This window comes from Chrysemys picta, chromosome 10 (assembly GCF_011386835.1).
Source record: "Chrysemys picta bellii isolate R12L10 chromosome 10, ASM1138683v2, whole genome shotgun sequence".
In the NCBI taxonomy this organism is placed as follows: Eukaryota; Metazoa; Chordata; order Testudines; family Emydidae; genus Chrysemys; species Chrysemys picta.
Window position 1 is genome coordinate 86,287,335 of NC_088800.1, and position 72,089 is coordinate 86,359,423.

Consider the following 72,089-nt stretch of genomic DNA (forward strand, 5'->3'; position numbering starts at 1 on the left):
TCCTTCCTTGCACTTCATAAACTGCAGAGCAGTTCTTCAAAGATATTTATAATATTTATTAGTATTTAAAATAATAAATAACACCTTACTAGGGCCCCTGGGCCCATTCTTCCCAATCAGTGCCACCCTAGAAGTAATACATCAACAGAGTAAAGGTACTACAATGATGTACGGTGCTGATACATCATCTGAGCACTGGCGTCCCAACCCAGCACACTATAAAGGGTTAGCACTCTGATTATAAATGACTGACTGGCGGTATAGCCCTGGCCATTATGAACAAATCAGATGGATCCTAATCTTTAATGGATTATCCTGAAACTAGAATGGATTCTTCCATGAAAAAGTAACTAGACAGTTGATGGGGTGGGTAGAAAAATATGAACAGGTTAGAAGTCTCCAATAGGATTAAACAAAAATGGCTTTCACCTCTGAGTCATCAGTTTGGATTCAGAATAGGTAGGTACTGGCCAAAAACCATTAGCCCATGGAACAGCCATCAGATGTGTTTGTGGTCTTTGTCCAGTTTGCAGTGGACAAGCATACACAATAATTGGGCTCCCAGAGAGGCCGAATGACTGGGTGATGCACATAGGCAGGGCAGGATGTGAGAAGCTGGTGCTTCTTCATCCCATACTGTATTTGTATTTATCTGGGGATAAACAGAGAACTCCAGTCTCCTCAGCTGGGCTGTCAATCGGCACCTTCTATAAGTACTTCCATACAACCCCCCCCAAAACACCGCTGGAACTGGAGACTTGAAAGCTTCATGGTTACCTCCTAGAAAATGCTAAAAATATTCTGGGTAGAAGAAGTTCTGCAGAGGAGTCCTGCCCTCCCCAAACACATAAGGACACATATTCTGGGAATTTCATGAATGGGAACCCAGTTTGCTATAATGAGTGTGGTTGTTACTGCTCTATGAAAGTATGATTAATATTTAATACACATTTCCTTTGGCTCCACTGAAGTCAAAGGGCCAGATTCCAGAAGGATGTTGAAAAATTAGAAAGGATTCGGAGAAGAGCCATGAAAATAATTGAAGGATTGTAAACATGCCTTACAGCGATAAATAGACTGAGCTCTGGGTCTATCTTATCAAAAAGAAAGTTAAGAGGTGATTTGATCCCAGTCTATAAGTAACTACATGGGGAACAGAAATTTAATGATAAAGGGCTTTTCAGTCTAGCAGAGAAAGGTATAACGAGATTCAATGGCTGGAAGTCAAAGCTGCAGAAATTCAGACTAGAAATAAGGGGCAAATCTTTAACCGTAAGGGTACTGAATCATTGGAACAAGCTTTGTGGTGGATTCTCCATCCCTGGCAATTTTTAAATCAAAATTGGATTTTTCTTCTAAAAGATATGCTCTAAAAAAGATGGCGGTCTTGCTACTGTGAATGTGCCCGATTTTACAGTGTTATGGTACTAGATATTGTGATCTTTTGGCTATAAAGATCAAAGTGGTGATTGCATATATCTGACTTGCTGCCATTCATAACTCACTTAATCATCTTGAACAGATTTTGCATGTTAGCTCTAAATCCTGGTGTGAGGTCCTATCCTCCCCACAAACGGAAGTGAAAAACTGCATAGCATCTGTAGTGCTCCCCATGCTTATGGTCTGAACATCCTTGTTTTGGTTACCTGCCTTCAGACTCCCAGTCTTGATCAAGATGCCAAAAATGTTAAATGTTGCCAAAGACATTAGGTACTGTGCAAAGGGGATGAACCAAGTTCTTGTTTATTAATGCCAGTTTCCACACAGGGTAATTATTAGGATGGGAGACACCAGATATTTACAATTAAAGCTTGACTTTATTATGAGTATTGCCGTGCTCACAATAGCTGTATGACCTCAGTCAGGAGCCTCAAGGATGACAGAACATGCTTTGGAACTCTGTGATGTCACAGGTGCAGAGATCTGGACATTCCAGAACTAGCTCAACAGGTCTCTGGCTCTCAAACTGGTAGTTTCCCCAGGTTCTTAAGGCAATGCAGAGTCCCTTTTGCCCTCCCCTTTTCCACCTCCCCAAAGTTCAAGAAATAGGGAATTAAAGATCCACCCAACAAAACAAACTCTGGACAGGGAGAAGCCAATGTACAGCAATGCACAGAACAGTCCTACTTATTCGCTGGTCTCTTGCCAATAGGCAGCTGCTGCCGCCATTCCAAAATGATGAAGATGATTTACTTAATTTTGCTTTAAAGTAGAGCCGATTATGTACTAACTAGGCACTTTCCAAACACTCAAGGTCACTCCCTGCTCCAAGAGCCTCGAAACCAAAAGCCCTGTCTACACACAGTTTGTGTACCGCTTTAGAGTTAAAGCAGTACAGCCTTCAGGGTGGATGCAGTCATACTAAGAAAAAGGTGACTCTATCACTTATTCCTGTAAATTTACAGAAATTAGCCATTTCTAAAACAATATAGCTAAAGTGGTAAGTAGTTCCCTAAGCGGTTCCTACTGATCTATAAACTAACTAGTAGAACAATAAAACAACATATCCTCCTCATCAACCTCTTCCTTTTTCCTCCTCTTTCCCCACTAATCTGCAAATACAATACAAAATAAAAAAAACAATAAGTTACATTTCAGGTTGCTAAGTGCAAATTAGAAGATTTACTACTGAACACATCATCAAACAAAAGCATTAAAAGTTATGGAAATTACAAATTAAAGTTACATTAACCATCAGATAGTGCACATGAAATAACATTAAGGAGAAAAAAATCCCCGAGAGCAATTATCAAACAACTTTAACTCTGCCCCTGTATTTGTATTGCTACTCTAGAGCACAATCCAACTTCTATTGAAAACAATTATAGTCTTTCCTCAGACTTTATTAGACCTTGCAATACTGTGTTTTGTCACATGGAAAGAATGAATATTATTTGTCTGCTGATCACAGAGAATTGTTTGTTGTTTGTTGAATGGTGTGTATGTTAAGGTTGGTGTCAAAATTGTTTATGTAACCTTAGCTAGTGCTTTCCATTTTTTTTAATGTTTGAGTTTACTTAAAATTGTGTTTAACAGTTCTTTAACTGCACAGCACAATCTTAACTCTAATTTAGCACAACTTTTCTTTTTAATGTTCTGGTTTTTTTTAATTATTTTATACTTTATGTTCAATGCAATTAAAAGTTGGATTAAAGTTACAATGGGAAGTGATTGGCCTCCAAGTGAAGCAGTTTGCCTCCAAATCTGCACGATTTTCATAGGAATTCTAGCCAAAATCTTCAGCATAAGATTTTAGAGTTAACAGCCTACTGCATGAATACAAACTTGTCTACACTAGCCTTTCTTCTGAAATATTTCCTTATCACCAGTTGCAGTCCCTTCCTGGAAATGCTAGTGCAGACAAGGACATAGAGTTTAAAGCTAGAAGGGACCACCAGACCATCTGATGCTGATGTTTTTACCACAGTGGCATGGTGTTAATTGTCCTTCATGGGCCAGGAGGCCCCAGGAGTCCTTATCCTAAAGGTCCCTCCTTTACTACTAGCAATAAAGTCAAACTAGTGGTACCAACATTGGATATTTTGGCATGAAAAAGCCTTGTGTAGACCCAGGTTAGCATACTCAGGAAGGTAACATAGAATTGAGTCTCTCCGGGAGATTGTATTTGCAAGCAGAAGGGTTAGAAACTGGACTTTTTTAGATGAAATCTTATTTGGTGCGGAATTTAAGGGGTGTTAAATCTGCAGCTTGGGGGGGAGGGGAGTTCCCCCCACATTTCTGGATGGGAAGCTTCCTGGCATTAACCCTGGGAGAGTTTAGTAGTTCACATGCTGAATGTGCTGTGGCGCATGACAGGGAACTTCCCAGCCCATGGGTGTGCAGTGCCAGACAGTGCATGAAGTGAGGCTCAGCCAGATCCTAGGCGGGCTGTAACTTCACAGACTTTGAGGAGCACACCCCCCTTCCCCTCCCTCCCTCCCTCCCTCCCTCTCCTCCTGGCCCCATCCCTCTCCTCTCACCACTCCTGCCTTCCCAACCCCCCCCCTCGATCACGTGATGCCGGAGCAGCAGCTCCTTTGTCATAATGCGCCGGGTCACGTGAGGAAAAGTGGGCGTGGCGGACGGTGAGGCGCACGCGCAGTGCGGCGCTTCTCCCCCTCGCCCGTGCGGTTCCTGTCTGGGAAACCCCCTAGTCGAGCGCTGAGGCGGGGGCCGCGGGAGCCGCCATAGCGAGAAGCCGGGCCTCGGAGCGGCTGTGTGAGGAGGCCGAGCGTCCGCCCCGCCGGGGTGTGAGGAGGAGGAACCGGAGGAGCAGCGCCCTCGCCGCCGAGGCCCGGATCGATCGCTGCGGGGCTAGGCCGGAGCCGCCGCCGCCGCCATGGAGCCCTGAGGCCTCCGGCAGCCGAGCCTGACAGCGCGGGGCCTGGCCATGGCGGAGCGTGGCGGCCTGTGAGCGCTAGCCGGGCCCCGAGCGCGCGCGCGCGCAGCCCCACCCGAGCAGGCGCCTCGTCGGCCGGGCCCGAGCGGGCCTCGGATCGCCCCGCAGACCCCGCCCCGCCGGCCCCGGAGCGGGACCTGTCCCCCCCCCCCAGACCCCGGCCCCCTCGCGGAGCAGGCCCCGCCCCGACCATGTCCTGCGTCCATTACAAGTTCTCCTCCAAGCTCAACTATGACACGGTCACCTTCGACGGGCTCCACATCTCCCTGTGCGACCTCAAGCGCCAGATCATGGGCCGCGAGAAGCTCAAGGCGGCCGACTGCGACCTGCAGATCACCAACGCGCAGACCAAAGAAGGTAGGGGGCTGCGGGGCACCCGGGGGGCGGGGGGGCTGCGGGGCACCCGGGGGGCGGGGGGGCTGTGGGGCACATGGCGCCCCGGTGGGCGAGGACCAGAGAGCCGCGTCCGGCCTGCCTTGGGCTCTGAGCACGGCCGGGCTCTGTCCAGCTTGTGCCTCGTCACCAGTCAGAGAAACTGAACTGGCCGATGGGGGCTGTCGATGCAGGAGTCGGCGTTTAGTCCCAGCTCCGTCCCCTGTGGCTGTAGGGGCTGAGCAGGGGCACAGAGTATTGAACAGACGTGAAAGATGCGTTTTGGTCATTGAAATCCGTAGATATGGCTTGGAATGAGTAATAAATGCCACTTCTGTAGTCGCTTTCCTCACAGTAACTACCATTGAAGAACTGTGTCCATTGTCATAGGTAGAGTGCCAGATTTAATGGACTAGGCTTTGACCTGCTATGCCAAATGCGGAATTCCTTGACGCCGAAGTCTTGATTTCCCAGAACTCTTCAGGGTTTCTTGGTTTATAGGGCTGGCAGGGAAACGTCGGGCAAAGTTTTGTAGTAACAAACCAACTGAATTCTACTGGCATCGAAAGAGGAGGTTGAAAGATGCCGAATTTTAATACAATTGGGGAGGATTACTTCCTGAACTACACACTGTGACAGTACAGATTCTTTGAGTTAGTTTTGTCTGCTGTGAGATTACAGAATTAGATAATGGTGGTTAGATGGCGCAGTTATAGAAACTGAGCTCATTGTTAGCCCTTGGATAAAGAGCCTTATACTGCTGTTTAGTTTCCTTCTATAATGTGTATTCATGGAAACCCTTATGACATCCTTTCCAAAGAGCAGTTTACATGCAAACATGTAGATATGTTTGGGAGTTACCTATTAATGCAAAACCATTCTCTTCTTGATAAAACTTGGGACTTTCAATCATTCAGAAGTTCTTTAAATTCAAACTGACAGTCACTTTTTTTATTGTCTGTCTACTTCTTTGCTACAAACTAATTCCATCTGCTTACCTGGTTAAATCCCATTTGAGCATTTGAATCTTGATATATTTGGTACATGACCTATCCGGTTGTAAATGGCTTTGTGAATAACATACACTTCTCAGAAGTCTTTAGAAATACTATTATTTCCATTCAGTGAATAGGGCTGCTGGCTCTGAGGGGATTATCATTTCATATTTCTCTTCAGGAGTCTTACATTGATGGATCAACCATTGGTATAACTTTAACATCTGATTAAATTTAGAATTCAACTTGCAACAACTTTAAGAAGTGTTTAACTTCTAATATACAATATAGTACCTTTAAAGGAATGCTACCAATTTAGTCAACTAAAATTTAAAAGTGAAGCATTTGGATGCTATATCTGCCCTTGTCTGCCAACTGTTTTTTGTGATTTTTGCAATTGCCTTTTCTGGTTGGTGTGTGTGTTTCTTCTCCCTGTTGCTGTGTGAAAGACCCACAGACAGAATATGCAACTGAAACAAAGGGTTATCAAATGCACAGGAAACTGAGGATAAATGAGCTAAAGAAATTTTTTTTTGTTAGGCCCTGTTCTTTATAGGTTTGGACCCTAAGGTGGTGTTTGTAGTAGAGGCAGGTAAACAATCTTCAGAGAAAAGTCTAACTTTAAAGCGACTCTGACAACTTCAAGGTTAGGGTTCATGGCTCATTCATTTTGAATTTATATTGATTTGAGTTCTTTGTAAAAGGTTACTGTTTTCTTTAGAGAATAAAAACAGAATTCCAAAATGTTTCACCAGACTATTAAGTTGAGTGCTTGCCTTCCTAAAAGGAAGTGTTGATTAAAATGGAAGGAACATAACTCAAGTTCCATTCATGGACTGACTAACATCAGTCTGTTAGTTTTGGTTAGAACTGACAAGTTTCAGTTAAGAGGAGGAAAGATAAGACTAGGAAATAAATATTGTTAATGTGATTTTAAATTTCTAGAATTGGAATGTTGAAATAGGTGAGAGAGTTTATTTTGTCTGCATGATTATTCGGGGAGGGTTCATGTAGAACAGGGGTAGGCAACCTATGGCACGGGTGCCGAAGGCGGCACGCGAGCTGATTTTCAGTGGCACTCACACTGCCTGTTTAGGTACCTGGTCACTGGTCCGGGGGGCTCTGCATTTTAATTTAATTTTTAATGAAGCTTCTTTAACGTTTTAAAAACCTTATTTACTTTACATATAACTAAACTGTTGTATATTATAGACTTATAGAAATAGACCTTCTATAAACATTAACATGTATTACTGGCACGCTAAACCTTAAATGAGAGTGAATAAATGAAGACTCGGCACACCACTTCTGAAAGGTTGCCAACCCCTGATGTAGAAGTTGGGGGGAAATGCAAAATGTTGTTGCAAAAAAGTATTGGCTCTTGAAAGCAAAGATGTCTAAAAGTAGATTTATAAATATGCAAACTTTTATATTTCACTACCCCAAATCCCTCTGCCAGGTGGCCTTGAGTTTCAGTTGCCTATCCAACTTTACTGGTCGTAAATTGTAAACTTCTTCAGGATGACCACGAAAAAGATGAAGAAAAATTCTGAATGATTGAACTGGTTCTGTAGCACCAGTTTAGGCACATGCTCTTTGGTACTGAATCATGTTAAGAACACATGCTCGGCCTCAAACCACACTAGCGCTTTCTGAACCATTCTAATTGCAATGCCTTGTGAGTACTTTTCCCACAGTTCCTGACACCTCTCACAGAAACAGTGATTTTGGGATACTTGAAAAGGCAACTGATACAATGTGGAACAGTAATGGAAGGACTAGTTAAATTTTTTCAGCTAGTCTTCACATGGACTGGCACTAAAACAGTTCAGGCTGAAACAACTGAGGATCAAATGGTAAAGTGTTCAAGTAAGGTGTTCAAGGCCATAATAAACACTCTCTGAAACTGAAAAAAGACTCTAGCAAAACCAGTAAAGTTCAGACTTCGGACACCCTTCATATTTCTAAGGTGGTAAATAAGCAGTATGGGGCACTTCTTTAAAAGGGAAAAATACCTTTCGTGCCCACTTTATACATTATAAAAAGAAAACAAACATCTATTTCAGATCATACTTTTATAATGAGTGGAGATTTTCAGACAATACAGAATTAATCAAAAATTGCAGGAGAACCCCAAGATCATGGAATTCGTAACTATCTTTGATTTCATGATTTTTCTCCCTTAACCAGATGTTTGGCAGTTTTTCTTGTAGATTTTTTTTTTCAGGAGTTCGGTCTTGAGCAGCAGTTGTTCCTGCCCTACTCCCTTGCCATGCAAGGCAAAGGGAATAAGCATTTCTATGTACTGGGAAAAAAGTGTCCATAACTCTATATTGGTTATAGTGGTGAAAGATGGGTGTAGAATACATAGTGCTCTTGCAAGCTCTGCTGTTTTTTTACCACAGTCATCTAATTCTACTCTTTAAAGGAGTAAAAAGGCTTGAGCCCTGTCTAAATTGGTTTCTACCATGCCACTTAAGTGCTATCTACAATACAAAACTTGTGCTAACGGCTATTTGATTCCCCTAACACATCTTTAACACATCTTGCATGTATTAAAATGTTTCCTGTGGTACACAGACATTACAACCACTATATAGATTACACTTTCCTGAAGAAAGGCTAACCGCTGTGCTAATATCTGTTTCAGTGCTCATGTGGATAGGGATTGCTGGGGTAACAGCCCTCAATTGTACAAGTCATCCTCGTGCTATGATCTCACAGTGCAGCATTCACTACCCAGGCGACCTTCGTTGCTCTACTTTCTGAAGTTTCTTGTACAGGGCCAAATTGGCAATAAGTCACTTAGTTGTGCAAGTAGCTTTACATACAGAATGGAACTCAAATGTACGTTATTTCCATGGCTATCAGTTTCTTCTACAACTTTGCTGAAATTATTCTTGTTCTGTCAGCAGCATGTTTTGGAGGTGTCCACTATGTGACTATAGTATCCGCTACCTGAGGTTGATGTGCAAACACTAATGGCCATATAAGGAGATAAGGCCCAGATGACCTTGGTCATTCATAATAGTGTGAGACTGGGAGTCTGAGTGATTAGTGGAGATGGGCATCACTAGAGGGGCAGGCAATGCCAAGAAAAGGTAATGGGCTTGAGCATCCTGTATAATGAGGTCTGAGCTAGTGGCAGTAGGCCTGGTTCAGGGCAAAAAGTGTACCACTTTTACAATGAACTGGACAAATTCTTTGAGGCTCAACCTTCCAGAGCCACAGAAATACTTCGGCATAGCATAAAGGTCCCATGCATTGCGTTGATGGAAGAGGGCTCCATCAACAACTTGGACCACTGGAACATGAAGCTGGTTCTGAAGATGCCAGGCATGTTGCTGACCTCATAGGATCTGTTTTGTGTGCATGAAGGATCCAGAAGTAGCAGCCAAGACAGAATAGCAGGACAAGGAATCTGAAAAGAACAGAGCTCTCAACACCAGGTATATACCATTTTGTTGTAAAATATGCTGGTGGGGACAGGGTGTGGGAGGTAGTGACTTAAGTATTGGTGAAGAGTTTTCTGGGTTCTTATGAATGTCATTTCTTGAAAGGGCAGATAATAGTCTTATGTGAAGATAGAGATGTCCTCTCCTCCTGCCCCACAAGTCCTTTCTCCACCACCTTGACAATATAATCTGTAGCTGATGAGCTTTTTCCATATCTAGTTGCTTTGGTTCTCCCCATAATTCTACAATATTGGCATGCCCCTACGTAACTCCCCCACACTCTGGCTGTATGGGCCACTCTTCCTGTCAGGGTGGAAGTTTGCCTCAGTATGGTGGATTCAAAGAGCAAGAGACCACAATGTAAAAAATCTAAAAATAAGAACTTCACTATAAAAAATGTTAAGCTATGTATCAGACTGGTGCACCAGATTAGCTGCCGTCATCGTAGCAGAAGTTTAACAGCAGATTGTGACAAGATTCCTTTTCCACACGTATACACACCACTCCTAGTAAGGAAATAGAAGTGAAGTGGCAAAATTACAGATAACACAATTTAAGTTAGCAAAGACTAACATGAGTACTCTCATCAAGCTGTGGTGATGGGCAGTGTGATGTCAGATGAAATTTAATGTTGACAAACACAAAGTAATGCAAATTGAAGATAATGGTTTGAAAAATTCATACTTTACTGCATTCTAAATCTTCAGGAAAAGATCCGGGCATTATTGTGGACAGCTCAATTAAGACTTCTGCTCAGTGTGTAGCAACAGTCAAAAAAGCATCTATGCAAATAACTCCATTGCTAATTTCGCAGCTTCTCCCTTCATTTCCTCAACAATTCCCTTTTTTCCCTAAATGCCAGGAAAATGTTTTCAAGTGTTTTCCTGTGATAAGTAAACATTGGTAGTCAAGCTAGTGACCAGCACCTATCCGCTCAATTCCATTCTTGGCCTTAATCTAGCATCCTAATGAACCCTCTTTCTTATAAGTGTTGTGCATGCATTGAGTCTAATCCAGGAAGAAAATTACTTGCAAGAAGGTATTAGAATTTGAAACTGAATTTATTTCTGTTGCATGTCTTGGTATTCCTAGGGTTAGGGATAGATGAGTATTGTTATGGCTAACTCATTACTTATTTTTCATTATAGTGGCCACACCAGTAGAATGGATGTCCCAGAAGAGGCATGGTGTCATGCAGAACGGATTCACAATGGTGAAATATCTGACAGTGTACTGGTTCAAGGAACACAAAATCAGGGCCACTTTGCAATATAGGGCAAAGCACAATGAGGCAGGACTATTTCAGGAAGAGGAGAAATTAGAATAGGAGGCAGAGTTCTAAAGGGAAATGTTCAACAAATACAAAGTGTTCAGGAAAATGACTGTGTGTTGGTCTAACAACTGATCCCTGCATTGCCTGTAAAACATAACATTGAATCAGGATAATAGTTATGAGGCTGCCGCCTACTCTTCAGCTCCCTTGCTTTCTGTTCCTTTGGCAACTCGCGCCTTTAGAAGCCAGTGGAAAGGAAAATTGGAATCCCAATAAGACAATTTATGAATGATTGTCTGTTGCCCTTGGTATTGTACAAATGTTACCTTGTTTTGTTATTGCAGCTGACTTGTAAACATGTTTGTATAATAAAACATTTTCTTAAAAATAAAGGTTCTGTGTATCAAGCATAATGTTCTTTAATAGGAATACATGAATTCACTCCTCCATGAAACTTCCTCACCAGAACTAATACAAATCACTAATAAAGCATGAGAAAAACAAATGCATTAAAATCACCAAAAGTATAAGCCCACCACTACAAAGGCACTTCATAGAAGCAGCTGTCAGTTACTGTTCTCTGGTGCATCAAATCACTCCTCCATAAACTCCCCCACCATACAAATCAAGATAACTGGATAATTAAATGCCAAACACAAGAAGCCCACAGCAACGAAATATAAATGGCTAAAAATAAAACAATATTTACTTCACTGAACCAACAGTTTAAAAGTGTGTATACAACGCATTTCTGATGAGGATCGCACAATGTTTGTATATAAGTAACTGTCTCAGATACAACCACTTGTGTGTCCAGCTGTGCATAGGTTGCTGCATAGCTAGTTGCTTACTCCCTCAGCTCTCCATAGAAGACTACCTTTCTTTTAATATATATTAAAAAATGCAGCAGGCAGATGTTGTTACATTGGTCACTGACCGGCCTTTGGAAGTCAACAAACATCTCCATTGTCTCACAAAACCTCATGCTGCTCCAGCCACCACGGTGCGCATCTGATGTGTATATTTGAATTGACATCTCTCCAGTTTTGTGTAATCTGGGAATAGGTTAATTAGAAATAGTGAAAATTGGCATGTGGGATCACCAGAATCACAATGGGGACAAATGCAACTAATGTCAATGTTGTAGTCATCCTCTACCCATTTTTTAGGAGTCTAGCTCTTTGAAAAATTGTGCATCTTGCCCTTTGCCTGGCCATCCTATGTAAATATCCAGGAAACTGTCATAAGTCTCTCTAAAAGTTGTCACAATTGAGCAGTAACTCTTTCTGTTAATCTATGTTTTGGACTTCGTATGGGAATATGAATTCACAGAGTGGGCACATGGGTTCCCTCAATAGCCCCCACACAGTTCAGGAATCCCAGTTGTTTGAATTCCTCAGTGATCATTGGCACACTACACTCTGTCTTGATTCTACTATTTCTTCCCACATATGCCTCCATGAATAATAATTAGCCATGTGTTTCCTGAACCCAAGCTGATGTCCACTGTGTCAAAACCATCTGGGGTGGGGTAGCCAGCTGCCATAGAGAGTCAAACCTTTTTCATGGCAAGAAGTGTGCTCATCCTGACAAGCTGGCGCTGCAGTACTGAACCCAGTTAGCTACAGAGGCAGAGAAGTCTTCTTCCTCATTCTAAAGTTACACAGCTACTGGTGCTCATCCTAGATCTCAAAGAACTTGGTCTCACCAATTTGTGGTCAGGGTCTGAACCAATAGTAGTACTCTTCCAGCTGAATATTATTCTCAAGCATCAGTTACACTAGCTATTCTAAGCCTTAGGACTGCATGACAGAGGAAAAGTTGTGTTAACTGCTTTTCTTGCTCTTTGCAGTGTTCTCTGCCACAATTGCTGTACAGAAGCCCCATCAGAAACCTTACTTGCCAAACAAGAACTGAACATTTGTCCTAACCTGCATTTTGAGGAAAGATATAGGAGGTGGCTCCAGCATTTAGGGGTTTTGAGTATTCCCTTTCCAGAGAATTACAAAAGTTTTGGTCTCTTCTCTCTCGTTTCTGGTAGACTCCCTAAAGGAAGGCTTTTAGAAATCTCGTGGAAGCGATGGCCTCAGAGAGCTGTGCTGGGAATTGTGCAATTGTAATGGCATAATGAAGTACAAGTGCGAACATGTGGCAAAAATACAGATAAAAGCAGATGACAGTGTGGATACATGGCACATTTGTATTTTAGACTAGTGCTATCCTGCTGATTCAGTTTCCAGAGGTTCAGGTTTCGTATGTGTAATGTAATATATATACGTACACACATTCATACACACACACAGCCATAAGGAATGAAGTTTCATAGGCTTTGCTACACTTCAAGGAGGGGCCCAGTGAGCATGCTTAGAAATTAATCTTTAGTCCCAGCTTTTTTTCCCCCTCCAACCTTAGTGCAGAAACAGTTCTTCATGGAGTACAGGTTCAAAATTATTTTTGTGGTTCCAAACTCATTCAAAACTAGTTGAATAAAAAAATCTCTCTTAAATATGTGCGCTTTGTCTCATAATTGAAATGGCCAAAGGGTTTTTTCCTCCTATTTAAAAAACGAATAAATCACCTGTGGTCTGAACCTATCATAGAAAGCTTTAGACCCAAAGGAGAACTCCAGAAAGTTATGAGGAAGTGAAAAAGTTATAATGGAACTTTCTACAGAAGCTTAATCATAGTGTTTAGTACTATGAATGTTATAATAAAAATGTGATCCAGCGTCACATATATCAAGATGTTCCTTTCATCCTGAGCAAGCTAAATTAATCTTGGAAACTCAGTTACCACTCATTGTTACACTATCGCTAGGCAGAGCTAGTCCCAAAACTCACGTTTTGAATCTGAAAGTAACCTGATGCTGGGTATTGTTTTTTAAAGAATTGCAGGTTTATGTGAGCTTGAGGTTAGATCAGAATATAACAGTTTCATGAAGACAAATGCAGCACTATGTAGAGCTTATTTTAAATGTTTAGCTTAATTTTTGTTAAACCTAGGATTTTGTCTTAAACTGGTTTTAGTTTGAAAAGTGAATCTACAAGGGGGCATTTGGAGTTTTTCTCATTTACTTCTAAGGGTAGGTCCACACTACCCGCCCAATCTTCTGGGATCGATTTATCGCGTCTCATCTGGACGCGATAAATCAATCCCAGAAGCGCTCCCCCGTCGACTGCGGAACTCCTGCTCGCCGAGAGGAGGAAGCGCTGTCAACGGGAGAGCTTGCCTGCGCCGCGTGGACCCGCAGTAAGTAAACTTAGTTCGATCTAGGAAACGTCGACTTCAGCTACGCTATTCTCGTAGCTGAAGTTGCGTTTCCTAGATCGATCCCCCGCCCCAGTGTGGACCAGCCCAAAGACAATTGCTTGGTTTAAATGGAAACTATCAACTTAAGTTTGGCCCCCAAATTATATTTTCTAAATGAGTTTTTTTATAACTAAAGAATAGACACATTTTCCACAATTAAAAGAAATCCAATTTAAACAGTTAATACAGACTTTCTTCTACTTTGTTTTTAATCCAAACATCAAACACTGAAAACCTGAAAGTGAAACTGATGGCATTGATTTTTATTGAGCTTGAAAAAATGCCAAAAATAAACACAATAGTGACAAATTGGCTTTTTTAAATTTTCACTTTTAATATTCAAACGTATTTTTAGTAACTTAGGTAAATAAACTCATGATAGCATATTTGCTATTCCTAACTGCCTGCCCTGCAAACTCTACCTCAGATCTGTATTCATTGTAGCTTTTGCATCGTTACCAGTTCAATTATGAAGATACTATGGGCCAAGCTGTTCTCATTTTACAGTGGAAACCTAAATTTGCCATGGGTTGGATCTCTTGAATAAGAAAGTATCTGTTTAGTGACCTTTCTGATTATAACAATGTAGATCTTAGATTAGCCTCATCTTCTTTTTTTTTTTTTAAGCATTGTCCTTGCCTATGTGTATATGGTTTTAACAACCCTCTAGAATTGGTGGTCAGTTAATAGAAATCTACTATTAATTTGTGTGGATTCATTTTAACCTTTCAGTATTTATTATAAAATTCTGGATTTGGTTTTTCTCAGTTAAATGAATTCTTCTAAATACCTAACAAACTGCATATGAAAAAGAGAAATGTGTTTTTGGGAATGGAAATTGATCTTTCTTATCACATTTTTACTCTTTTTCAGAATACACAGATGATACTGCCCTGATTCCTAAGAACTCATCTGTAATTGTTAGAAGAATCCCTATTGGAGGAGTTAAATCTACAAGCAAAACATATGTCATGTAGGTATTCATAAAATCAAATACTCTATCTGTCGCCATTAGACTTGGCTAATGCATAGTTTGCTAGACACATTCAAACGTGTCTAGGTTTTCTTCCTTTCATAAGAGTTACTGGTTCATGTTGTAGCTGGAAAGGATGAGACCTGTAACCTCTTGATCTTTGCAAGAGGGATGGCTTGAATAGGCTTCTTGGGACTCCAGATTCTAACCCCACAGTTAATTCTGAGGTAGATAGAGTTCTGCTCAGTTTACTATGTGAGTTGGTCTTTTGGTTGTGCCCTTAAACTGAGGCCCTTTTTGCTCTGTATTGACAGGAAAGATTTCATAGCACTTTTTATAAGAAGAAAAACCTATAATCCTTGGCCAAAGTTTTCCCCTCATAGAATATCAGGGTTGGAAGCGATCTCAGGAGGTCATCTAGTCCAACTCCCTGCTCAAAGCAGGACCAATTCCCAACTAAATCATCTGTCATGCATGTTGTGTATATTTACTGACTCATTCCCATGTCAGAGGTGGTTACTTGTCAGTAAGTGGATGGGTGTACTTCCCTCTTGGGACATGACAGGACAGGTACTTTATAAACAAACTACTAGTATTAGTATTGCCAACAATCATGGAGTCTTGCATAGAAACAATACTGGAAAGACCAAGGTCCACCATTCTGTATGTCTTCCAAACACAGGAGGTTTTATGTGGGATATGCCCCTCAGATTCCCAGAGACAATCACTGCTTCAGTGGAAGTCAAAAAGAACAAAGTTCCCAAATGTGTGTGGTGAGCGGGGTGATAATCCCTCCCCACCCTGACATTCAGTGATCAGGTCAGCCATTTTGTATGTGAACAAGATTAAAATATTCTTTCATTAATTCTGTTTTATACTATGTTGACCATTGAGCCCCAAATGTCTGTTTTCCCTATTAATCCCAGTGTGGGGTAACAGATGTAGTGTTGACTAAAATGTCAGAAATTCCAATGAATGAAGTCAGGATTACAGGTTGCTTGTTACCCTTCTTTCATCCTGTATTATCCCACTTCACATTAGTTGCCCTAGCTTTGTTTGAGTAATTTTAATCTGTGGCTGAGCAGACGGCATCTTCCTGGTGCTTCAGTGCTCTTCCAAAGTAAAGTGTTAGATACTAACAGAGATGAGGACCAAATAAGTATCTGGGTACAAATCTGTTACAGAAAGAATGGTGCATCTTGCTCTCTCCATAAAGGCTGCCCATTGTTTCTGTGATGCCCCTAGCTTAACAAGTAGAAGGCAAAGTGCAGAAGTGACTCCTGAGTAGTTCATACTGTGTGCCAATTGCTCAGTAGTACAGTTAACTTAAAAATAAGCAGCTTTTGAGATTTCAAGCTCAGAACTACAGTATTGTATGCAATGCCTTTAAAAATTTACTGTTCATCTTATAGCATGGTCTTCAAGGTAAACACATTGATAAACAAATCTGTGGTGTATATCTTAACGAAGTTCCTCACCTACCCCCACCTTTGGGATGTACTTACCTCTTATTGTGAGCTGGAACAGTTTTCCTAGTAGTGACTGTTGTAAGCACGAGTCCTGCAACCATGAGAGGCTTTAAACTGCCTCAGCTCATGGGAGACTTTTTGCAACTTCATTAATTAAATATACAATTATCTTATTAACGATACCAACAATTGCATGCCTAGTTCTCTAAGTAGTTTGCAGATCCACAATCAATATGTGGAACCTCAACACATTTTCAAATGTAATAAAGGAATTCCTGAATACTGTAGAATATTCAGGATTTATTTTGAGCAAATTCTGGTAATTAAGACTTTTTTTTTGTCACAGGACTCCTAAACCGCACAAAATCCTAGAAACTTCTTTCAGGTGATGTTTCTACTACTACTTTTAGTCAATATAGCATATATAAAAGGTTTACTATCTGGGCACTTTCGTGGCTAAAATCAGCAGATTCCTCACCAGGGTGTTTGGGCTTCAACAAGAAATCCTGTAAGAGGACCACATTGCTGAGGATTTATAGTAGTAATTCACTGTACATCAAACATTTTCTACTTTTTAGCATGATTCTTACAAGTTAAAATTCACATTTCAAACAATAGACTCCAATAATATTTCTGTATCAGACACATTTCAAACAATAGAAATGTAGGGCTGAAGGGACCTTGAGGTAATATAGCCCATCCCCCCATGCTAAGGCAGGACCAAGGATACCTACACCATCTCTGACAGGTGTTTGTTTAACCTGTTCTTAAAAACCTCCAATGATAGGGATTCCATGACTTCCCTTGGTAATCTATTCTGGTACTTTCCTAACCTTATAATTAGAAAAATGTTCCTAGCATCTAACCTGAGTCTCCCTTGCTGCAGATTAAGCTTCTTGTTCTACCTTCAGTGGACATTGTGAACAATTGATTACTGTCCTCTTTATAATATCCCTTAACCTATTTGAAGACTGTTATCAGGTCCCCTCTCAGGCATCTTTTCTCAAGACTAAACGTGGCCAGTTTTTTTACCTTTCATGATAAAAGATTTAGAAAACCTGACCTATTTTTGTTCTCCTCTGGATTCAACAATTTGTCCACATCTTTCCTAAAGTGTGGCACCCAAAACTGGGCACAGTATTCCAGTTAAGGCTTCACTGTGCCGAATAGAGTTGGACAATTATCTCCTGCATCTTACCTACACGCCTGTTAACACACCCCAGAATATTAGCTTTTTTTTTTTTTGCAACTGCATCACATATTGGTTCTTATTCAGTTTGTGATCTATTATAATTCCTAGATCCTTTCTGCAGTACTATTGCCTGGCCAGCTATTCCCCAGTTTGTATTTATGAATTTGATTTTTCTTTCCTAAGTGTAGCACTTTGCAATTTCTTTATTGCATTTCATCTTGTTGATTTCAGATTGATTCTCCAATTTGTGAAGGTCACTTGGAGTTTTAATCCTGTCCTCCAAAGTGCTTGCAGTCACTCCCAGCTTGGTGTCATCCCCAAATTTTATAAGCATACTCTGTATTCCATTATCTAAGTCATTAATGAAAATGTTGAAAGATACCAGACCCAGGACAGACCCTTGCAGAACCCAGCTAGCTGTATCCTCCCAGTTTGGCAGAGAACCATTGAGAACTACTCTGAGTACAAAAAGAAGAACAGGAGTACTTGTGGCACCTTAGAGACTAACAAATTTATTAGAGCATAAGCTTTCGTGGACTACAGCCCACTTCTTCGGATACAGACTAACACGGCTGTTACTCTGAACTCTGAGTACAGTTTTTCAGCCATTTGTTCCCCCCCACCTCCCCTTATAATTTCATCTAGAGCACAGTTCCCTAGTTTGTTTGAGAATGTCATGCGAGACTGTGTCAAAAGCCATACTAAAATCAAGATATATCATGTCTACTACTTCCTCTCATCCACTAGGCCAGTAACTGTCTAGACTACCACTTTTCTTTTCCAGAAGCTAGAATAATGATAAAATATAACCAGAGTCTCAGAGCTGATCCTTAATATAACTGCATTAGGAATGGGAGAGTTGTTTGGATAACTGTAAGCCCCTGCTTAGATAGGTGATAGTCTGACTGAAAATACAGAATTGTAGCATGAAGCAATTCATATTTAAGATCATTAATATGTTGGCAATTGTCCAAAGGCAGACGTTAAATTTTAAATTCAATTTTTACTAACTAAATTTTATTCCACAAACATGAATCTTACAATACTTTTTGAAAATACATATGTAACTTCAAAGTAATGCTGTGAGTCCCAAGGGAGAACAGTTTCTGTAGTCACCTAAACTTCCATATTCATTAAATTATCAGAACATATAATATTGGTAATCATGACATAGTATGTTTTCATTGTTTGTTTAAAGGATGTAAACAGTGTTCTTATTCTGACGACTTTTATTTCTTCTTCTAGAAGTCGAACTGAACCAGTGAGTGGAACTTCAAAAGCAGTATGTAAAAACACAATCTCACACTTTTTTCCTACACACTGCACTTAAATATAAACAGTAATGTAGCAAATTAATTTTCTAAACATTAACTTAAATTTTTACTTCCAACAAAGCACAGTATATATTGTAAATACAATGTATTTGATGCAAAATAGTAAAAATATTGAGTAATGCCATCATTTGCACACTTTTAATGTGAATACTAGTATTTGTGCCAAGTAATGCATTGTATTTCATATTGAATATGCTAGAGTACTTCCTGTATGACTTTGTGTTGTACAGATAATGTATGATCATTTTCAGATCATGAAGGTTCAAGGTTTGCACAACTGAACATGGTGCCATGTTCTACATCTGTCTGTCTATAGTTAGTAATATGTATGTTTGTACAGGTTGTTGTGTGCTTTTTGTTTCTTGCAATAAAAATGTTTGGAGTGTATTTTTTGCCATTTTCACATTGTATCACTTAGCTTTTGTTTTCAATACTTTTTTTGCCTAATGGTTTTTGAAAATGTTATCAAAAACCACTGAGAAACCATTATTGTTAAACTTGGTATTGTTTCTTACTTTTTGACTTGGGGTTCAAACAAATGCTGAACCAAATATATCCCAGCATTTGGGGGGGGGGGGGAGATTGGGATTTCTGTGCAGCTAAATGGCTCATTTTGCTGTCCTTAAATACTTGAGCATTAGCATTTACATTCCCTAAAACTGTATGATTAAAAAGGGGTATTGTTTGGGTGCCTCTGAGTACATAAATGTCTTGAAAAGGTTGCCATGAATTTGAGTAACTTTTAGTACACAAAGTGGTATTCTAAAGTTCTGCATTTGATTCTTCCACTTTCTGTGATGTACAGTTTAGTATGTCTGCAGACTAAAGTATCTAAAACTTGGTGTAGGAATTTCAGCTAATTAGTCATCTTGTCTGCTAGACCCTTGTGCAATTCCAGCGAAACCCCTTACCAACTCCCTTTACTCTTACCTGCAACACATTTTCTGATCTGGGTAAAATCTGAGTTGGATGCTTCTTAAGCTGTCAGTGACCAAGCCTTTCTTTAGTATACCACCACTTCTGATTTACAGTTGAAAAAAGGGCAGCATTTTTCTTTAGGTTTGACACACTGATTGTTAGTCTGTTGCAAAATACAGAATTATAGTTACACAAACAAATATTTAACTGGTTATGGTGTAGACTTTGACTTGCTGATTGGGTTGAATATTGTGCATAATTCAAACATTTCAAAATAGTCCTAATTAGTATTCAGAATTATTACTTGGTGTTTTTTATTTTTTATTTTTCTTTAAGTACAACTGATTTTTATCTAGAATGGTATGTGGCATTACACTAACCCTGGATCATTGGATCTGATTGCTTGAAAAGCTTTCAGAATAACAGAATCTAGAAATTCCTACCTTTGGGTTGGTGGTCTGTGAAGAATATAGCCTCTGGTTCTCATGAAATGTAACATCATAAATCTAAAATCCTAGTCTGTTGTACTTATGGTATTAACATCTTTAAAAACCTAATCTGCACTCCAATATTCTGTTATCAGTTGGTTCAAATTGATTTTTAGACATACTTGTGTCTCAACACTAGCTCAGATTAGCTTGACTGGCCCAGTGACTCTAGAAGTTAATGTAATGCATTTATGTAAACCACATTTACAGTATTTGGTCTAATTCAGATGAGTTTTTATTTCTTGAAAACAGTTCTTTTCCTTTTTGTTTACTAGCATGTGTATGAACACAAATCACATGTTCATAAATAAAGTTAACATTCTTTTAGCCTTGTGTGTTCCCTGGCATCTCTGTATTACATTTCTAAGTAGCATCTTATTATGAGCTGATATAGATTTCTCATCAGTTTTTAAAAAATATATGTTAAAGAATGGCTGTATTCTAATTAGAACTATTTACATTAAAATGGAAGCAAAGCAAAAATATTCCCTCTTGTCTTGTTGGCACGATTGGACGCTATTTAGGTTGTGGGCAGAAAAAAATCAATTTGGGCTTGATCTTGCCAGTCCTCTACATACACAATTTCTGTTAATGATAATATCTAGCTCTTAGCGCTTTCCCTCTTTAAATCTCAAAGACAGTCGGGGTTCTGTCCTTGCAGTATACAGGATAAGTCACTTCCAGTGATGTGGGCACAGTTATTACCCTTAATTGCCCAGCACAACCTAAAATCAGGGACAAATTCTGTCCTTAGTTCTATGTGCACCACTCCCATTGCATGTATCTGAGAGCAGAACTTGGCTCCAGTGTACTAGGATTAAGTTAATTGAAAGCTGACACATTGTAAAAAACAAAGCATAAGGCAGCAAGCTTAAAATGGGTTAGTATACATGATATAAATTCAAGTGATTTGATAATTATCTTGACTGATTATTTCTGCATTGCCTTGCTCTTTTGTGTGTTACTATCCTCCTACACTGTGTGCCCATTCTGACATTGTCACAATTAGAATTAGGGTTCTGAACCTTTGTTTTAAAACTGGTGACTAACTTACTAGTATCAGTATGTCAGTAGCAACAAGAAGCCTTCATCAGAATCAATACCCCCCCGTTGTCTTAGGTGTTGTAGAAATACATAAAAGAGTCCTTTGCTCAGAGCACAAGTCACTAAAATTCAACTGAAATCCTAGTTGGCCAATTCTTCAGTTAAGGCCTACAATACTCAGGATATAAGTTCATTGAAACTGAAATCCCTATAGTTCTTCAACAGTGGTCTATGTGTAAAGTTTGGGATTGGAGGGTTTGTTTTCCTTCCAATCTTTTTTCCCCTCCCCCCCCTCCCCCCCCAACTCTACTCCAGTTCCTCTGGACAGTCTTCTGTGTGACATGGGATCCAATCCAATCATTCACTTTTTAATTATTTAAGTTCTACTACAGTATTGGGTCTGTTCTGTTGCACAGTCACCTGGAGTCACAAGAACCCTGGACTTGTAGGTTTCATGTGTCTGAATCCAGTGGCTGGCAGGAAACTTGACCAAATACTATAGTAGAAATTTTTAAAAAGTTGACAGCAAAAAGGAGAAGAATACAACACAGGCAGGGAAGCTACCAGGAGATACTCACTCAGACATTAATCAACTATTCACTCTCTCTGGTGGTCTTTTAATGTTCAGAAATAACATTACCCCCTTCCTTAAGAAATCAGGTCAGTGTCTAAAGCCGTTAATGCTTTTGCATGAGAAAATTTTAACTATTATGTTATCTCGCTGTGCTCGAGGTAGAAAATATGACCGATTTAGAAAAGCTATCCATTGGACTCTTGCAGTTGTACTATTAACACTGAGGAGTCTAGCATTGGCAAAAAATTGGTAAAACATTCATAACACTTAATGAACTGTTAAAACTATTTTGAGCTTCTGTGTTTATCAGCTGTAATTGTAAACCATAGCCCTCTTTATTTCCACATGTAAAAAGGAGGGACTTCTTGAACCTCAGCTTTCTGGTTATTTAACTACATTTCCTTTTTAACCTAATTGAATGTAGAGCGTCATAACATAATAGCATATCAAGATTTTATAGCAGACTGAAATTTTCTAAGAAAATTGAAATTTATAATAAAAAAACTTGCAAAGCATTACCATTAAAAAGGGGCTTCAAAGTCTGAGTCTTCTAATTCTTCCCTTCCATAGAATATTTTCAGGAGTGTCATTTCCTGAAGTCTTTGTAAAAATTCAGTAAAAATCAGTGTAAAAGTTGTGTTGCAAGTACTACTCATGTGCAGAAGAGTCCCATGTGGTGGAGGAATCATAAACTCTGGGACCTTTTTGATTGAATGAAGAATAGGTTCATTACAGATACGTTTCCCCAAAGTTGGAATAATAAAATTATTCTTTGGCATATTTCTACTACATTAAGTAGTGTCGAATTTCTATAAGATTCTTTAAAAACCTGTTCCGTTACCTTTTTTTAAAATCTTTCTCCAGCTCTTGCTAGTGACAGTATTGGCTTTCCATTTCTCCAAACAGCTTAATTTTAAGACAAAATAACCACTGAGCCCAAAATCTCTAAATATTCTCGCTATACAAATTTTATTTTGATAATTAAATATAATTTTGATTATTTAATCATTTCATTCTTGTTGTTGATGGTGTGTTACAATTTGATGCCTCTACAAAGGGCACAGGAATTTTCCTTTTCATGTGTGGAAAAATTACATATTACCAATAGTTTTGAATAGGTAATCTAATTTATGCTGCAGTCAATGATCCATTTTAAGCCTTTAAAATCAGCCACTGTCCTGCAAGGGACTTTGTCTGGGCAAGTATAGGGGGTCTGCCTGCATGGATGAGCAGCTTGCAGGGTCGGGACCTGAGTTCTTACCTTCATCACTGAAAGTATGCTTTCTTGCTTTTGTCCATAATGGAGTCCATAACCGCTCCTCATGATTGCTATTAAAAACTGTACTTTTTGGGTGTGGGGGGTGAAGGATGTTAAATATTGAAATCTCTGTAAAGTCAATTGCACATTTTCAGTTCAATTTTATAATATTCCCTTCTGTTTTAATAAAATGGACTTGTTTCATTTCTTCCCTGTTCTAGTAAACTCTTATGGCATATAGAATCATACAGCTTTTTACTTGTCCTAATTTGATCCAGACAGTTTATTTTGTGACTCATAGATCAGTGGAAGGATTGCTTTTATTATATGGATTTTATTTATTTATTTATTTTTGACAAGATTTTATCTCTGGGCTAATATGCCTGTTCTTTCTTTTGGCAACAGGCTATTGTGTACTTCACAAAAGCATAAGCACACTCATTCATGATTAAGTGTTAAATTACAAAATATAGTAAACATACATTTATATATTAACACGATTTTCTCAAACTAACTTTAAAAATTATTTAAAAAAATTTAACCCAGTTAGCTACAAAGTGAGAAGTAGTTGTTCTGTCTGTAATATATTGAGTCCTATTGATTTAGGGCGCTTTGGGGTCTCATCAAGGGGAGAAGAGGCTCTGAGTCAATACATTGATTTAAGCAAGTTGCTTCACTATTTTAGTGTCTTCCCATTAGAAGCTGACATCTCCTGATCTCTCACACATTTTTAAAGCTGCCATGGTTTTGGGCCCCATTTCTTTTGTGCAAATAAAAATTGCACTACTTTGGAAAATGCCTCTGTCAATGACACACACAAAAAATACCCAGAGTAGACGTTCAAACTACAATAGAGGCTAAATATCGCTATGCTTTGACTGTGGAACTTGAATGTGTGTTTAATTTTTTGTGAACAGATTGATGACTCTTCTGCATCTATTTCTCTGGCCCAGCTTACAAAGGTATATATACATATATATTCTTGTCAAATAAAACTGAATGAATTGTTTGCTAGACATTTAAATGTCTTATATTGTGATCTATAGCTGGCTAATTTTGTAATATGAGCAAAAATTTATTTTAGTGAAAAGTGCTGACTTTAACTTGAAAATATGTGTATATATTGATTGATACTATCCTGTAAAGAGTAGTTCCCAGTTTGGGAAGATAGAAGGGGAGTACCTTATCAGCCTCAGCATAATGTTGCAGTATTACTCATCCTCAAGACACAAGGAAGAAGCACTTCAGAAGCTGTTTACCGTTTCTTTCATACGTTTCGTTAATTTTCCATTGGAAACTAGCACAATTTTTAAAGAAGAATTTAATAATATTTTGGCTGTAAGTTATGGACATGCCAGAGTTTTTTGCAACAGCCAAAATAGAAGCTTTTCGTTAACATGGACAATTGCACGGTTATTTTTGGATTTCTAGACTTTCCAATGCTAGACCAATTCTTTGCGTGTTGCGCATAATTTCATAAGTTGTAGACTTGTAGTATATATACAGTGGACAACATTTATACAATCTAATTTGTTTGAACACAGACTTGTAAATTGTGTAAATGTATCAATTGTTTATAGGAATATACCAATGTGTATTTGTGGCATATTGGCAAATGTGACCTTTTGAAACTGTTGTATAAGCCATGTTTTGCTATGAAACTGCTTGCATTTTCTGCTCAATGATGTGTGACTTTGTTTGGGAAAGCACTAGTGACTACACTTACTAAAAAGATACTATATTATCAGCCAAGTAAATTATTGCTCTTTTAAAATAAAAAAAAAATTAGAAAGGTTAGGACATAATACAGAGTAGTTAGACTTCCTTTCTTTTGAGGGTAAAGACTGGCGTTTGTTTTCCAGGGAAAAATATAATTCTTTCCATCTATAGCTTCCCCTCCACTATAAATATGAAAATCTCACGTGCATTTGGCAACTAAGAAATTTAACTTGATAAATAGCCATCTAAAGAGATTGGCTTCCATTAGTGCTGTCCCTAAATCTGTCCTCGGTTTTGTAAGCTCATGTCAACTTTCTTATTCTAAGATGTGAAAAGCTGTCCACATGGTGTATTCCTTTTTAAGTTTTTTGAGAGAACTTAAGTATTTCTGAAAAATGCAGAAACCTGACATAAAGCAGCTCAAAACTGTTACTTACTTTAACCTCTTCAGAGCAGACTGGCTTAGCATGGAGGCGATGTGTTTAACAGTTTTCTGTTTTATTCCTATTATGTATTAAATGCCATATTGGAATTTTGGTCTATTCCTACTAATGTTTTGTGCTTTTGGATGTGTTTGTAAACTGTTTGGGTTCAAACAAATTAGTTAAGTATCTGTAAATCACATTTTCTGTAAATGTTAATGGAAATGGTTTCATAGATGTCAATCTGGATGATGTTACTGTTAAGAAAAGCTATGTATATGAAACAACCATTTAATAAAATGTTGAAACTAGTTGGTTGCTTTTGTGAATGAATGTATAAAAAGATAAAATACTTTGAGTGGTTGATCTGAATGCTAGGTGCTTGAAGATCCAAGTAATTAGCAGTCACTCCCTTAGACCCTGCTTGTATCTGGACTAGTGTGTAATGAAATATTTTAACAAATACTGGTAAATTTTAAAAAAATTTCTCAGTTGGCTTCAGTATTTTGAAAGGTTAGCTCCACATATAAGGATTACATTTACAATTTTCATATTAAAGAGAGACAGTCAACTTGAAAGCTATTTATCTACAAATTTTGTCCCTGCTGTAGTTACAACACTTCATAGTGTAAAGTTAACAAAAATACCTTTTTAGCCTATTTACACATGATAGCACTCTGTGTATAGTCAGTTTCTGCTTTACTGAAAAGACCCATATGAAAACCTCAGGAGGGGAACACACATTCCCTTCTTTAAAAAAACTAAAGGAATTTTAAAAGCACATTCTCTTCAAAGGTGCTATATCAGAGACCTGGACTTTATATTTAAAAAAAAAAAAAAAAGTAAGTTTCAAATAATTCAAGTTGAGTGTCCTTTTAACACTGTGAAATGTAAATACTGCTGCTTGTATCCATATTTCTGAATAAATACAAATACACAGTGAACGTACTTTTTGATGTAGTCTGGAGCTTAATATTCAGTTTCTTTAACTTAAAAGTACTGAATAAGATTTTTGTACACTTAGCTTAAGTCCAAGTCCACTTCTGTTTTAAAGAAAATTGGAGCAGTTACACAAGTCTTTATGTAAGGTACAAACAGAGCCTAAGGTTTTGAGTGTCCAAGAAAGCTTTTCTCAAGTAGACTAGCAGGCACACAAACATCATGTAATGGCTTAAGGACTCCCCAGAACATCTTCATGACAATATAAACTATAAGCAGCAATTTTGATGCAACTTCATTTAGATTTGTGCTGCTCTTTACAGGATTGAATGAGTGGTGTTGTCTTTGGCTGTGTGGACTTAATGGTGTTTCTAATGTGTGTGTCAAATAATTACCTATTAAACAGACTGCCAATCTGGCTGAAGCCAATGCTTCCGAAGAAGATAAAATAAAAGCTATGATGTCTCAGTCTGGCCATGAATATGATCCAATCAAGTAAGTGTTTATAATGTCGAATCTGTTCCTTGAATATTATGGACAAATTGTAGAGATATGCTTATGTTCTTTTTAAAAACCGTAGACACACCTTTTTTTAAACCTTTTTAGTTACATGAAGAAACCTTTGGGTCCACCTCCACCATCCTATACGTGCTTTCGTTGTGGAAAACCTGGTCATTATATAAAGAATTGTCCAACAAACGGGGTAAGAGTCTATGGTGGGATTTGCACTGTTATGTTTTTAGTAGTATGAGTATATTGAATTTTATGATCTAACTTAAATACATAGGCAAGATAATTCATAGCAAAGGTTGAAACTCTGCCCTGAATTTCTCCTTTTGTGCCTATGCATTGCAGCTGATAGTATTTAACTGTATACTAGTTGTTGACCAGACATCCATTCTGATAGAGCGGAGAGCTTTGTTAGTCATTCAGATTTCTGGCTGGATTAGTTTATGTATTTAAAAAAATTCATTCTCAGAGTTAGTATCTTTTTCCAGAATAGGAATGCACTGTAGAGATAAACATTCCATTCTGAGAGTTTTTCTGTTGTGTTCCTCTGAATTACAAGAAATTAAGGGGTGGGGGGGACCTTTGTAATATGTTTATATATATGATCTATTTTTAAAAGTAATTTTTAAAAGGAGCAAGGGTTTAGTTATTTATATTCATGATAGTTAGCCTCATTTCAGTGTGAGGAGTAAAACGAGTTTATAGAATGGATTCTAAAAACTGCAGGAAGGTGTCAAAAATCAAGGAAAATTTAGAAGAAATTTCTTCTAAAATATTTTAAGATTGCCAATAAAGAAAAGGAGAGAGATTGTGGTGAAGGGGATATGTCCTGTACTTTCGTATTGCAAGTTGTGGAATGCTTCATGCTTACCTGAGACTTTTGTCACATCCTTCATATTTTCAATATAGATTTTGTATGAATAAACCAATTCACATTTGAATGCTTTATCATTTTAATTGTACACATGAGTGTAAAGAGGATGCATCTTTCAACCATTCTCCTCGTGTAGATTCAAATGTATGTGACATCTACTCTCTCTAGCATAAATATTTTACAGCCGCTATTACATGAATGGAGAGATTATCACTTTAGGCCCTAGTCCTGCAAAGACCTGTGCTTGTGTTTGACTTCAAGCACAGGAGTTGTCCCATTGAGTTCAAAACATCTGCTTGATTCTTTGCAGTGTCTTAGTCAGTTAAGGATTTATATGTATTTATCATGCAGTCCTCATATTTGCAAAGAAAAAAAATTAAATACAATTTTTTTATCGCTTACATACACTTACGCATTCAGATGTCCTTTTAAACGGGTTCCATTTAAAGCGGAAATATATCTGGATTCTTTTTCTTAACAGGACAAAAATTTTGAGTCTGTTCCCAGGATTAAAAAGAGCACAGGAATTCCCAGGAGTTTCATGATGGAAGTGAAAGATCCCAATACAAAAGGTGCTATGCTTACAAACACAGGAAAATATGCAATACCAACTATTGATGCGTAAGTATTTAGTACTTCAGAGGTGGCCAAAGTATAACCAACAGAGACTGCATGTGCAAGTACTTAAATCAAAATGGAGCAACATAGGTTGGCATCTGTAATCTCCAGGGGCTCTAGTTCAGTATCAGAGTGGCTACAGTCTGCTCTGTATAATGTTAATGGGTGCAACCTTGGCAAACTTGTCATTGTGGCTCTACCTGGGAAAATATTAGTACCCCCTGAAGCTGGTCTAAAAGTATTTTTAACCTTTTTCTTGTTGCATGTGTTACATATGCTCATAACTTGCTATGCAGATATATGCACACAATACACAATAAAAATGGTGTGTGTCACCATGTCCAGGCACCCTCTCTGCCCCTCCGATTGTGTTCAGTTTGCTGTTGCAAGTAATCCACTTTGACAGTAAAATGTTTGGAAAACCTTGACTGAAATATGCTGTCGTAATATTTTAATATGTCATAAAGCATGCATATTAGTTCATAGAAATTAGCGCTGAGACAGTGAATATTGGGCTATGTAAACATAGCAAAAGCCTAAAACATTTTGGGGTATGCCCACTAACGGCATCTGATCTTGTCCATTTCCATTGCTGGCTAGAAAGCTTTGGCTTACAAATAAATCCTTCATTTGAGTATAATAGTAACAAGGTATTGAAAATGAATAGTTGGTCTTTGAATGAAAAACTTCTTAAAAATGAACATTTTATAAAAATGCCCAACACTGAGATGGCAGCATTGGCTGCTGGCTAGATCAGGGAGTTGGGATTCTGAGATTCTGTGCCCTTGACTTGATGTGAATTGCAGTAGTCACCTAAACTCTCTACCTCAGTTTCTCTGCTATAGGAGTGCTGATGATGTAGTTTTAAATAATATTTGCAGCTGTAGTTAAGCACTTTTTTTTAAAGCTGGTTTTCAGCTTATGCTACATCTACTTCATAGGTTTCTTGCAAAACACTGAGCAGCTCTAGATGAAACTGCCAGTTTCAGCCAAAACACCAGAGGTCTTCAGATCAGAAAGTCGTTAGTGTTTTTATGTAATCTGATTAAGATGTACCCAAAAAATGGTAATTAACAAGAATTAATAAATACCTACATGCCACTGGAAAACCTTGCTGATACTGAAGCTCTTCATATGTTTAAATCCAAAACTCCTTCGTGCAAAACACACTGCAAACTCAGGTCTAGGGGAAATGCAACTCTCATTCAGTAAAAGCATTGGAAGTTCAGGAAATCTGAGTTCACCCCATTTGTTTTAACTCAGTAGAAAATAGTTATTCTCTGTAAGGTCCTACCTAATACAACAAACACTTGTGCAGTTGAGTAGCACCTTTTTTAAATAGTGCAGGCACTTCAGATACAAAAAGATAGCATCCTCAATGAGAAGGAGGGAAGGATAAGGATTACAAAAGTACATCAATGCAAATACTTGGGTTTATATGGACGTTTTGGTGGTGATGGCAGATAATATGAATGTGGTTGCACTGTATGTAGTGTACATCAAAATTTGTCCAAAAATAGAAGTAACTACTTGACCTGATAAAATCCAATTGAATACCAATATATATCAAATGTTTTTATGGAATATTTTATGGTTGTTAGAAACCAAGAAAATATTGGTGTAGTGGGTTGAGGGAGAGGGATCTACATAATCTTTATATCTAACTCATACTGTAATTTTAAAAAGGTACCGTTATACAGCTAAAACGCCACCTTTTTTAAATCTCAGTTCATTTTTCCATTGTGTACCTCCTTATGTAGAAACAGTATCATGTTTGAGCTGTGCCAATTTCGCAATAAATTATCACTTACCTGTTTAGAGATTAAATCTCTGCTGTGTAATAAATAATACTAAATATATGGTTGAATTCTATTCAGCAAGTGTTTTCTTAATTTATTAATTCTATTATAAAATCTGAAAATTTGATACTCCTTCTTTAAACAGTCTTAAATTAAATTATTTCTTTCAGGGAGGCTTATGCTATAGGGAAGAAGGAAAAGCCCCCTTTCCTCCAGGAGGAACCATCCTCCTCCTCAGAAGAGGACGATCCTATTCCAGATGAATTGTTATGTCTAATCTGTAAAGATATAATGAATGATGCAGTTGTCATTCCCTGCTGTGGAAACAGTTATTGTGATGAATGTAAGTGCCATAGTCTGACATTAGTTAACTCAAATGCCAAATGATCGTGTAAAATGAACAGGAATCTGAATCAACAAAAATTGCTATACTCCTCTTCATTCTGAAACATGGGTATCTATTAACCAGAAAATTCTTGCATTTTATCTTGGAGTAAACGAAGAATGCTGGAGATAACTTTAGCTGGAACTCGGATTAGGGGAATTTTTTACATAGGGATGGAGAAACATAAGAAGTGAATGCTTGTATAATTATTTTTTATAGTCACTGATGCTGAACACATCTAGTTTGAATAAATGCTTTCTCAAGCCCTTCTTATCCTTTGTTTCTGTTGTTTGATTTGGTAATAGTTGTCATCACTTTGCCATGTAAATTGTATCCCAAATTCAACACTGGCAATTAACTGGAGGCTCAAACAAGAGAAAAGATAGACTGTTGTTCAAACTCCTCTTTTAAAAGAACAGTTAGTTAAAAATATAATCTTAACCTAATTTACTAATGCTTTCTTAGAAATAAAATTTACCCATTAATCTAGAGGTTGATTACTTATTGTATCCCACTCCACTAGATAGTGAAAATAAACTAGGTAAGTCAGTTTCACTGACTGGTTGTCATGCACTAACTTTATCTTGTTCTTTGTGATTTGAAAACACTAAACAACGTTTAAGTCTGAACAAAGTGGTGCTTTTTTTTCACGTGGAATTTTCAAAAAGCCATGGAAACTATTATTTTCTTATGATCTGTAAATCCTTCTTTGCACAAAAAAATATTTTTTGTAATCAACCTGTCATTTCTTTATCTGTTAGTTAAAAGTCACTGTTAATTATGAGTGTGTGGTCACAGAATTTTTTTAAAAGTATAATACTGCATACTAGAACTCCTGAATAAGTCCCTGTTTAAATGTTTTCCGCCCAGTCCATTTTTCCTCTGGACCCCAATGTTAGTTGTGTACAGGGATATGAGAGTAAAGTATGACCCAAATATTTGTTAGCTCAGGTACTTCTGTTTGTTCACAGGTATCAGAACATCACTACTGGAATCAGAGGAACATACCTGCCCAACTTGTCATCAAACAGATGTTTCCCCTGATGCTTTAATTGCCAACAAATTCTTACGCCAGGTAACTTCACTTTACATATAATGTATGTAAGAAAAGCTCATCTTATTTGTAAGTAGCTAAGAGGCAAGAAAATTCTACTTCATGGAGCCATCACCATATTTAAGACTGGTTGAGATTTGCATTTTCAAATCTATTAATTGCTTATTTTGAAATTATCACTTTAAAAATACAGCTAGCAAATTCCTGATTTATGGATTAGAAAACTGGCTCACTTACAGATTTCAGCAAAAAATATTGACAGATATTTTCATAGTTGAATATATATGTTGTCAAAATATATGTTGGTTTACACAAAAAGAAATCATGCTTCCAGTTTTCACTGTTGTGAAGAGAAGCTTACAAATATAAAGAAAGTGTAAACGGATGCAGTGCTGTTCGTGCATCTGAGGCAGCCTCATACGATAGCTCTGTAGGGAGTGAACTTCCTTTTTTACCTCAATGAGGTTGTTAGCTCTGAAAACTAGAGATAATAGTTCAACCTTAACGCTTAGTGAAGGAAGTTTTTTATAGGGATCATAATGTACATACATAATTTTTATGTAACAATTATTTTTCTACCTCTAGGCTGTAAACAACTTCAAAAATGAAACTGGCTACACAAAAAGGCTCCGTAAGCAGACACAACCATCAAGACAGCCAGTTCAGCGGAACCTACAACCTGCAGTAAGGCCTTCAGTTTCTAGACAACAGGATCCGCTAATGATTCCAATCACTTCTTCACCTTCTCTAACATCGTCATTGACTCCTAGTCCATCATCTGTGACGACTACTTTGCCAGTAAATCAGTCTTCTGCCACTGCACCTGCTGCTGATATCTCTGCAACAATGTCCATATCTCTTCACTCTGAAAAACCGGAAGGACCTTTTCAGTAAGTAAACTTGTAGTTTAACGCAATTGAAAAAGAAATAAAAATGTTAATGCTGGTTTTCCACTTCCATTTACTTCTAATGCTTTATCTTGTTTGGTAGCTGTTTATATGTGCTTTAGTAATAGCTGACAAACAAACCTCTCCTTTCCAGCTCCAAGTACAGCCTTGGAGGTTCTCATTTATCATATTATCTTTCACTTTCCCTGCTGTAACTTAACAGGTCATTCACCCTGTATTCTGACAGGGTGGAATTCACAAACTTAATTTTCCCCCTCCACTCCTCCTTGAAATCAGTGATGTGTTCTTTGACACGTTATATATATCCAGCATATGAACACTTCATGACCTTGTGAGACCTTATGCTTTTAGTAGTGACTCCATGAGGTACTGGGAGAATGGTACTCAAGCATTTGTTTCTATAGACTTTTCTTATTTATTTGGGGTATTTGAGGCACACCAAGTCTTATTTCATTCATGTGTATCTGCTTCTTTGTAGAAGAATTAGTTATATTAGTCTGCTCCTTTGGAGATGCTCACCATTCTTTTAAATAAAGGCTCAGTTTTGTGATATGTTGGTGACATGCATCACTCAAGAGCAGCCAGTTCCCCAGAAGCACTTATCTTGGTGACTATTTGGTCACTGCTAAATCTCTCCCAGTGTAGGATTACTTTCTTATAGGAACTCTTCTCCCAGTGTCTTTTCTGGGGGAAGGCTCTCTAAATTTAGCAGAGAACAGCGGCTGCTAAAGTTACCCTTTTGCTACTTGATACATCAGTCTCTTCCAATTGGAAAGCATTCTTGATTACTATTAGGTTTGCCTTTCTTACTACTGAGGAGACACGGTGCATTCTCTTAAACTACAAAAATGCATCTATGGGTAAAACTTACCATTTACATTCATATCGCTCCTTCTGCTCAAGTTCTATCATCTACATCATACAGGGTTTGACCTAGCGGCAATGAAATACATAAATCAAAGCAACACTGACATATGTAGGTTTGAGGTGTAGTGACTCAGAGAGCATTAATTAGAAGCTATGTAAATTTAACTCTTCACACTGTAAATTTAAGGTCCAAAACAACTTCCCATGAAATTACATTAAAGTCTACTTTAAAAAAATAAACTGTAGTTGAAGGCACACATCTCTAGTTCTGTGGTTTGAACCTAGAAGACAGTACCTCTGTCAAACAAAGTGTCAGCCTACCTGTTAGAGAGACAGGGCGGGTGAGGTAATATCTTTTACAAGGCCAACTTCTGTTGGTGAGAGAGACGAGCTTTCAAGCCTACACACAGCTGCTCTTCAGGTCTGAGTATCATAGCAAAATACAAGGATACAATACAATACAAATACAGTATAGCATACCTATATCATTAAACACCTGAGGGCCATATTTCAAAATAATCTCATCCCAGCCACTAAATTTCTATTTGAAAGTATGTATGTACTAAATTTTACACACCCTAGAATTGAGATTTGTATGTAAAAGTCTAAACGTACACATTCTAAAACTTGCATGTGAAAATATAGAGGCTACTCTGGAAAACTTGTGTTCCCTTCTGGCCCTCTCCTTCAGTAAACTCGTACTTTACCTTTTTTACAGTCCTAAATCTGTTTTTATGCAACGTGTTAGTCTTCGCAATAATTAAAAATAGTGCAGCTTTTTCTTATATACCTCAGTCCTTTTTCTTTCAATAACTTAAAACACCATATTTGAATGTCACAAATCTCGTGTCCTTTGGTTTTTTTTCCCCCAGTGATGCTGATAGTGTTATACCTCCTGCAGCTATTGTGACAGCCTCCGAACATTCTAAAACTTCTTCCTCTCTATCGATAAGCACTGTGATGGAAGAGAAGGTACATTTTACTTGAGCATATATAATGAGTTTTATGTTTTGAGAAAGAGTCTCTTCTGACCTTTCCCTCTTGATCCCTAAGGGCTACCAGGTTCCTGTACTAAGACAGCCAGCATTACAAGGCCAGCTGACTTCACAAGGACAGTCAATACCCACTACTGGTGAGTAACCACAACTTTAGCCCTGTTCTTATAGAAATATTTCTTCAGTTTATCTGAACAGAATTTTTTTTCCCCTCAAATAGGTCAGCCAATAAGAACCAATACGGTTCGCTCTGCAGGCAATAGGCCAGGCTGGGAACCGTAAGTATATTTGCAAAAAATATTTCACTTTGTAGTGCTTTTAAGCAGCTTGCTAATTTGTTAAATTTAACTGTGATTTGGTTATTGAAAATATTTAACTGTAAACCACCTGTTACCTAAGTATATGTAGACAGGTGTGGTAAATCTAAGCCAAATGGTAATCACCATTTTTATATGCTTTTATCTGAATTTGTTTTAACAAATTGGACTGTAGATTCCCTTAGGATTACCTAAAGGGAAATTTGACTGTAATCTACAAGATATTGCAAAAAAATAAATCCACTTTCAAAGAATAAATCATTAAAAAGATTTTAAAATCTCAAATATAATTTTAAAAAATCAGGTGGAAAACTTCCCTCTTGATAGTTTGCAGAATAGGGCTGAAGGAATTGGCTTTGTTATTTGAAGCCATTGGAAATCAGTTTCAAAGTTGTAAGTTCTGTTTATTAAAGAATTTGGTTGCTATTGTTTAAGATGACTAAATTATGCAAATAAAAAAAACACATAACATTTACCTTACAGCAATTTGGGGTTCTCTGACTTAGTGCTTTCAAATGGTGAAGCTGATCCCTTTCAATCCTATGTCATCATCCAGCTGATCCTTCTTTCTGGGATGTATATTCATTGATTTGATTACTGTTGTGCTGTAAGCATACATAGCACTTTACAAAACACTTTTAAAAAAAAAAAGTCCATACCACAAATATATTAAACTCTCAGAATCAATAAACAGGACAGCAGTTCAGGCACAAGAAAGTGCAGATGCATCAATGTGAGATCAACAACATAGGAAGACTCTAAGAAAGAAGTTTAAAGAAGTTCAAGAGAAGATTAGTTAACATTTGTACAGTGCCTTGAAGATGAGAAGTGCTCAAAGTGCAAAGTATTAAATGTATCAGAGATTGGCAGAGGAGTGGTGGGCATTTGGTACACGCAAAGTGGGAGACTTGTAAGCATAGGGAGCATCTGTCCAAAATTGAGAGTGAGGAAAGAAGATTGAGGGAGCAGTTGGGGGTGAGGATATGGATGGGAGAGTCAGGAGCAAGAGGAGTATAGAATGAAATGAGCAGACATATAAGCAGGGTGGAGTTTAAGAGACTTAAATTGAGGACAAGGACAGGAAATGCCCTCAGATGGACACAAGCTTCCTTCACTTTCCTCTTTTAAAATAAGGGCAGAGTGTAACAAACAGTGACACGTGTTTTTGGGTTTCTTTAGAAGTTCAAATCGAGGACGCCCGCATAGTGAACGTACACAAAGGACTCAGGCCCCAACATTACCAGCATCAACACCTGTCTTTGTGACTGTGCCTCCACCTCCCCTGTTTCCTCCACCTCCCCATGCACTTCCTCTTCCACCGGGGGTACCTCCACCACAGTTTCCTCCTCAGTTTCCACCTGGTCAGCCTCCACCTGCTGGGTACAATGTCCCCCCACCGGGATACCCCCCAGCTCCTGCAAACATATCAACACCTTGGGTACCAACAGCAGTACCAACGGCTCATTCAAATACCATCCCAACGACACAAGCACCTCCTTTATCTAGGGAGGAATTTTACAGAGAGCAGCGGAGACTTAAAGAGGAGTAAGTATTTGGCTCTGAATGAAGTTGCATTGTTTTTCATTATTCTATTTCAATAGCATATTGGACAGCAATTACACTAAAGTGCATCTGCCATAAGCAAAAGTGACATATAAAGCAAATTTTCCAATGTGCTTTGCCTTACAAGGTAGTAAACCTATAAAACTAAAACAAGACAACTGTAATTCTAAAGTTTGCCATGAAGTTCATATAGGAAATTTTTTTCATAAAAATAGGATGTTCATTTTTTTTATTTGCATGCAATGTAAATGTTAATATTAAATTTGTTTCTTGATGTCTTTTTTGTGTGTGTATATGTTCAAACTATCATAATTTTATTTTAACAGAGAAAAGAAAAAGTCCAAACTCGATGAGTTTACAAATGATTTTGCTAAAGAATTGATGGAATACAAGAAGATACAAAAGGAACGTAGACGCTCATTTTCCAGGTAATTGTTTTACATGTCTGCAATGCAGAGCCAACTAATCTAGCAGAATTAAAAAGAGTTCCACTCCACCCCTCTTTCTTCAAAGGGATGAGCAATATGATACAGGTTTCATGGTTAGATCACGGGCAACATTTGGTCCTGATTGTAATTGACTGGAAATTGTTATAATCTTGCAGCAGTTTGACCCATCTGGAATTATGACTTAGTCCGGTTTGGGTGAGGGAGATCTCTATTCCTGCGGTGACATCCTGGTAGATTATGGCCTGGTTTACACTGGGGGGGGGGATCGATCTAAGTTAAGCAACTTCAGCTGCGTAAATAACATAGCTGTAGCTGAAGTCGATGTACTTAGATCACACTGCGGTGAGTCGACTGCTAGCGCTCCCCCGTCGACTCCGCCTGTGCTTCTTGTGCCGGTGGAGTACAGGAGTCGACAGGAGAGCGCTCGGGGGTCGATTTATCGCGTATAACTAGATGCGATAAATCGACCCCCGCAGGATCGATTGCTGCCCACGAGTGCGGCGGGTAGTATAGACATACCCTATCTCATCACAGGCTAAAAACTGAGTAGATGTGCTTACTGTATTCCCTACGTGATTCTGTAGGTGTTTCTTAGCAGTGTGTGAAAAGACTCCACTACTTCTGCCTGTGTGTCATCTAATCTATGGATACTTGGGAAGAATTTAACTTCCAGGACTGCATATCTGGTGCCTTTCACTAGCATTAAGTTCACTTTACTTCATTCAGCTTTTCTCAGGAATGAAAAAAAGTGCATTTGCTGTTGTATTTAATTTTTTGAAAACATTTATGTTAAATTACGGTTGAAGGGCTACTTCATGGGGAACTGATGAAAGTGTAGTGGCATGTTACATTAGGCATCTTTTTTAAAAGTTTCTACCAGGAAAATATCTTCAGCGTCCTGAAAGTCCTTAAAAGCTTCCCACCCTAATAGTACAGATCTGTTCTGCAACGTTGGTCTGAAAAATTCTTCAGTAATAACACCATACAAATCACAGTATTGGTAGTAACACTGAATCATTTGTAGTATTACCAAAAGTTACAAGTTGAAAGCTAAAAGCTTTTAAATGTGATTTTACTTCAAACAAGGTCACTGTTCTTAGGCTTTACCAATGTATTGCACTTTTCTCCAGTGAGGAGTCCTAACTGAAAGCATTAGTTAAATAATATCATACGTCATGTTGCAGTACAGAATATTATGCACACTGTGCAAATTACCAAATAAGCAGTAAAGTTAAATTGTGACTGAGCTGGCATTTTGTTAAGATTTAGCTTTGTCTTCAAGTTAATTCATGGTCTTCTAATGCTTGGTTCTGCACTTTAGCCATTAAGACTTGCCCTTTTAGCATCCTGTTGCAACATAAATGATCTGTACGGCAGACTGATTTGCCAAGTAATGAAATATTTGTCTGTGCTTACACATACCAGTAGAGGCCACTATACACCACCTTAAATCAATTAACAAACATGGTAGTTAATATGATGGAAATGAGTGGTGGGGCTAGACACTGGGCTTGTAGTCTTCCTGCACCAATTGTTATGCTAGCTGAATCAAAAGAGCAACTTTTGCATGTCATGCAGAGAGACACTCTTACACAACAGATTTACTCGTAAGAAGCTTGCAGTGGCATTATGACTGTGTTAACTGCCTACAGGGGTTTTGGTAACAAAATATAGAAAAGGGAAAAATATTTTTTTGGGAGGATGGGTTTGTTTGGTTTTTTAAAGCAGAGTGAAGGGATTATTTTACATTAAAAGTGTTTTGTTGTTGGTTTTTTGTTTTTAAGGTCCAAGTCACCATATAGTGCTTCATCTTACTCTAGAAGTTCATATACGTACTCCAAGTCAAGATCAGGTTCATCCCGCTCTCGTTCCTACTCTCGATCTTTTAGTCGCTCACACTCTCGTTCATACTCACGATCACCTCCATACCCAAGAAGAGGCAGGGGGAAGAGTCGTAACTATCGTTCTAGGTCAAGGTCCCATGGATATCATCGTTCGAGATCAAGGTCACCCGCATATAGAAGATACCATTCACGATCAAGATCTCCAGCTTTTAGAGGCCAATCCCCCACTAAGCGGACTATACCTCAAGGAGAGGGAGAAAGAGAATATATTAACCGGTATAGAGAAGTTCCACCATATGACATGAAAGCATACTATGGCAGATCTGTTGATTTTAGAGATCCATTTGAAAAGGAAAGATACAGAGAATGGGAAAGGAACTATCGAGAGTGGTATGAAAAGTTTTACAAGGGCTACGCTGCTGGAGCTCAGCCTAGACCTCCAGTGAATAGAGAGAACTTTTCTCCAGACCGATTTGGTCCACCAGGATCCAGGCGAGAGAATTCCCCATATGCTCGGGGTCGTAGAGAGGATTTTGCTAGTGGACAAAGCCATAGAAGTCGCAATATAGGAAGCAATTATCCAGAAAAGCCTTCAGGCCGAGAAGGCCACAACATTAAAGATCCTACAAAATCGAAGGAAAAGGAAGCCGAAAATCCATCAGGAGATGGCAAAGGAAATAAACATAAAAAGCATAGAAAGAGAAGGAAAGGGGAAGAGAGTGAAGGCTTTCCCAATGCTGAGTTGTTGGAAGGCTCGCGAAAGCCCAGAGAGCCTAGTGGGGGGGAAGAAATTAAAACTGACTCACTGTTCATGCTCCCAAGTAGGGATGATGCTACACCTGTCAGAGATGAGCCTATGGAAGCAGATTCCATTGCTTTTAAACCAGTATCTGAAAAGGAGAAAAAAGAGAAAGATAAACCTAAAGTAAAAGTTGACAAGACAAAACGGAAAACAGAAGGAGCTGCCACTACCAAGAAAGACAGTTTAGTAAAACCCTCTAAAGCACCCCAAGAAAAAGCAGAGGCCGATCGTGAAAAGTCTCCTCGAACTGAGCCTCCTGTGAAAAAAAGCCAAGGAGGAGTTGCCAAAGACCGACAGTACTAAATCGACGTCCTCTCAAAAGGATGAGAAGGCCCTTGGCACACCACGGAAAGTTAACCCAAAAGTGACAAAAGAGCATCCAGAAACCAGACCAGCCAAGGACGAAAAAGCAAAGAAAGAGCATCCAAAAGAATCCAAGCCAGAAAAGCCATCGAGCAAGGAAGAGAAGTCAAAAAAACCGATGGAAAAAAGCAAACCTACTGATACAAAACCTGAAAAAAGAAAAAGAAAGGCAGAGGAAAAGGTAGAAAAGGAACATGAAACCACTTCATTAAAAACCTCTAAAGCAGAAGTTGCTGAAGTGAAACCATCACCAAAGGGAAAAACTGAGCCTGATAGTGAAAAGGCAGAGAGATCTCCTGAAAAGGACAAAGGTGCTTGTCTGATTGCCCCAGCAAAAAAGATTAAACTAAACCGAGAAACAGGCAAAAAGATTGTAAGTGGGGAAAATGTACCTCCTACAAAAGAACCTGCCGAGAAACCCGAGCCACCCAGCAGCAAAGGTAAACAAGAAAAAGTGAAAGGAAAAATGAGAAGAAAAGTAACAGCGGCTGATGGATCCAGTTCAACTCTTGTAGATTACACCAGGTACCTTCTGATTTCCTCTTTACTCGTTTTGTCTCTTCTACTCTCCATAAAATAAAATCTTTGAGTTGTCTAATGACAGGAACAACTAAATTGATAGTAAAATGAACATATGAACCACAATCAAGCAATGGTAGTGTTATACTACAGGTTGAACCTCTCTAATCCGGCACTCCCTGGTCCGGTAACATCAGTGGTCCGGCATAAGCACCGACTCCATGGGTACTCCTGGGCTGGAGCACCCATGGGGAAAAATTAGTAGGTGCGGAGCATCCACTGGTGCCAGGCTTCCCCTGCCGCCCGCACCTCCCGCGCGCTGGTGGCCCCGCGCTTATCAACTACTCCTCCTCCCTCCCAGCGCTTCTGGAGCGCCACAAACAGCTGATTTGTACCATTCAAACTCCAGGAGGGAGCGGGAGGACTTGGGGCCGACATCGGCCCCCCTGGGCAGGAGGCCACAGTGGGCGCAAAGCCTGGGGGTGCTGCAGCACCTCCCTCACCTCTACTTCCCGTGCCTGTGGAGACCCACTGGCACTCTGCATTGACCTCCCGTAGTTCGGCAAATTCTCTGGTTCGGCACTGGTCAAGTCCTAAGGGTGCCACACTAGAGAGGTTCAACCTGTACAAACAATTGTAGTGTATGGGCTTGTCTATAAAAACATTTAGTTCACAGCAAGCTGGGGTCTGACCCTGCTGAGGCACATTAACAGTTCAATGCACTTTGATCTAGTCCTCTTTGAAATGGAACTAGATCAAAGCACATTAACGAACCATTAATGCACATCAGCAGGGTCCACATGGACAATTAGGGCTTGTCTACACATAAACTGCTACAGTGGTGCACAGCTGCAGTGCTTCAGTGAAGATGTTACCTTCACTGATGGGAAGGGTTCTCCCTTTGTGGTAAGTACTCCACCTCCCCAAGAGGCAGTGGCTAGTGTAGTTATCCTGACCTAATTTCCTCGAGTAGACCAGGCCTTAGTCTGCGGCAGGCTAGTGGGGGGTAGATTCATACCCCAGATTGCTGTGAATTAATTGTTCCTGTAGACAAGCCCTTAAACTACAATCTAATCTATTAAAAATCAAACTCATGTAAAACAAACAGATTCTTTGAGCTAAATCCTCGAATTCAGCCAAGTTCCACTTCATGCAGGACCCAGTCTGGGGGTGCAGAGGTACACCACCTGATGCTGCGGCTGCTTCCTGTCTATCACCCACTCATGTATAGTGTTGCCCAACTGGCTGTGTGTGCTATGCCTCATTTATTGTGTGGCATGTTGCTGCCCTTTGTTCCATTAGACTCATGTAGAATGGGATTTTTTGGATTACTGTAACAGGCATTTTAAAAATAAATGTGCTATCTAGAAAAGAACTGTAACACATCGGGGCCATGGGTCCGCTGGACAGATGAAAATTAGTCTCATTGGTTGCTGACCTGCCAGTTGAAGAGGTGGAGGAACTACCTTGTTTGTCTAGTACTGGTGGAACTAGGACACCCAGGAATTCTCAGACAAGAGATTCCCCAATCTGATAATCTAGTGCATAAACTAATTAAATGCATAGTAGGGAGCTGCTATATTAAATTATGGCTCATAATTCTTACCCTGTGGGATCATCCTCTCTTGCCCACTTTTATAATATGAATTTTTTCGAAAGGAATATTGAAGATTTAGAGTTTCAATTGTGAAATTAAACAAAAAACATTTTATTTTTGTTAATCAAAGTGATGTACAGATAATCTGCTGTAACTGGATTTTAGGTCTTTATTAATGTATATATTTTACTTTTTTTCCCCCCCCCCCCCCTCCCACCTTAGCACTAGCTCTACTGGAGGCAGCCCTGTTAGAAAGTCTGAAGAAAAGCCAGATGCAAAACGAACTGTCATTAAAACCATGGAAGAATATAATAATGATATAACAGCCCCCGCTGAAGATGTCATTATTATGATTCAGGTTCCTCAGTCAAAGTGGGATAAAGATGACTTTGAGTCTGAAGAGGAAGACGTTAAATCTACGCAAGCACCTTCAAATGTAGGAAAACCTGCTAGTGTTGTAAAAAATGTCAGTGCTAAGCCCACAAACCCTGTGAAACACAATGAAAAAGAAAATGAGCCTTTGGAAAAAACACAGAAAACTGCAAAAGAAGCAAATTATGAAAGCTCCCAGCATGAAGCAAAAAGTTCAAAAAATTCTGTGTCAAATGAAAAAGGGAAAACCAAAGACCGGGATCATTCTGTGTCAGACAAGGACACTTCTGAGAGAAGGAAGAGCAGTGTTCAACCAGAAAAAGGCCACTCAGAACGTGGGACTGAACAAGGAAACCTAAAAAACCTTTCTCAATCTTCCAAAGACAGCAGATCCTCAGATAAACATGATACTGGGCGTGGATCTTCTGCTAGAGATTTTACTCCTAACAGGGACAAAAAATCTGACTATGATAGCAGCAGGGATCATTCTAGTTTCAAGCGTAGAGATGAAAAGAATGAGTTAACAAGGAGAAAAGACTCCCCTTCTCGAAATAGAGAGTCTGCATCAGGCCAGAAGAGTAAACCAAGAGATGAACGTACAGAATTGTCTAAAAAGGGAACTGTAGAGTCCAAAAGGAGCAGCTATAGCCCTCAGAGGGACAGAAGACAGTATGATCACAAAACAGCGTATGATTCCAAACGTTCATCTGATGAACACAAATCTCTAGATAGAAGTTCAGGTAAAGAGAGAGAGAAACACATATCAGAAACAAAGAGCAATAAAGACAGAGACACAAGTGGCAATAAATCATCTTACAAACACGGATCACCGGATGCAAAAACTGAGAGAGAACACGCTACTGGGCAAAGTGACAAGAGCACCGTCAAACCTAAGCCTCAGTTAAGCCACTCCTCTCGACTCTCTTCTGACTTAACTAGAGAAACTGATGAGGCTGCATTTGTACCAGACTACAATGAAAGTGACAGTGAGAGTAATGTGTCGACAAAAGATGAAGACTCTATAGGAAGAAATACTAGAGAACTGAAAGAAAAGGCAGTGGATAAATCTAAAGAGATTGCAGTTAAAGCAACGCTTGGCCAACCTGGCGTAAGTAGAAATCAGAGTCAAAGTAGTCCCAGTGTTAGCCGCAGTCGTAGTCAAAGCCCTTCTGAAAGTCAGACTCGAAGCCACAGCAGCAGCGCAAGCTCAGCAGAGAGTCAGGACAGCAAGAAAAAGAAAAAGAAAAAAGACAAAAAGAAACATAAGAAGCATAAAAAACACAAGAAACATAAGAAACACACTGGAAATGAATCTGAATTGGAGAAAAGCCAAAAACACAAACACAAGAAGAAAAAATCCAAGAAGAGCAAAGATAAAGAAAAGGAGAAAGAGAAAGATGACCAAAAAGTGAAATCTGTCGCTGTATAAAATGACAGATAAGAGAAATTGACTTAATTATTAAGTCATCTGTATTAAATTTTGTTATAATGTAAACAAATTCAAGCTTTGTAAATAATGACATGAAAGATCCTGTGCTGCACTTAAAATATTGCTGCTTGATTATTTGATTTTTACATCAGAGCTTTATAAAGTGAACATTTTGTACAGAATTGTGAGTTGTGACCATGTAACACGAAAGGTTTTGCTGAGGCATCTTATTTTTAACCACCGTTAATTAGTTTGGGTGGAGTTTACTGTACTGTGAAAATTTTCACATTTGAATTTTTTTTTAATTGCCTGGCAGAAAAAGCTGATATCAGTTCTGAAATATCAGCAGAATGATTTGCAGAATACATTACAGCCCTGTTATGTCCCTTTTTGATTACAATAAAAAGTTTTCAGTAAACTTTATTCAATGTGATGGAATTTGCAATAGTAGCTGAACGTAAACAGGGTATGGGTAAGAACAGCAGCAAACAAAAATGACAAATGAAAGCTTTTAGGCAGCCGAAATGTACTGAACGTAATAGAACAGTTTTAACCGTTTAAAAAAAAACAGTAGAACTTGAGGAAAGTTTTGAGCTGCACTAATAAAGGGGGGTGGTGCAAAAAAAGAGCTTTTTTTATGTGCCAGGTTATGCCAACTAGATGTTTTTATATTTAAAAAGGTATATTACCTGAATCAATAGCCACTCTACGTAGCCGGTACTGACTTTTTAAAATGTCATATATATAAAGCTGTCACGTGTCAACATTGTTCCAATTTATGTTAAAGAACCATTGCCACACTCTGGCAGATGTTTACAAATGTATTTTAGGAAACATGTCCTATATTCTGTATTTCCTTTTGTATCATTGCTGATCACCAAGATATTTGTGTCTTTAAAATAGAAGCTCTTGCTTTATAACGGGCTGTTTTCTACTGTGATGACAGTTCCTTTTTATATAAACATTTTGAGTGATGAGCGGAAATACAGAAAAAGTGTAAAAGTAATGAGTTTGATCATTTAAAGATGACCTACAGTGTCACTTTCTTTATTAAAGTGACAGCAGTGTTCAACAGTGGGAAAGTTAACATGGTGAGAAGTATTTTTCACTGTGAATTAAGAGCCAAATCCTGATACTAGTTGAAGCTGATGGCAAAACCCCTTGACTTCAGTGGCTCTGGGATTTGAGCTAAACTGAGTTCTGTTTGGAACTATTTAAATTAAAAGCGGCATTTCAGGGCTTCCTGCCTGTGGAGACTATTTTCTTCAAAAGTGGCGTTGTTTGTGGTGGCAGCAGTTTGACCAGTCAGGAGAGAACGTAAACTCATTCCAGCCTGTTTACGGGGCGTGGCCTTCATGCAGTAAGCATGGGGTTAAAGATGAGCATTCAGGTGCTTGTGCTAGCTAAAACAGTAATAAATCAGATGAATTTTGGACTCCATTTCCCAGCAGCAAATTTCCCATTTTTATGGTAAGGCATTTTTCTTATAGTGGACTTAAGGCATCTTCTGCTGTACAAAGGAGTAGCAGATTTTAGGGATAAGCCAGCAAATTTTTGCTTTGAAGAACCAAAACAATTAGGCAAATGTATAGGAAGTAGAGTTGTTGCATGCACATCTTTCTAAATGTTCCCACATTCCAATCCAGTGCAGCCATTTCATAGCTAAGTAAACAGCAAAATGGGCTGGTATTCGAATGCATCTGTAAAAGTGACCCCTTCTATTCTCTGTATTCCTGTATCTCTTACTCATTAGAACGATGCCTCTGAAAATGGAAAGGGGTCCCCCTGTTCGGACCTGATGAATACAGCAACCTCCTTCAGGCTCAGGCTTCAGTTAAATTCTTAAAACTCCAGTTAGAAGAAAATGTTAACATGCTCTTTATTGTCTAGGCTCAAAATAAGACATCTGTTTAGAAATCAGGTTTTGGAAGTTGATTAGCACCGTGTGCCTTCACAAAAAAGACAAGAAGCTGTAGTTCTTCATAACCCATTGTTAAAAAAACTGTCAAAGCCGCTGATTTTAGAAGTTCAGTTTATATATCCTTTGCATCAGAGCTATAAAACCTGTGTTAGGGTTTTTTAGGAGATTTTTCACTGTCTCTCCCCAGTGAATTTTGAGGTAATATGTGCAGAATCTTCCTTTCCAAATTTCTTGGGATGGAAAAGACTGAAATACAGCTGTTGTGTTCAACCTTGAATGTAAGAGGATGAGGTACCATTGTCACTTTTGATCAACCTCTTATATCCAACAAATTTCTGAAGGAAATGTGCTTTAGTATTAATGTATTCAGTTTTCATGCAGTCCATAGTGTGCTATGAAGGGAGTAGCTCCAAACATGTTTTTGAGACTTGTGGGGTCAAATTAATCTCTGGTGCAACTCCAGTGACTTCAGTTTAGTGAAACTGAGATGTCCTTAACTGAGAATGTAAAGAGAACTGGATGCACACAGCAAAAGATGCTTTTCTAACATCTAAACCAGCTTTTCAAATTTTGACAAAATGGCCAAGTCCCTTTGATATAAATTGCTTCCACAGAATGACCCATGAGAGTTTCTGGCTTCCAACCCTGGGAAAATCCACTAGTGTTCCATCTTGTCTAGGGTTTCGTTTATTGATGAAGGGTCTCTCCCCTTGATTCAGTCTTTAATCAGCCATCAGAATGCATTTGCAATACAGAAGGAATAAGATATTTGATGCTGTGATTTGAGCTGAACATGGAATGGCCTGTCAGAATGAAATCTGGTACTTTAAGGTAAAGAGCAGGAATTGGAGATGTGGAAATGGCTCTCGTGAACTACAGAGGACCTAACTGCCTTTGCGATCTATTCAGCACAATTAAATATTGAAAGTAGCCTTGCAATCAATGATCACTTCAGTTTTACAGGCTGATAAATGTTTGGCAACTAAGGCTCCACCCACCCCCACACACCCCCACACACACACACACCTGTTTTTACTGGAGTTCCGGAGATTGTAAGTGCTCAGCCATTACTTGAAGACATGGAGGTGAGGCTTGTCTCTACTGAACAGCTCTCTCCCAAAAGCGTGTTAGATGTTAACAAAAACAAACCAAAATAAGAGCTTTGACCAGTATGATTAAAACTAATTCTTTCTAAAATCAGACTTCACTAGTTCTGCCATAAACTTACTAGGTCTGCATTAGCCATTGGTGGTTCTGTGGAGAAACAAGACAATCTGAATGTTTAATGTAAAAACAACCCTCCCTCCCCTCCGACACACACACACACACACACCCTATGGAGGGGGCAACAACAACAACAAAATCTGAATACACCTGTCAGCCCCACTAGGCCTGCCTTGTACACAATGTATGTTGTTGCCACTGCCTTAGCCAAGGCCAATCAGGTGATTGCATTTCATGCAACTGCTGGAAGAACTGGCATTGGGCTAGTGACAAGACAACCACTGGCTCTAGAAACTGCAGTCACATTGTTGCATCATTTCAAGTAGAGAGAAACCACAAAACATTGTCATCTGCCCAGTGAGATTTATATTGATCCTGAAACTAGGAATTTATAAGTTTGAAGACTACTACCCTGCCTCTGCAGCAAAAATAAATATTCATTGCAAAATGTACTGCCTATTATGCCTCTGGATAAAGGTTTTAAAAAACTTTTTGTAGATCTAGAGAAACATGCCCTGGCCTTTAACAACTACACTGGTTTCCCAAGTCCCACTTGTCAGTGAAATTTGTACCTGTTTTAGTTTCTCTTCTGAGAACATGGTACCAGTGATCAGTGTGATGGCTGCTTCTCACCCACACTTTCCATCCCCCTCCCCCAAATACTCATGCACAGGTGTTTTTAAAATAAGCCATTAAAATGTATATTGTGGTATTACCCAGAGACTCCAGTTAAGGCTGGGGCCCTGGTAGAGTTGGGAACTGCAAGAACGGCCAATCCTGTAAGAAGATACATTGTTAGAGCAGAGCTCCCAAACAAGTCTGGTTTATTGTGCTGTCTCATCTTGGTACTAAATTGTGCTAGAAGAAGTTAAACACACATGGATTGCTAGTTTTAGTTGATTGCTTTTGTAACTTATGAAAAGGTGCCTCCACTCTAAGGTGTGTTTGTACATTTTTATAATTGTAAATAAATTTAAATACTTTCCTAATACTGGTTTCCATGTAAACACTTGTTGTAGTTGGCACAAGGATGTTTAATGGCCAATAACAGATGGCCCTTAAGGCGCACTCTCTTTTCAGATATAGTCTGTGCTATGAAAAGAAAATGAAAGCCCTTGTATTAGATAATGTTTCCATGTAATGCCTCTGCTCCCATCTCTAATGTTTGGTAAGCTCTGCCCAGGAACTGTCTGCATCTTGTTTTGGACAGCACTGAGCACCCTGAGTGCTTAACAAATGAAATAGTTGAGAGATGTAAAGATGGTGTAAGTGCAAGATCATACCACTTATTCTAAAGCACTGGAATGTTCTGAAATTGGTATATGAAACTCAGACCTGGGAAAGCATTTAAACCCCTCCTTCCCCATTCATGGCTGCTTGGTGTTCGATACGTACCTTAATGTGCTGGAGCAAGAATCAAAAACTCCAAAACTGCTTCTGTCTCCTCTCAGACCCTCAGCTCCATGCCAGCCTTAAAGGAAAATGGAGATTGGTATCAGGAGAGGGGGAATTTCAAGCAAAGGTTTGAGTCCCACGATATAAAGCCTGAAATTTACACTGGGGAAGTCATCTGGCTAAATAGGACTTTGATGTACTACATGGTCTTTCTTAGTTACCACAATGGCCTTGTAATTACAGGCATTGTGGTATAATTTTTATGGTAACTTTTGTTTTCTTCCATCTCCTATAATGTTCCACACCCTTAAACAGCGCAGGCAGTGCAACCGATTCCACTCCACATGGTCTTTGATCACGTGATGGTTGTTGGGGGTGGAGAGAGATTGCTGTTAATTTCTACCTGTACTCGGAAGGTCTATAAAGCTACAATGTTTCTCACTGAATTATTTAGGCTTCTCGCTGCAGTTGAACACAAGCTAGGAAGTACAATGTTTGAGAAAGTCAGTTGGGTAGCAGAGACGAGATGGTCTTGGTTAAAACCATTCAAAGGTTAGGGTCTGTACTGGAGGGGGAGCATGAAGCTTTGCTGTGACTGTCATCGCTGTATACTGAATAACGGGAAGAAATCTAGTGTAAGGTCTGTAGCCTTTGTGAGCTTTATCCAGCCCTGCAACGTGTGGGCCCCTGTATGAACATAGTCTTCAGCCTCTACAGCTGCAAACTCATTGGTTAGAATCTGACTTAACCAGATGCTGGCTTCCTTCTGGAGACTTATGAGAAACATTTCAAGTAGGAATAATTCCACTTGAACCTACTGTTAAATTCTCTGCTTTTCTCTCTCCGGTACTAACCCACCTCCCCATGAAAAATAAGGTCTGTGTTAAGCTCCTATTTACTACTCACCATGTGAGGTCCCAGCCCTCCGTGTGTCACCCAGTGCCTGGATTGGGCTTAGTGTGACCAAGTGATGCTGTGGCAGCAAATGGAACTAGATGAGTATGTTTGTGATTAAAAACAAGAAGATAGGTCGGGTCAGCCCATGCTTTGTGCGTGTGTTTAAAAAAAAAAAAGTGGCAAAGCCCTTGTCCTAGGGCACTATGCGGCACTACAGTCCGTTGGTGCATTTCTCTGGTGCACCGGAACTGCAGCCATTAGACAGAGACTCATGGATGGTATCTGACTGGCACCAAGGCCTAAGCCTCAGCTGTCCAGCCCTCGGCTGGCTTGCCCGTCTCTTTGCAGCCATTCCCCTCGGGCGTGGCTGTGCCGGGTTGTGTACAACGTTGCTACGTGACACCAAAGGTGTGTGATGATTCTTTGTACAGAGCTGAGGGGCACGTGCTCGGCTTTTGCTGGGTAAAGAGGACGTGGTCCCTGCCCCGAGGAGCTTGCACTCCATCTTAGAGTCAAAAAGCAACTGAGGAGCACAGGTGGGGAGGAGCTCACAGGGACTGAGGCAATCTGCGCAGGGAGCTTTGTGCAGCTACCTTCAGGGGTCGCAGAGGTGGGGAAACGGAACTTTTAAGGAGCCCTTTCAACAATAATTTCCTAATGATTCTTGTAAATCAAGTAGCTGCAAGGCCAGGCGCTGTGTGGCCGCTTGGGGCTTGGTGCCCAGCACAGCTGGTGCAGAAGGGAGTGGAAGCCTGAGTGGGGAAAGTGGGTGCTGGTGTCTCTTCCCCAGAACTGATGAGAGATGTCAGGGCCCTGGATGCCAGGGGAGGCGGATGTCCTAGGGAATCCTCCTATTTTGCAACTCTGCTCCGTGCAACAGGCTACAGAGGGGGCCAGCTCTGCAGCACAGCCCTGCACCACTGGGGGGGATGCCGGGGTGTGACTGCAACAGCTGCCTACAAGCAGTGTTTGCAGTGAGGACGTTGGAGCCCAGGTGAGCTTCCCCAGGGCAGAGCGAGTGGGGGAGAGATGGGAGACTCTGAGGCCCTGCTGGGGAAGGGGTCACCTGGGCCTAGAGTTTGGGGAGGGAACAGCTGGCTCTGAGGTTTGCTGGAGACCCTGGGCAGGTGTAGAAAAGGCGCCAAAGCAAATCCTGAGGCAGCCCTCGCTATGAGGTGGCACAGAGTGAGCCCCATCTCCCCTCTGCCTAGCACCACCTGGAGGGGACTGCTTCGCCACGTGGCCCGGAGACCGCAGCTTCCACTGAGGCCCTGCGGCACGCTCCGCATGCAGAAAGCGAGGCTGCCTGCTAACCGGACGCAGCTGATACAAAGCTGGCTGGGTCACTGCTGGCCCTGCACGCTCCTACCCCATCGTCCACAGCCCTGGCACCCTGCACCTGGGCAGCCCCAGAACACGGGAGGAGTCTGGTGTGAGAGCAAACTGCTCCCCCAGGATCCTGATTGGAAACAGGTCCTGCCTTCCGAGGGTCAGAAAACTCCCAGAATGCTGACAATGCCCCGAATCCTCGGCCTCTACCCTGCCCCACTCTCCAGCCTTCCCTGCCAGCTCACCTTGTGTCTGCCAGGCACGCAGCCGTGCTGGGCGAGCCAGGAGGAATTGAATGCAAACAAGGGGTGCCTTTTCCCCTTCTTCTAGGTGCAACCATCAGAGCCTGGATATCGATGGGAGAAATTAGCCCTTGATTGTGCAATAAAGCGAGGCAGGGTTGTGTCAGCCTGGTAATTTAGGTAGGTGGCATAGCTGTACTTGAATTCATCTCCTTGTAAAACCTCTTTGTAAACTGCTGTGAGCCCATGAGAACATAAGAATGGCCCTACTGGGTCAGACCAAAGGTCCATCTAGCCCAGTGTCCTGTCTTCTGACAGTGGCCAATGCCAGGTGCCCCAGAGGGAATGAACAGAACAGGGAATCATCAAGTGATCCATCCCCTGTCGCCCATTCCCAGCTTCTGGCAAACAGAGGCTAGGGATACCATCCCTGCCCATCCTGGTTAATAGCCATTGATGGACCGATCCTCCATGAATGTATCTAGTTCTTTTTTGAACCCTGTTATGGTCTTGGCCTTCACAACATCCTCTGGCAAGGAGTTTCACAGGTTGGCTGTATGTTGTGTGAAAAACCCATTCTGGAGACAACCACAAGATCATTCTCTGTGCCCAGAAAACCAATATTTCACATAAACTGTGGGTCTCCTGGGAGTTTTGTACTCTTTTCTCTTGGCTGCAGCCTCACTCACTACACAAGCTCGCAGAGTCCCAGTCCATGTGAACTATTAATGGCAAATAAGGCTACGATTTTGTCACGTAGGTCGCGGAAGTCACGGAATCCAAAGACCTCTATGACTTCAGCCCCGGTGGCTGGGAGCTGCAGAGTCCTGCCACCTCCTTCAGGGGCAGGGAGCTGTGAGGTACCCCTGCTCCCAGCCGCCATGGGCATTGGGGGTACCCCACAACTCCCAGCCTCTGCAGGGGACACGGGGATCCCTGCAGTTCCCCACCAGCCATGGTGGTAGGGAGACCCTGGCAGCTCCCCACTGCTGCTATGGGGTAGGGGGGAACTCTACAGCTCCCAAATAAGGGGACCCCCACAGCTCCTCGCCAGCCGCAGCGGGGTAGGGGGACCCCAGCAGCTCCTCTCCACCACCATGTGGGCAGGAGGACCCCTGCAGTCCCCATCTGCCATGGGGTACATGGGGACCCCTGCAGCTCTACACTGCCGTGGCGGCAGAAGGATTCCCACAGCTCCCCTCCGCTGCTGGGGAGGGGGCAGGGGGACCCTACAGCTCCCCTCTGCTGCTGGACGCAGGGGGACCCTGGTGCTCTGAGTCCCCATGGGGGGGGCAGAACTCCCAGCCACCCCACAGCTGCCCAGTCCCTTCCCATTTTATCATGGATATTTTTAGTAAAAGTCAGGGACAGGTCAGGTGAATTTTTCTTTATTGCCCATGACCTGTCCCTGACTTTTACTAAAAATATCCATGACAAAAATCTTAGCTTTAATAGTAAGTGGCACCACAGCCTCTTCTAAGTGAACAGCTGTTGCAAGATCTGTGGTACCCGATATTGCATTGTATTCTAGGTTATTTCTCAAGCACTCCAGTTGTGCTGGGCTCTGTGCAGACAGACATACCGACACTGTCCCAGCCCAAAGGGCTGACAATCTGAGCAGCTAGATAAGACGTGAAATGATCATTAAACTTCTGCCCACTATGTGCTTTTTTTCTGATTTATTCCTCTTCACTTTATTATTTTTCTTTTATACATCACCCAGAGGGGTGCTAGATGTCTTCTAGAACAGGGAGAAGACAGGGTCCCTTCCTCAAAGAACAAAGGTCTTGTCTACACTGGGATTCCAACCACGGGTGTAGCAGTACCAGTGCAAACCCCTAGTGTGAATACAGCACATGCTGGGGCAGTACGGTTTGCGTAGGGGTAAACTGCACTGATGTAGATTGTGTCTACACTAGTGCAGCGCTGCCAGCAGTTCAAATCCCAGGGTAGACGAGGCCTTACAGTCTAGGGCTCCAATTCCTCAACTCGATCCATGCCAGCAGATCCTTTGCTCCTGGCTGCACCCCACTGATTTAAGGCTCTGCCTGCACAGAGCCAGCTGTAGGACTGGGGCCTGGGTTTAGATGTAATGGAAGTGGGAAGAGGGCAACGCAGGAGGTCATGTACTTGGCTTTGTAACAGGGCAGCCAGTGATCTTTCCTGTCTTCTGACTAGTGAGAGGTTCACAGAATGTGCAGGTCTGCAGCTCCCCACTGAATAGGGGAGGACTCGCTTTCTGAAAATCTTGTGTGAATTCACACTCTAGTTTTTCTGGGTCCATGTAGGTAGCCCATTCAGCTTTGCTTCTTGTGAGCAGTCGAAACCCTGACTGCCCTAGCACGGAACAGGCTGTCCGCGCTGGTATTCATCACCAACACCCCTAGAATCTTCGATCTTGATGCAACAGTCAAACCTCTGGACTGGTGCGGTTGATTCGTTATCTAAGTCATCAAATCAGGAATTGGAAACTATGCCATGTGACTTAGGTAGCTAAGCAACACCTGCAGGTCGCAATCCGATTGTAGAATAGTGGCATGGAACAGCTTGTGAGCTCGTTGCATGGGGGAAGCAGTGCGACTCATGCTGTCGAACAAATGAGAATCCCAGAATTTGCTCTGAGAGAAGTCAGCCCCAGACAGATGAATTGCTCCTCACAGGCTACTTGCTTAGTGGCTTCATGCCCAGGATTATGCACCTTCCATCCCAAACTGCTTGCAAATGAAGGCTCCCAACCCCCATTATGCCCATTTTTAGAGCTGAGGAAACTGTGCCTCACCCAGGACCACACAGGGAGTCTGGAGTAGGACCCAGGAGTCAGGGCCGGCTCCAGGGTTTTGGCCGCCCCAAGCAGCCAAAAAAAAAAGCCGCGATCGTGATCTGCGGCGGCAATTCAGCGGGAGGTCCTTCACTCCGAGCCGGAGTGAGGGACTGTCCACCGAATAGCTGGACGTGCTGCCCCTCTCCAGAGTGGCCACCCCAAGCACCTGCTTGACAAGCTGGTGCCTGGAGCCGGCCCTGCCAGGAGTCCTGCCTCTCAGCCCTGTGCGCTAGCTGCTAGACCATCTCCATGTGCCAGGGTGCTGAGTCCCTGTGTGCATCAGACGGGGGTGCTACCTTTCTCTCTCACGCCCCTCGATGCGGCTATGTCCCTGGCAGGAAGAGGAGGGCAAGCTTTGGGAACGTCTTTGGAGAGGGGCTGGAGGAAGCCAGGGCCTTTTCTCTTCCTGTGACATCACCCGGGTCCATCTCTGGGCCTACCTCCTGCCCAGGCAGCGCATGGCTTGTGCTCTGTGTGACAGCCTGTTTGGAGTGAGCTTTGATAGCAGCAGGAACAGGTGCAGTTACACAGTGGCTAGGGAGTTAGAGCTGTTCTCTCTCTGACAGGATGGAGCCCGAGGGGAAATAAACATCAGGCCTCCAGACTGAGGCTTTGGCCCCTGGTCATGCTCTTTGTGCCCTCACCAGCCCGGACTGGGGAGCTGTGCCAGGGTTCTCTTGGTGCTGGCGTTTCGGTCTTGCTCCAACCAACCCCTTTTGTAGCGTGCAGTGCGGCGGAGTCCACATCGCTCTCCTGAGGAGAGCCGGGGGGTGGGCACTGGCTTTTTCATTTGGCTGAAAATTCTGAGATATTGAATTTTTTTTCTGTTCCAAAATGGAACAAAAACAAAACTCCCCACAAAACAAAAATAATAAGAAAAAATAGTTTCCAGTTAATCTAAATGTTTTGTCCTGAGGTTTAACTTTTTAAAAATGTTATCTTCAGTTATATAATGTAAAACTTCCAAAGATGGAAATGAAATGTTTTGAAATGGAAAATTAAAGGTTCATTTGGTGAAGGTCAAAGTGGAACATTTTGACCTGAGCTGAACGCTCCCTTGGGATTTTTTTTTTTTCCAGAAAGATATTGTGTCAAAAATGCCACATTTCTGTGAAACATTTTGTTGAAACTGCATTTTCTGAGGGAAAAATATCGTCAAAATCTCCTACCTCTACTCTTGAGTACTAGAGAGTGGGGCTTTTGCTACTTCCCCCCTCCCTCCCCCCATGCACGAAGCGGTTTTTCTACTCTGTGTGTGCTTTCTGTGGGGCTATGTAGAAGAGGCTTTGGGCACATGACTTCATGTTATTGTTAGCCCAGACTCTTCCCCCTCCTTCTGTCCTCACACTAAAACATCACCCGAGCTTTGATCCGGGCTAGCTGGCACAGCTCGGGTATAAACTGGAGCCAGGTGCTGCAGGTGGTAACCTGCCCATTTGGCAGTGTGGAGGCAGGGTAAACCACGGAAGTGTTGGTAGTCCTCCCGTGCCTTCCTACAATCCCCTGTGTGCCCAGCAGGGCAGCCAGGTTCTCCCACAATTAACCGGGGAGAATCCGAGAGCAGCTCGGCTTTCGGTGGTGCTAAGAGCCAGGGGATGTGGCCCCGGAAGCCCTAGCGACGCACACGGGGGAGTGCAGCATCGAGCTCTGCAGTGTCTCTGCTCACCACTGGTGCTCAGCGCCGGTTTCTCTGCAGTGAAGACCTGCCCTGGGGCCCAGCCGAGCCCCGGTGCGAATGAGTGAAGCGCTGCTGAAGCCGGGGCAGTCGGGCCTACTGATGCCAGGGCTGAATTTTGCTTTGAAACCTGGACTTTCTGCTATGGGTGAATTCATTTTACTGGGGAACAGTCAGAGTTCCAGCGCCCTGTGAAACAAGTCAGCGGTGCTGAGAGCCTCGGCCTGCCAGAGCCCCCCCGTCTGCCCTGGCTGCTGGGTAACTGCGTCTGTAGGCCGCTGACCGCAGCACTGACGCGGGGTTCAGGGTGCAGTTGGTGTCTTACCCAGTGTGCTGCATCTCGGAAGCTTGGCACGTGGGGAGCTGCTTGTGACAGCGGTTAGAGACACAGAGATCTTCTAGGTCTAGTCAGCAGGCAAGGAGGGGACAGCAATGGTAGCTCACGGTTGTAGCAGACAGCCCCTCTGAACCAGACTAGTTAAAAGTGAATCAGGGCCTTGTGCTTCTGAGACCCCACCCCGGGCTGCGAGGAACGAGGACGCAGGGCGAGGCGAGCAGAGAGGGCACCTCTGCGGGGATCCGGATGGAGGCTTCCTAAGGAAATGCAGAGCTGCCGCTCCCAGGGGGTTCGCGCTGGCAGAGCCTGCTCACCCGATAAATCCCTACTGGAGCCAGAGGTAACACAGCAGCTCAGCTGGACCATGGCTCTCGACCAGGACCCCTCCTCCTGGCTCTGGGGCACTGGCATTCTGTGTAGGGGTGAGCTCGGGGCTGCCCCGTGCACTCAGACACAAGGACCGTCCCTGCCCCAGAGAGCTGGCCGTGTAGGGGGCAGTGTCCTGGGGCTGCCTTGGGGGGGAGCCTGTTGGGCGTGCTGGTTTAATTGATGGCAGGTGAAGCGTGGTGAGGTTACCCTTTGGCCTAAGCGTTTTCATTCTAAAGGCCTGGAGTCGGCTGCTCAGAATTTTCTCCGCCTCTCACATTTTGGGCTGAAATGTCCCAGATCTGGTCTGCCTGGCTGAGTTATTTCCGAATGAGCCATTTTTGAATGCAAAGGCGGAGAATAAAATATCCCAAATGCTCAGCCCAACTAGACCCTCTTTTCCTCTCTGGAGAGCCACTGCTACCTCCTTTATCGCCCAGGTGAGGGAACCCACTGAGCCCTATCTCAGCAGGCTCAACACCTGCTAACAGGCTGGGTGTGTCGCAATCGCTGCCGGCTTGCTTTGGTAATATACTGTGGGCGCTGCCCTCAGGCAGGTGAGACGCCTTTCCACCGCTCGGGGTTGGTTACATAAGAATTATTTTCAAGGCTGTGGCTGTGGGGTGTTTGCATTGGGGAAGGCAGCAACCTGCATCTCCTCTCTGTTACTATTACTTGTCATGGCCCTACCTGCCTGATGGAAGAGCTGGAGTGTGTATTGGGGGGGGGGGGAACCGCTGGGTTGCCAGTGGCATGGCATAGACCAGGGTTCTGGGTGTCTGGCAGGGGGTGCCGTGGGTACATGGGGCTCTGCATCTGTTGGGGGGCTCTGCACGCCTGCTGTGGGGTGTCATGCCTGGGGAGGAGGAGTCTGTGTGACCCTGGGGAGGAGGAGCAACGGGCATGCCAGGGAAGCAGCAGGTGTGTGGGCAGGGCCGGCTCCAGGCACCAGCGCAGGAAACAGGTGCTTGGGGGCGGCCAATGCAGAGGGGCGGCACGTCCGGGTCTTCGGCGGTAATGTGGCGGTGGGTCCCTCAGTCCCCCTCAGAGGGAAGGACCTGCTGCCGAATGGCCACCGAAGAATGAAGCGGCGCGGTAGAGCTGCCGTCGAAGTGCCACCGATCATGGCTTTATCTTTTTCTTTCTTTTTTTTTTTTCCCCCTTTTCCTCTTGGGGTGGCAAAAAAGCTGGAGCCGGACCTGCGTGTGGGGCAGTGCTGGGGGGGGCGCGCCGGGGTAGCGCTGGCATTGCAGCTAGCACACGGGCAGGCCCTGCGCTTGTGGGGCAGTGCTGGGGGGCGCGCCAGGGTAGCGCTGGCATTGCAGCTAGCACACGGGCAGGCCCTGCGCTTGTGGGGCAGGGCTACGCCTCTCTCCTCGTTCTGTGCCCAGCAGCGAGCTCAGTGGCACAAAGCCCCCGAGGCTGGGGGCGAGTGGCCAGCACTGCCCAGACACTGCCCCATCAGCGGGCTCTGGAAGGGGCCTCCAAGCCTTCACTGCCCCGTTGGGGGCACGTTTCCCCTGTACATGCAGCCAGGCTCGGAGCCTGCAGGGCCCCACACTGCAGCAAGGCGCTGCTGGCTGTTGCTGTCAGCCCTGCGCTCTGCATCCCCAGGCAATTAGAACCCAGGCCCGAGAGTGGAGTTTACTCTGCTCCCTCCCCGGCCTGTCCCAGAGCTGGGCGCTCTTCTTGTGGTGCTGCTTTCGGGTCTCTCTGGCTCTTGCGTGGCCCACAAAGGTCTCCGAGCCAGCGCCTGGGCCCTGGCTGCAATGCCTGGGGTTTGCATTTGCTCCCTGGAACTGGCACGGGCCAGTCAGAAGCAACAGCAGCTCCTCCCCTCTGTTCCTGGGGCCTGATGCATGGCTGGCAGCCTCACCCAGCCCCAGCAAGAGCCCCCTGTCCCCAGCCTCTGGGCAAGTGAACCTGTGGGACGGGGGGCTCCGGGCTGGCCCGTTAGAGCTGGGGTCTGGAGCTGGCGTCCCAGCGGCTTTATTACAGAAATGACATAGTGACGCGTTAAACGTTGTGTAATCATTTGTTTGTACGTCAGTGGCCCCGAGTGACCCCAGCCGATATCGGGGCCCCTTGGGCAGGTCGCTGCCCGGTGGAAGAGTCTGAGCGCACAGTCCAACCAGGCAGGTCAGCCGCCGTGTGGGTAGGGGGAGGAGAGCGGCGGGGCAGGGCCGGAACTTGCCCAAGGTCACCCGGCTAATCCGTGGCAGCGCTGGGAAATAACCCAGGTCCCCTGAGTCCCAGCCCAGTGCGCTCTGGCTGCTGGTTTTGTGATGGGTCAAATGTACCCATCAGAGCGTCTCTAAGTAGGTATAAAACCATGTTAACTCCCCCCCTCCCCCCCCCCCCGTATCTCCTTCGCTGCTCCTCACCCATGGGGTAAAGCCCGTGGAGAAACTTGACTGACGATGCTTTATTCCTCCTGGCTCAGAATAACAACACTGAGCACTGATACAGCCCAGAGCCATAGCAACCCTCTGCCCCTCGCCACCCCCTCCAAGAGAGGCAACGATCGCCCCTGTTTCCAGACAGGGAAACTGAGGCACCGAAGAGGTCAGTGACTTGCCGATGGTCAGTAACAGAGGGGAGGGAAGGGAAGGGGTACAGTACAGACCAATAACGCTTTGCTATAATAAAACCACCTGGTTCACTGCGGAGCGTCTGGACGGGCTGCAGACATCTGCTGTCCTTTGTCTGATCAGCTAGCACTGCTCTCCAGCCAACCCCCTCCCCGAGCCACGGGAAAACAACTCAGCTCCTCTCAGGTAGCACGTGTTCCTTCAACCAGGGCATTGGCAAAATCAGAACAGCGTATGGCAAAGACTTCACCGTGGCCAAACAGCCAGTCTGCTGGATGCCAGCGAGGTGGAGAAGCCCCTGAACTGTCGGACAGCAAGCTGGGGTGTGCAGCAACTGGCTGCCACAGAATCTGAGCAATTAAGTTCCCTTCCCCCAGCTGAGGTGTCTCGTCTCCCCCCCCCCCCCCCCCCCGGCAGTGCCCTCTCCCATGTTGGTCCTTTGCACCGTCACATAAACGAGACCAAGTAATCACAGACTCAAAGCTTTCTATGTTGGCTTTCCCAGAGAACTGGGACCAGATCCTCCGCTGATGGAAACTGATGTATTGAAGACAATGGGAGTTTTGCCATTGACTTCAATGAGGCTGAAGTTTCACCCTTTGTATTTATCAATGATTTAAGGGGAGTGATGCTGATTTACATCAGCTGAGGAGCTGGCCCTTAATTTCCACTCTCCTGCTTGCAGTGTAATCGGGGGTGATTAGAGTGACGCCAGCACCTCACAACTAGCGTGGGAATATTGCCTGGAAGTGAATTTCAAACTCCATATTCAAGTGTGTGCAGCTGAACCTGATTTGCACTCCTCCAGCCAGGCCCCAGAAGAAATGTTCTGTGACCTCGCTACATGCCATCAAACCTAACCGATGCTGATCGCATCTCCGCTCTCGGAGATAAAGGGTTCTCTGTGAAACGCCTCGCAAATGGCCTCCAAGAACAAAGTGACTCAGGAATAACTTTAAATAACCATTAAATCCACGAAACTCACCAGGAGTTTGCCCGCAGGAAAAAAGGCAACGTTTGTCAAATGATTTTCTATAAACTATTTGTTCAGCTTTTCTTATAACCAGTGATTACAGTGGGTGAGGAAACGCTTCCTTTTTATGCAGAACTATGCTCCATCTGGCTGTAAAGAAAAGGAATTATTCAGCCTACTTGAGTTCTGTATTTATCTGGCTGTGCAGGATTTGTCCCTATAAAATGCATCAAATCGTGTCTTAGGTCGCTACGTTTTTGTAAATTCTAGTTTTGAAGATGATTAATGTAATGTTTTGTTACAATTTACGTTTCAGTTGCGATATAGGCCAGTATTTTAAGGTGTCCCTGTGGCTCGGGTAAAATGCTGCAGGGCTAGTGTTTTTAAAGTTTTCTATTACATTTTCCGCAACTAAATTGATATTTTTGCTTAGATTACCATGAAAAACCATCAAGCAAATAAACAAAACAAAACCCCCGCCAAACCCACAGCCCCACTCCTACGCTCGTCTCCCAGGGACGAGATTTACCTTCTATGTAGCTAATATGGGTTCGTCTGGAATTTCAGGAGGGATGCACTTTGTGCTGCTGATTACCAATCTCACATTTTTATTGTGTCTGTTATTGTCCAAACCAAACCCCCCAGTGAGTGTGGCTCTAATTATGTGTAAATATCATCTGAGAGGAAAGTATTTTCTGAAGATAACACCCCTTTCTTATCTCCCTGTTTACAGCGTGTTGTATCTCCTGTTTGGGCTGGGTAGTTGCAATCCATACAATATGCTCTTACAGCTGAAATGTGTATTTATCTGTGTCTGTCCTTTCTATCTGAAAAACATATTACACATGTGAGGGCAGAATAAAAAATAAAGCAGTTGTGTTTCCTGAAATGCATTTAACGTTTTAAATAGATGCAGATGCATTTCACCTTCAGCAGATGCTAAACAGGAAAAGGAATGTTAGCAGAATCCAGGGACTTGTTGTTATCTGTCACTTTTAAGTTTTTAACACAGTTTGATTTGAATACATTAATTACACTGTTATTTAAACCGTCTGGGAGATTTCTGCTTTAAACATTCAAAGATCTGTGCTTGTTGCTGAACTAAAGCTGTTCATCATGATTTTTCCTCTCTGTCTATCTGCAATATGCACATATATCCTATCTATACAGATCTAAATAAAAAGTCTAGGGGGGTTGTGTGTCGAGATGTTACCCTGGTATTTCCTTAAAGAAAGTATTTATGGGAGTTTGCTTGGATATAATTTCTTTCATTTAGCTTCCCAGGTGTGTAATCTCAAAGTCAATTTCAATTAAAATTGAAATATTGCACTAATCCTATCCTTAGTTTAATCCCCCTCCATGTAGACTATGCTAGAGATTGATAAATCATAAAGTTAACCACTTCAAAAGCTAACACAGTTATTTTTTCACTTTAAAAAGTCATTTGTCTATTTTCACGCACGTTCATAAAATAACAGGCTTAGTTTGTACAAAATTAAGTGATTTTTGGCTAAATGTTTGACCAAAAAACCTAGTATTACTAGAGCATCTACATTGCATTCAGTTCTCTGTACACCAGACAGCTTCCTTCCTAGAAGGTTTAATCATATTGATTATAATTTCTTCTGCCTAAAACCCAAACACACCCCAAACATTTTGCCTTTGAATTAAATCTCGGCAGCTTCTGTTCACCGGCCTAGGTTTAGAAATACAAACTTTAAAACCCGAATTTCTAAAGATTTGTAATCCTGTCATTTCAACTGCAAAATTCTCGCTCCGTGTTCTCGGCCATTCTGAATAATATTAGTTATTTCTGTTTGGCTGCACCTACAAAATACCTTTCCAGTTCTCTGCTGGCTGTGGCGACTCCGGCTTCATTCCGATTTTGTTTGTATTTATTTCAAATAGTTTTTCCTTAAGTGCTGCTCAATGGAAATTTTTTTTTTTTGGATCATTGCAATATTTTTTTAGTAAGAAAAATTTTGTCATGTTTTTAATCCAACGCTACTTTTTTTTTTTTTAACTCAGCCACTGCGCGCCGACATTTTAAATCTGCCTCAACTGTTTGCTTCCTTCCGCCGTGATAAGTTTCTCCTTCCTTGAGTCTGTGGTGTGTACTGGGATGCGAAAGGCTCTAGATGTCAGATGCCTCCCTTCATTCTTCAGGCTGCAAGCTTCCAGGTAAAGCACGTTCCACCGATTTGGGGCTTGATTTTTGTGTGTGTGTTTGTGCAGCTTCTTTGAAGCAATTTTTTTTCCTGGCATGTGTATCAATTGTTCGGCGCGTTCGCATGAAATGTGTGAATTGGCACCGTCTGAGCCGAGCTGGGTGCGTGTGGGGGAATAAAGATGCCAGCGTGCCAAGAGTACAGATGCTGCATGAACTGTGCAGCCCTTGTAGACAGTCCCAGCTCTGCAGTGGGTAGAGAAGTGGCAGCCTTCCAAAGCCATCACAGCTTTTATTCATCGTCTGTACAACAACTACATAACGTCTCGCTGGGCAGCGCCAGGCACGGATGGACGAGGGGAGAGTTTTGAAGGAGTGGGAAAGCACAACTTGGAAAATGGGGTTCTCAGCAATATTTGGGTTGGTTTGTTTGTTTTTTAGGGGGGGAAATGTTGAGTAGAATCTGCCCTGGCTTGGTGCAAATTTCCGCTGTGAGTCTGCTGACGTCACTGCCAGTCACAATGGGTTGAATATATTTTGCAGTGTGTAGTTGCAGAGCATTTACTGCGGAGTCTGTGACCTGGTTTTCTTCCCTCCTGCAGCAAGGAGTTCTCTCATAAATTCTAAGTCATAATCCAGCACAGCTCCCAGGGCCAGGGCTGCTGTGACAGACCCAGTTTGTCCTCAGTTTCATATTCCCTTTTTCTTCCTCCAAAATTCCTCTCTTCGTCTTTGAATGGAAATGCCTCTGTGAAGTCGATCAATGCCTGCTCATTTGAGAGGTAAACGAGAGTTGAATAATTAGTAATGATGCATTCGGTGGCAAAATTTCTCTGCTTGAATTTATATCAACTCCACTCTTGCATATTGCATCTGGGCCAGGCTTTGAGAGTGAGCCGTGGTGCTGAGATGCGGCACAAAGGGACAGTGAGACAGAAAGCAGGAGCTCCAGACAACACTTGGGCATCTTTTCTGGCACGGGTTCTTTCCCTTTCGATAACCTCCCTTATTTGGGGGGAAGGGGGGCTGGAGCAGGATTAGTCATTTGCAGGCAGTTTGTTTTTCCATCAACATTGTGTGTGTGTGTGTGTGTGTGTGTGTGTCCAGGCTTTTGTCACCCTTTTGTGAGTGGAATGGTTGTTTGGTAGCAACGAGCAAGGGCTCCTTGCCAAGTCTGCCTAATTAAGATTAAGTATATGCAGATTTGCCTTGTTTTCAGCTAATGACAGCTGCAAACAATTATTTGTCATGCTTGCTGATTGTTGATTGGTAAAGGGAAGGCCATGCGAGAATTGTGTGCGTTCTTCCTTTGTATTTCGGCACTCCCGGTTGTACAGTCAGGTGCGGATATGTGTGCAGGAGACGTCTTCCCTTTCAGGAGTCTGGGGTTTGCTTAGAATTCAGCCTTTGCCCTTGACAGTTTGTGGTTTTAGGAGCAGAGGTGCCATGTTAGATGTGTCCGAAAGGTGCCGGGGGAACGAAGTTTGGCATTATTTGTGCAGCTCTGTCTGCGTCGGGGTATTTTTATTGATTGGGTTTTTTTCACCATGCGATCAGGGCAGACACATCTCGATATTTGTACAGGAAGATAATAAAGGTGTTTTCAAATGTATCTGATGTTTTTGGTTTTCAAGCCAGCAGCCTTCATCCATTTTCTGCAAACGGGGAACCAGAGCACAGGCTAACCGAGTTAGGATGCTGTAGTTCTGCACGGAAAGCTTTTAGTTTCACAACAGAGAGCAAGTGCCTCTCCGTAAGCACCTTGGCATCTCTCCAAAATGCCTGGGCTGCTTTAGGACATTCTCATAAAGAGCTTGATTTTTTATTTTATTATTATGCTGATGAAAGGAGAGAGCCCTTCAGACAAAAGAATGAGAGAACGACATACGCTGTGCTGCAAACGAAAACACTCTGCATTGTTTTAAGCATTGCATGGAAATGAGGATACACTGGAAACAACAGTGTTTGCAGGGATACAGTTACATTTTATTCTAAGTAAATCCCTCTCTCTAGTACTGTATGTGCCTCCTGGCTTTGCACTTTCCTAGCGATGGTCTCTCTGTTTTTGTTTGCAGCCTCTGATAGCACTGAAGATCTGGCCGAAGACAGGAGATATATGTCAGTCTTCAGATGTGTCTGAAACAGTGTATTTTGAGTCTCTCTCAGCTGTTTTCAGCCCAGATGCAATTTAAAATACATCTAGGAAAATGGAAATGTTCAGGGGGGGAAATTTTGAAAATGTGTCTCCCAGTTAACTCCTTGTTTGCAGCCCCATGCCCCGTGTGTGGGATGAAGGAATTCCAACCACTTCTGAAAACCACAAGAAACGTTAATTGCTTGCTGTTTTTCATTTGGATGTTATAGCTCAGAGATGCTTGGTGCTTGTTGAAATGCCAGGATTCAGGGACCTGTGGATGCTGAAGAGCATGCCCCCTGTCAGCGCCTGCCCATGGCATCTATTGCTGTGGTTAGTGACATAGCTTCATATATTTGCGTATTTGAGAATATTTCAGTGCTTGCAGTGTAATTCACCATGTGCTGGTGACACATCTTGCCAGTAGCTACAAAAGTGCTTTTGTATACTGCTGTCCTGGCAATAAATCATATCAAGAATAGTTTGCTAGTTTAGTTTCACGTTTTAATACTTTCGCACAGGCTTTGAGAGTAGCAAGCAGAAAGGAAACGTATAATTCCCCTTCCCTTAACTCTTCCTTGGTTGGTGTGGAGGTAGAGCTCAATCCAACGTTCATTAACGCTGCCAGACTCAGTTGCTACGAATGACAGAACTGTCAGCAGGTAACAGTGCGTTCCTTTCACAATTCAGTCTAGAAAATCCATTTCCAAAGCCTTTGGTCTCCATGCTCCTCCTAATCCAGGCTGTTTCTAGGCCCTCCGAGTGAATTGCTGACTAGCTGGGAGGTGCAGGATAATTGGAGAGTTCACGTGCAGCAGGGCTCGAAGTTATGCCGTGGAAACAAATGGTGAAACAGCAGCTGCACAGACATAGCTATCCACAGGGGAGACGTCTCGAAGATTTTCATGGAAAGACTGATCTAGATATTGAATAGCCCAAAATTATTTGTGATCAGTGGTCAGGTCTCAGCTGTCATCTTTCCTGGGATTCCACTGCAGCTAACTGCAGTTTGTGAGCAAGGAACGTTCGTTACCCAGACCGACAAACTCCAGGATTCTGCTGCTTCTCCCACACCTGGGTGTTCTCACTATCTCTGGGCGTCATCTGAGCTGGGCTTCGTTTGCTTTCCTGGGGGAAAGGAATTGAAGTGCCGGGAGCCCCTTGTGCAGGATGGTGTAGGCTCCCGGGTTGTAGTATCCCAGGTGCTGCCCAAAGTCTGTGTAGAATTATTTCTGCTTCTAAAGCAGCTGTTTCTGTGGACAGTGCCTCATGCACAGTACAAGGTGGTGCTTCCCGGCAGGCATCAACTGGGTGCGGGGAAGAGGGGAGAGCTTCCGGGTGGGATTTCGAGAACAGCATGGCTGGTGGGGAGCAGGAGGGAGTTCCAGATCAGTGCAGCAAGACCAAATTCTGGAGACACGCTGAGAGGATGTAGACGGGAGGGAGGACAGGTGGGACTTGGTGGAGGACCGGGAGACTGTTCCAGGCATGATGGGAGGGTGCTAGGGGGCATGAGGCCTGGGGGGGGGAGAGGCAAATGGAGCCCGCAGGGGAAAGGTCCTAGAAGGAGAAGAAGGGAGCAGAGTGCTAGGTGGGGGCTGGGTTGCATCAGGCCTCAAGGACCTTACAAGTCTAGGGGGGAAACCCCAGTGTACAAGTTAATCCTCCTATGATTGGCTGCCTTCCCCATTTTCCCACCTCTTGGAGAAGGCAGCCAACCAGACCTGTTGTTTGTGGTGAAGGACAGCCTGGTCCCCCAGCACCTGCTGCCCCTGGCCTCGGGGCAGAACTGCTGCTGTGGGGCAGGGGCCAGGAGGGACGGCAGCTGGCACATACCTGCCAACAGCTGTGGGGGGCAGGAGCAGGTTTCCTTAGGGGGCTGCTTGTGGGCATTGTAGAATTCATTTGGGGACTGTGTATGTAGGGGACAAGCGGCGTTATTTGAAGGCCCTGGTGGGGTTTGTGTAATTGGGGTGTTTGCAGCAGAGCAGAATGTATTGGTGTGTGTGTGTGTGTGTGTGTGTGTGTGTGTGTGTGTGTGTGTGTGTGTGAATTACTGGTGGGTCCATGGGGGTGTCATCGAATGAATGGGGGGCTGTGGGGGAATGTTGTAGAATTAATTCGGGCCCTGTGTGTGCAATAGAGGGGTCTTGCTGGGGGGACAGAATTAGTGTTCAGGGGACAGTTAATTGGTGGTGGTTTAAGGAGCCAAACTGATTTTTTTTGGGGGGGAGGCTGGAATTGGGGTAGCAGGGGAAGAAGATGAAGGAAATCGCTCCTTTAGCCGCTGCTACCTACAATCCATGCTCTCCTCCCTGGGGATCCCTCCTCCATGTTCTCCCGCAGACTGGCTCCAGGCAAGAGCCACCATAGCCCACTGGCATAGCCCAGGAGTACAGGCAGGAGGGAGGTGCGAGGCATTCCCGCTCCTCCCCTGTGGTGTGCTTGGGGCCCCAGGGATATGGGGTGCAGCAAGACATGCACTCCCCTCCCCATGCCCCCGGGCACCCTGCCCAAGCTATCGGGGAGGAGCAGGTCAGCCCTGCACCATCACTGCCCAGTGCCCGTTTATGTCTCGGGTGGGTGAGGGAGAGGCTCTGGAATCTGACTTCGCAGCAGATAGAGACCCATGGAAGGTGCAGAGCGGGAGGCGTGCCATGGGGAAAACAGCTGCCTTTAGCAGCAGGGGTTTGGCCACCCCAGAGGCGTGGTGAGAGGCAGGAGGCAGGACAGTGACAGCGCTGAGAGGAGATGGGGTCTCGGTTCCTGGAGCAAGAGAGCCAGCGGGACCCGACTGAGTGTGAAGAGCAGAAACCTTGGAAGGGAGGGGAAACGATTTTGGGGTGAATATGGATTTCAGTGGAAGTGGGGGCTAGGGAAGGAGAAAAGCTGGCAAAGCCCCAAGACAGGTTCTGTGGCCCCCTGGCAGGGGACATGTGCAAGGAGAGAGACATTTCAGGGTCAAAAGTGACCCAGTATTTCATGGGAGCCAGGTCATTTGCCGCACGCACAGTGAAAGGGGCGACTTGCGTTTTAAACGAGATGCTTGTTGCTTTAACGAACTCAGCGCTTGTCGGCCGCACTGTATTGACGCCGGTGGTCAGAGATGGTGCAATGACTCTTCCCCGGGACCCTGACATTCGTATAATGCATCCTCTGAGAGCTGCGCCTGGGGCATCCTGACGCTCTTTGCTAAGCACCTTTCCAGCTCGCTGGCTGGCTGTACGTGACCCCTTTGTGCTGTCCCATCTGGCACACACTGATGGCTCTCGCTGCGTTCTCATTCGCTCCCTTCCCACTAACGCCCGGCTGGGTCCTTCGCCTCTGTGCTGCAGCTGGTTTCATGTACATTGCAGGGCCATGAAGCTGCACTCTGGATTTGTGGTAAGGGAATAATGCTTTTGGTACAGATGCTTGTCCGTTCTGGAGAACACCTTGCAGCGCTGTCCTAGTAGTAGACGTACACGGTCCTGCGTGGGCCTGTCCTTTATCCATGGCTTGCCCTCTGCTCTCGCAATGAGCTTTCCGGCTAGCCCTTTCCGGCTACATCTGAAGGGAAGGGAAGGGAACGGGCACTGATATTCCATGCCTTGATAGCACCTCCCCCCTGAGCATCTCAGAGCTCTCTGCAAGCCCTAGTTGTGCCTCACAGCTCCTGACCCATAGGCAACTATCGTTAGCAGGGCTGGATTAAGGCGATCTGGGACTTTAGGGATACCACAAAAGAGGTGGGTAGATGGTTTGGGCCCGCTGCACTCTTTCCTTTCTGCCACAACACAATCTGCTGCTGGGCTAAGTGGCAAGGCCAGAGCAGTGAGGCTTGGAGTTAACCACCAATGAAATGCCTGGGGCACTTTCCCTTCTCTGAGCTATTGTTTCAGGCTCTCTGCAGACCCAGGCAGGCGTCACTGTGTCTGTTATACTTGGAAAAAGAACAGGAGTACTTGTGGCACCTTAGAGACTAACAAATTTATTAGAGCATAAGCTTTCGTGGACTACAGCCCACTTCTTCGGATGCATACCGAAGATGCATCCGAAGAAGTGGGCTGTAGTCCACGAAAGCTTATGCTCTAATAAATTTGTTAGTCTCTAAGGTGCCACAAGTACTCCTGTTCTTTTTGCGGATACAGACTAACACGGCTGCTACTCTGAAACCTGTTATACTTGGGTAACCTTTTGGAGCTTTTCTTCTCAACCATGAGGGATAGAAGCTTACTTTTTTTTTTTTTTAAATGAAAGCAGAATTTGCGATATAATCACATGGTTCCAGGAGTTGGGGCCTTATTCTGTCCTGAACATTAGCTCTAATTTACAGATAAGAAAACTGAGGTTCAGAGAGATTGACTTACCCCAGGTCACACTGTGATTTTCGTGTCAAATCCAGATCTACAACCCAGAACCCCTACAGCCAGTATTGTAGCTAATCCATGAGGCCATTCTGCCTTCCTCTTAGGAACATTGGAGCTTCTCGATAAGGTCAGAGCTCTGGGCAGCCTGGCTCTGGAAGTTACTAATATCTGCGTCCAACGAAGGCAAAATGCCCCCAATGAACCTAGCCAATTGTGTGATGTGGAAGGAGAATTCCTAGCTGACCTGCCTGCTTGCAATCCAGGTACACCCTGAACGATCTGTTTTCAGAGCTGCAGAGCTACAAATGTTATCACTGCCCCTAAAAATATTCAGCCCAAATTAAAATCTAGGCACATTTTTACTGGCCTCTGCCTGTGTATTCTGCACACCTAATTTTCCACCTTTACAATTTGGACAACAGACTGTTTACACTCAATGTCATTTATCCAAATATTCAGATGCTTCCGAGACTATATTTGGAAAGTTCCTATTTTTACTTGGATTTACGTTAATAATTATTTGCTTTGGCTGAAGAAACTGTTATATTTAAATAACACATTTTTTGCCAAAATGCTGTCACAGCAAAGCTGCTTTCCCTTTAGGAACCTCCAAACGTGGGCTTCCTTCCAAACCCTTCACCGATCTCATTCTGTTGGCTTTGCATACCCCATCTTTTTTATTTCTGCTCTTCCCTTCGAGGGATGTGATTGGAGGACGAACGGTGGCTGCAGGATTCGAGAAGAGATGCTGGATGGATGGTGACTCGTCACCAAATCAGACAGGAGGGCAGGGCAGTCAATAGAGAAGATAAAATAAGAGGTTTTCACTGTCACCAAATTAGCCTTTGCTCTTTGTGTTTAAGTTTAGCAGAGCTGAGGGTCTCTGCTGGAGCCCCCTCCAATATGGAGTTACCCTGGTTTGTTTTCTGATTATTCATAACAATAAAGAAGCCTCTGCCAGGTAAGGAAGTAGCAATACAAGGATTAGGATTATTTACCAAGTCTATCTATAAACATAGGAAAGAAAAATCAGCATGCTAGGAAGAACAGTGACAACAAAGAAAACTTCCGAAAGAACCAGCCCATAATCCTAGACAGCCACACCAACCGGCAGCTGTGTTGAATTGTAGATAGCTACACCAGCTGGCGGTTGCATTGAATTATAGACAACCGCCATGTCCTTATTTCAAATCACAATGTAGGTTTCCCTCTCCCTCCCCACAACCACCAAACTGTCCTGAGAATTGGACATGCCGTGCCTTGGTAGCTGCGGCATCCTGACCTGCTCCTGACTTTGGGGGAGGGAAAGCCGAACCTTCACACTCAGGTCAGTGCTCAGCTCGTCCGTGCACACACCAGAGCAACCGGTACTTCACTCCCACTCCAAGCATAAGCAGGTCCGGCTCCAGGCACCAGCCGAGCAACCTCACGCTTGGGGCGGCAGATTCTAGGGGGCGGCATTCCGCCCAATCCTAGGGCGGCACGGCCGCTTTTGTTTTTGTTTTGTTCGCCAATCCGGCCACCCTGTAGGGGGCGGCAGCGCGGAGGAGGGGAGCCCCCTGCTGGGAGCGGGCTGCGCGCTCCGTCTGCCCCAGCCGGTGCCATGTCTGTAGCAAGCCCAGCAGGGCAGCCCACGTCCTTCCCTCCCCGCCGACCGGAGCGGTGCGGAGCTCTCCCAGCAGGGAGCCCCCCTGCACCTAGCTCCGGCCACAGGTATTTTTGTTTTTGTTTTTCCCCGTTTTGCCGTTCCGATCGCGCTGCAGGTTTTTGGGGGGGTTTTTTTTTTTTTTTTTTTTGCTTGGGGTGGCAAAAAAGCCAGAGCTGGCCCTGAACATAAGATTCCTCTTATGGTAACTACCTGTTAAATGTTACATTATACCAAAGTAAAAGACAGTTTAATACATTCCAAGAAGCAGGGAGTGAAATCCTGGCTCCACTGAAGTCAAAGGCAAAGCTCTCGTTGACTTCTGTGGAAGCAGGACTGGACTCAGTATGTGTGTGTTAACCTGGCATATATTATCTCTTGCTGTGGATATTGTGCATTGTCCAAGTAACAAGGCCTCTACCTGGAATGCATCAAGAACATGGTAGAATTTATGCTCTGCACTCAGAAGATGGAGAGATCATGGACCTAGCTGATCTATTCAGTTGTGCTCATTTTTGTTTTCTTAATGGAGACATACGTCATCACTGACAGAAGCAACCAGATGCCGCACTGCATGGAACACTATCACAAACTCTATTCGCCTGAAACTACATTTGGAAGCAGCATTAAATGCAATCCCCGGGCTCTAGACTGTCGAAAAGTTTGATATAGAGCCATCTATACACGAGCTTGAAAAGGCAATCACCTTCCTAGCGCCAGGAAAGGCTACAGGAAAAGATGGAATTCCAGCTGCAGTACGGAAAGAAAGCGGACATGCTGTGCTTAAACATGGGCACAATCTCTTGCTTGTGTGGTGGAGGGAAAGAGGGGTATCACAAGATATGGCGGAGCCAACACCATAACATTGTATAAATACAAAGGAGATACAAGTACAGGGGAATCTTTCTCTTTAATGTTGTAGGTAAGGCATTCACATGGTCATTCTCAATAGACTGCAAGTTCTCGCTGAACGTATATCCAGAGAATCAGTGTGGCTTCCGCACTGATAGATCAACTATTGACATGGTCTTTATACTAAGGCAACTGCAAGAAAAGTGTCAAGAACAAGGAAAACCTCTCTACATGGCCTTCATCGACCTTACAAAGGCTTCTGACCTGGTCAGCAGAAAGGGTCTTTTCCAATTGCTAGAGAGAATTGGTTGTCCCCCAGTGCTCCTCAGACTGATTCTGTTGTTCCACAATGGCATGAAGGCTACAGTCCAGTATGATGATCAATCTGACAGCTTTGAAATCTACAGTAGTGTCAGACAGGGAATGTGTTTTGGCACCAACACTCCCCGGTATGTTATGTCTACTGCTTTCTCATCTAGCACCAAGAGTGTAGGTCTCCATGCAAGATCAGATGGAAATCTCTTCTACATTGCAAGTCCAACTGCAAAAAGCAAAGTCAATCACCTGCTGATAGAGCAACTTCTTTTTGCTGACAATGCATTGCTCATTGCATACAGTGAAGAGGGGCTGCAGCAACTTTGCACTAGTTTGTGATGAATTTGGACTAGCCATCAATCTAAAGAAGACCATGATTATGGCACAAGGTGTGTTGACTGCACCAGAAGATTTATTGGCTAGCACCATGCAAGACGTTGTGCCCAAGTTCTGCTGTCTAGGATTGACTGTATCAGATAACATAGCTAGATGACAAGCTTAATTCTCACCCCGGAAAGGCAGCCACCCCATTTGTCCAGCTGACCAATCGCACCCTCTGTCTTCACTGTATTCTAAACATCAAGCAAGAAAGCAAAGTTCCTGAGACTGAAGTACTAGAGAACACACAATTACCAAGTCTAATCACTGTTCTCAAACACAGATATCACCCATGGCTTCGTCATCTGCACCGCATAGATGATGGACATGTCCAAAGGACGTCTTGTATGGGGAACTCGCAGATGCTCCAAGGCCGACCTAGGCTTTGGTTCCAGGACATTTGCAAGAGGGACTTGAAAATGTTCAGCATCGACTCTGCAAGCTGGTTGGATGTAGCTAGCAACAGGCTACGCTAGAGGGCTGTGCTGTGCCAGGGCGTCAGAGGTTGAAAAGAGGTGGTGGAGAGAGGGAAGGAGAAAGCACAGCAGGCCTCAAGTGCTAGTAGCGTTCTGGCCTGTCTTCTGGCACTTTACTCCTGTGCTGTTTGTGGCAAGGGCTGTGACTCGAGAATTGGACTTTTTAGATCCTTGCGATGCCGCAGGACAACCCACAGTAACCGAACTGCTTTGGCGTTTACACCATCGTCTTTCAAGCCGGATGGCTGCCATTCAGTAGTTTTTGTGACGCTGTTTAAAACTCTGCGTACGAACATGGTGACAGGTGACCTCGCGAACAACTCCCTGTTCTGAAGGCCTGGCTTTGCCGTTAGAACTTTTGGAGTGTAATCCACTGAGCTGGAGATGGAAAATAGCAGGAAACATTCACAAGGTCCCTGGGTGTGTTGCGCAGGGACTGGAAAGTCTACGCCCTGCTGCATTTTGTAATGTGATGCTCACTAATATCAATGATTACAGCCCTTTTGGGGGAGAACAGGAAAATGACAATCAGAATATGTATCTCCCCTGTCATTCTGACAGTGCCTGCCACCCCAAAGCCCTGTACAAACTCAAACACCTACAC

At 42.8% G+C, this 72,089-nt stretch overlaps 1 protein-coding gene across 1 annotated transcript; it reads left to right on the top strand.

Moving 5' to 3' along the window:
* Nucleotides 1-4,505: 4,505 nt before the first annotated feature.
* On the top strand, nt 4,506-43,821 carry RBBP6 (RB binding protein 6, ubiquitin ligase). The gene is given in 17 exon segments (XM_065560306.1): nt 4,506-4,756; nt 14,677-14,776; nt 18,683-18,719; nt 23,971-24,015; nt 26,540-26,628; nt 26,740-26,836; nt 27,999-28,138; nt 30,105-30,277; nt 31,291-31,394; nt 31,959-32,263; nt 34,021-34,120; nt 34,202-34,280; nt 34,364-34,421; nt 36,350-36,451; nt 38,257-39,379; nt 39,381-40,006; nt 41,820-43,821. Coding segments are annotated over 17 exon segments (4,923 nt in total). The 5' UTR covers nt 4,506-4,590; the 3' UTR covers nt 43,399-43,821.
* Nucleotides 43,822-72,089: the final 28,268 nt, after the last annotated feature.